At 45.5% G+C, this 71,611-nt stretch overlaps 2 protein-coding genes across 2 annotated transcripts; both read left to right on the top strand.

Annotated features, from left to right (window-relative positions):
• Nucleotides 1-15,387: 15,387 nt before the first annotated feature.
• On the top strand, nt 15,388-24,355 carry Fcamr (Fc fragment of IgA and IgM receptor). The gene is made up of 5 exons (XM_032915513.1): nt 15,388-15,643; nt 20,247-20,585; nt 21,483-22,221; nt 22,831-22,949; nt 23,716-24,355. The coding sequence occupies exons 1-5, from the start codon at nt 15,511-15,513 to the stop codon at nt 23,865-23,867; spliced, it is 1,482 nt and encodes a 493-aa protein (XP_032771404.1). The 5' UTR covers nt 15,388-15,510; the 3' UTR covers nt 23,868-24,355.
• A 12,037-nt stretch (nt 24,356-36,392) lies between these two features.
• Nucleotides 36,393-64,061, top strand: Pigr (polymeric immunoglobulin receptor). The gene is made up of 11 exons (XM_032914998.1): nt 36,393-36,536; nt 44,407-44,504; nt 53,181-53,525; nt 56,228-56,881; nt 58,101-58,433; nt 58,969-59,301; nt 60,113-60,305; nt 60,690-60,811; nt 61,187-61,318; nt 61,471-61,529; nt 62,554-64,061. Exons 2-11 carry the CDS (start codon nt 44,432-44,434, stop codon nt 62,647-62,649), a joined length of 2,340 nt encoding a protein of 779 aa, XP_032770889.1. The 5' UTR covers nt 36,393-36,536; nt 44,407-44,431; the 3' UTR covers nt 62,650-64,061.
• Nucleotides 64,062-71,611: the final 7,550 nt, after the last annotated feature.

The raw sequence follows: 71,611 nt of genomic DNA, 5'->3' as shown, positions 1-71,611 counted from the left end.
GTTTGTTCTAGAGATTTTAGGTGTGCTGTCAAGCTGCTAGTGTATGCTCTGTCCAGTTTCTTTTTGGAGACATTCAGAGCTATGAGTTTTTCTCTTAGCACAGCTTTCATTGTGTCCCATAAGTTTGGGTATGTTGTGCCTTCATTTTCATTAAGTTCTAAAAGTCTTTAATTTCTTTCTTTCTTTCTTCCCTGACCAAGTTATCATTGAGTAGGGAGTATTTCAGCTTCCTCTTATATGTGGGCTTTCTGTTGTTTATGATGTCTTTGAAGACCAGCCTTAGTCTATGGTGATCTCATAGGATGCAAGGGATTATTTTAATCTTCTTGTATCTGTTGAGGCTTGTTTTGTGACCAATCATCTAGTCAGTTTTAGAGAAGATGCCATGAGGTGCTAAGAAGAAGAAAGTATATTCTTTTGTTTAAGATGGAATGTTCTGTAGATAGCTGTTAAATTCATTTGGTTCATAACTTCTGTTAGTTTCTCTATGTCTCTGTTTAGTTTCTCTTTCCATGATCTGTCCATTGATGAGAATGGGGTGTTGAAGTCTCCCACTATTATTGTGTGATGTACAATGTGTACTTTGAGCTTTAGTAAAATTTCTTTTATGAATGTGGGTGCCCTTTCATTTGGAGCATATAGGTTCAGAATTGAGAGCTCATCTTGGCAGATTTTTCCTTTCATGAGTATGATGTGTCCTTCCTCATCTTTTTTGATAACTTCTGTTTGAAATTCATTTTTATTCGATAATAGAATAACTACTCCAGCTTGTTTCTTGAGATCATTTGCTTGGAAATTTTTTCTACCCTTTTACTCTGAGATAGTGCCTGTCTTTGTCACTGATGTGTGTTTCCTGTATGCTGCAAAATGCTGGGTCCTTCTGACATGTCCAGTCTGTTAGTTTATGTCTTTTTATTGGGGAATTGAGTTCACTGATGTTAAGAGATATTAAGGACCAACAATTGTTGCTTCCTGTTATTTTTGTTGTTAGAGGTGGAATTATGTTTGTGTGGCTATCTTGTTTTGAGTGTTTTAAGAAATTAATTTCTTGTTTTTTAGGGTGTATTTTCCCTCTTTGGTTGGAGTTTTCCATCTATTATCCTTCATAGGGCTGGATTTGTGGAAAGATATTGTGTAAATTTGACTTTGTCATGAAATATCTTGATTTCTCCATCTATGGTAAATGAGAGTTTTGCTGGGTATAGTAGCCTGGGCTGGCATTTGTGTTCTTTTAGGGTCTGTATGACATTTGCCCAGGATCTTCTGGCTTTCATAGTCTCTGTTGAGAAATCTGGTGTAATTCTGGTAGGTCTGCCTTTATATGTTACTTGACCTTTTCCCTTACTGTTTTTAATATTCTTTCTTTATTTTGTGCATTTGGTGTTTTGACTATTATGTGATGGGAAGAATTTCTTTTTCTTTTTCTTTTTTTTTTTTTTTTTGGTCCAATCTACTTGGGGTTCTGGGGGCTTTTTGTATATTTATGGGCATCTCTTTAGGTTAGGGAAATTTTCTTCTGTAGTTTTGTTGAAGATATTTACTGGTCTTTTGAGTTGGGAATCTTCACTCTCTTCTATTATTATTACTCTTAGGTTTGGTCTTCTCCTTGTGTCCTGGATTTTCTGGATACTTTGGGTTAGAACCCTTTTGCAGTTTGCATTTTCTTTGACCATAGTGTCAATGTTTTCTATGGTATCTTTTACACTTGAGATTCTCTCTTCTATCTCTTGTATTCTGTTGGTGATGCTAGCATCTATGACTCCTGATCTCTTTCCTAGGTTTTCTATCTCCAGGGTTGTCTTCCTTCGTCCTTTCTTTATTGTTTCTATTTCCATTTTTAGATACTGAATGGTTTTGTTTAATTCCTTTACCTGTTTGGTTTTGTTTTCCTGTATTTCTTTAAGGAGTTTGTATGTTTCCTCTTTAAGAGCTTCTACATTTTTATCTGTGTTCTGCTGTGTTTCTTTAAGGAATTTATGTGTTTCCTCTTTAAGGGCTTCTACCTGTTTTCCTGTGTTCGCCTATATTTCTTTAAGGGAGTTATTTATTTCTTAAAGTCCTCTATCATCATCATCATCATCATGAGATGTGATTTTAAATAACAATCTTGCTTTTCTGGTGTGTTGGTGTATCCAGGACTTGCTGTGGAAGGGAACTGGGTTCTGTTGATACCAAGTAACCTTGGTTTCTGTTGCTTATGTTCTTGCACTTGCCTCTCACAATCTGGTTTTCTCTGATGTTAGTTGGTCTTGCTGTCTCTGACTGTAGCTTGTCATTCTGTGATCCTGTGAGATTGTGATCTTAGGTGTGTCAGCACTTCTGGGAGACCAGCTCCCTCCAGGCAGGATTGGGATGGGGAGAGCTGTGGCACAGGATTAGCTCTGGGGCACAGACAGAAATGGGAAGGAAGATGTGTATATCTTGTATACAGCAAAAAGAAAGATCATAGGAGGGTTTTTTGGTGGGGGACCTTAGAGATAGGGTTTCTCTTTGTTTAACCCTGACTGTCCTAGAACTTGCTGTAATAGACCAGGCTGGCCTCAAAGTCACAGAGATTAAAGGCCCACTACCCAAGAGATGGCTAAGCAGATAAGATTCCAATCTGTTAATCTGTATCCTTTTTGGGTATTGAGATAATTAATATTGAGAATTACTAATTAGAATAGTTTATTGATTCATATTATTTTGTTGTGATGATATAAGTTTTTTTTCCTTTTTAGCTGTTCTTAAATTACTTATTCCTTGTGTCCTCTTGGGTTTAGTTAACCTCTTTAGACGGAAGTTTTCCCTCTAGTGCCTTCTGTAGAGCTAGATTGACAAATAGAAAATGCCTAAATTTGCTTTTATTGTGAAATATTTTCCTTTGTCTGACAAATGCAGTTTAGACTGGTTAGTTTAGTCTGGGCTGGTATCTATGGTCTCTTTAGCTTGTAGAATATCAATCTGGGCACTTTTGGCTCTCAGAGTCTTCATTAAAAAGTCGAGCATTATTCTAACAGGCTTGACTTTATATATGACTTGGCCTTTTTTCCTTATAAATTTTACTATTCTTTCTTTGTTCTGTACATTTAGCGTTCTGATTATCGTGTGTTATAGGGAGTTTCTTTTTCTGGAACTGTCTATCTGATCTTGTACCTTACTAGATTGTGGGAATTTTTTTCAGTTTTTTTAAAACATACTTTCTGTGCCTTTGACTATCCATAGAAGCCTAAAGAAGTGAACTAGTAACTTGGTTGCTCACTATAATGAGTGATAAGAATGCATTACTAAATGCACCACACTTTGATCATGGTACAAAGAGAAAACGGGGTGAAATTAACCTTTGATGATGTCATAAGATGCTATGTGGGATAGAGGAGGAGAAAATTCATCAGTGGACCTACCCAGTAGGGGACCCTGAATGCTACAACATTCACTTGCAGGCAAGGTGCACCCATGATGCAATGGTGGCATCAACTATGGGAACAACCAACTCTTTGTGTTTGAATTTAAGGCTTATTCCACAGGAAATAGCTCATTTTATCACTATAAACCGATCAAAACCCCATGCTTGTATGGGACTGGAGTGGTATCTTAGAGGACCCAGACTTGGTGTGCAGACTTAGAGGACCCTCTGAGCAGCTCATAACCTTCCACAACGCTATGATTTCTATGGCAGTCCTAGAGTAGCCAACTCCCACTTATAATCTCCACTAGCAGCAGGCAATCATGTGGTACACAGCCACATGCAGGCAAAACACCCATCCCAAAATACCTCCTCTCCTCCCCCAAAAAAGAAGAAAGAGAAGAAGAAAGAAAGAAAGAAAGGAAGGAAGGAAGGAAGGAAGAAAGAAAGAGAGAAAGAAATCAGTCCATGGTTGGGTAGGTCAGCGGCCCTCTAGGGGGAACCTATTACTGTTATTTCACTAAACACTTATTTTGTCTACTATTTTCTAGGCATTGGCTAGTGTGGCTCTCAGTTTTACTCAGAGAAGCTTCTTTTTAAAGTGAGTGATAGTCGATTCAGAGACTCATAATTAGTCAAGGTGCTAAATATAGGTGGCTCTTAAGAGCTCATCCCTACATGAAGCATCTGTGTCAACCTCCACAAGCATAGAAAGCATCGCTGAAGAGGGGATTAGAGAGAGTGTGAGAGCCAGAAGGAATGCTGTGAAGCTCGCTGTTGTGCTCATGAATTCATAGCCACCGTGGTTACCTACACAGGACCTGCACAGAAACAAGCTAGTCAGGGTTACAGTATGGAAGGGCTGGGGATGCCCATGAAGTCCCAGCCCTAGCAGAGAAGCTGTTGGCAGTTGATGGCTGTTTGGTGAGTGAGCCGGGGGGGGGGTGGGGTTGTTCTATTTCAGGAGCTTAGCCAGTAATAGATTGTCCATGTTGATGCAGGTGGTACTAACCAGATTCCATTGGTTATTAATAAAGAAACAAACCACAACAAAAGAACAGAGAAGGATATGAAAATGGGAGGGACAGGTGTTAGGAAAATCAGTGTGGAAAGAGAGTGGAATCAGGGGTGGATACAATCACGATACATTGTATACACCTATAAAACTGCCCTGGGATGGATGTGATACAGTTATTAGTTGGACAGTTGGGTCCTAGGACTGTGGTTTCTTGAGAGTACTGCATCTTTGGTAAATACAGACCATGATTTCATGAGAGTAAATCTGGATATTATGACCACTGTTATAATTTTGAAAGACACAGGAGTGAGAGCTCCCACAATGTCACCCTTGAATTCAACAGCTATTCCCTACAGAAACTAGGTGGACTCTGAACAACAACACAAACTCAAACAATACTAGTTCCAACTCACTCCCAGCAGCCACTTATCTTCATGAGCACACCAATGTGCCCTCAGGTATGTGACATACCATGATTTCGGTATTTTGCACTCTGCTTTTTCTTCAGAAGAAGAGGATTAGAGGCGATTAGCGTTCATCTGGATGAGGAATGTTGAGGTTTTGTCTTTTACTGTCTATTGCAATGCAAAGCCTGGAGTCTGCATGCAGCCTGTGGGACCCTGCCCCCAAGTTAATTCTGATTGGTGAATAAAGATGCCTGCAGTCAATAACTAGGAAAAAGAGACATAGTCAGGGTTGAGGTTTTCAACATATTAGAGAGAGGAGACCACAAGGAGGGGAGGAGAGGGGGGGAAGGAGAGGGGGGGAGGGGAAAGGGAAGGAAAGAAGCCTTCATGGAATAGCATGTGCGGGAGAGCCACCGTGGGTTAGCTGAGCCATGAAATATGGCCATGTGGGCTGGCCAATTGCAGCTAAGAGCAGCACAGATGAAACATAATAAGTAATAACTTGGGTTATGGATAGGAAGGTAGATTCTAACAGCACAGAGGGTAGGCAGCTGCCCAGCTATTGTGCTGACTAAGGCATAATTTAAAATATAAGGGCTGTGTATGTCTTTCATCCAGGAACACAAATGGTCAAAGACAGGTAGAAACCAGGTACCGGGATTATTAATAATTATTTACTACAAGTAACTATAAATTGTTTAAATTTTGTCCTGCGTAATCTCCGTGTCCTCTGTCACAATATAGCCCAAGAGAATTTAGATGGCCCTCCAGATGATTTGAAGAATTCCCACTGATCCACCATTAGATGTCCGCCAAGGGACCTGAGCAGGAAGTAGCTGACGTATTGGCAGCCTTAGTAAGACACGTGTGACTCAGAGGATGGGAGGGAAATGAAGAACGTGTGTCAGGGCATAGCAATGCAGCGGCTCCTCCATCTTGAATTCTTCCTGAGGGCATTCCAGGTTTAAATAGAATTTGACCTCCTTGATGGAGAATCTCATGGAAAAAAATTATTCAGCTCTACTATAGAAACCAAGGTTAGTATGTCCTAACTAACAGCTTTTGTGTGGGGAAAAAAAAAAAAAAAAACACCACCATCCCTGCTGATAACTTCTTAGCTTCTGTTAAAACCATTTGCTCCTAACTCCTTATTTTTGTGAAGAGTCCCATGCAGCAGCTGAATGGGACGCCAGCATGTGATTTCTCCTTTAAATCCCTGTGTTCTGGATACACCAGACCTAGGTCCCCAAATACCTGCATGTACTCCAGCTGTAATAGACTTTCAATTCACTATCAACCGTGTCTGAGTGGTCACCTCGGGTGAGCTACCCATAACAAACCTGTTAGCGCAGGGATTTTCAGGGATCCCATGAGTCTGCCAGGAACTCTCTACCAAAGTAAAATAAAAAAACACTCCATCTTATACCCTCCACCACAATGAAGGGAACAACATGCCCGCTACGCCTTGCTGGTCAGGAAACTGCCATCACGCAGCAAGTGGCATGAAAGTTTCTACCACTGAAGGAGGCCCAGAGAAAGAAGTCGACAGGAAACAGGTCCAGGCCCGAGCTGTAAGCATCAGTGGTACTTAGCAAGCAATCAAAGTACCCAGCTGGTCGTCAAGAATGCACGGTGCTCATGGCAAGTCCCGATGGGAGACGTGTGACTCGGTCACACATTCCTCTGTGGTTCTTTTGCAAGAGGAGTTCATCAGCAGTGGAGATTCAGGCCTTCGGAAGTTAGATCCTGGTGTAATACTGGGTCTTGGTAGAGACATCATGCCTGAACACAGAACATCAGATGAGTGTGCATTCGAGCATCCCAACCATGAGCTGAAAGCTATCACACCTGCTAAAGCACATGCAAGCCCAACAGCAACTCATCATAAGTAATCAGCGATGCATGTTGGGGCTGAACACCAAGGTCTGGGAAGACAAACACCCCACCCTCCCAACAACAGCTACCATAGCTGAGCAAAGGTCCCTTCTTCCACTGTAAAGTCTGTTTGTCTTTCTTCTTTCTTTTCCTCTCCCTTTTTCCTCTTCTTTTCTTTCATTTCTATTTTTATTAACGTTCAACAGTTTCATATGTGTATAATATGCTTTGGTCATTTACACACACCCTCACACATGCACATGCACATTCTCTCATCCCCTCCCCATTGCTGCTGAACTCTTTTTTTCTTTCCAGTCAGTTCCTCCCCATGTCATACTCAGAAGACAATGTTTTGCAGCACTCCTCCTCATCTCCTCTGCTCTACAATGTTCCCTTGGAGGAAGGGATTCAGGTGTCCTATTTAAGGATGGGCCCTCAATAGTCCCTCATTCTCAGCACTTTTATCACTTAGGAGTCTAGGTATTAACCACTGCACACTGCAAAGCAGCTTCTCTGGTCAAGGTTGAGAGCAGCACAAATCACCTTAGGTATAAATAAAAATATCCAGAAAGCAGTTCAGCAATGTTTCTATTTAACAACAGCACTAGTGACTTCATTCCCTGGGGCCTATGAGCCGGCCATCCACCCCCAAACAATGGACATTTGGCTAGATTTACCGCACCAGGCATGAATTCCTATGGAACGGGCCTCAAATTCAAGCTGAGAGTAGTTGGTAACTCCCATAGCACTCATGCCACTATCACGCAGTGGGCACATCTTGCCTGGCAGATCAGTATTGCAGCACACAGGGGCCACTGCTAGGTAAAGCTATTTATGACCTTTCTCCTCTAACAGCCTGCACAGTGCCTTCTAACATCATCAAAGCTAGCTGTCAGGAGGAAAAAACTTCTAGTCTGGTTACTGTTTGTTTCCTTCATAAGATGTGATCAAAGTACGTGGTGTCTTCAGCCACATCTTACCATCTATTTCCAAAGGCAATAGCATATAATCTATATTGGTGGTGGGGGAGGGGGTGCCATAAGTGCATAGGGAGGATGGCCCACACTTGGCACTGGTGTTTTCGTGTTATAACCTGGGGCTTCCTGGAGCCCCATTGTTTAGCTACACAGAGCATCTCTACTTTAATTAGCTTACCAACAAGTAGGTCTCCACATGGCTTCTTCATCCATCCATCTTCTTGAATAATCCTCCCTCTCCTCCCTCCCCACCCTCCCTTTCCATCTCCTACTTACCCTGCCTCCCTTAAACTTTACATCCCCAGTGTCCACCCCATAACACATGAGTACATGAGGTAGAAGAGAGAGGAGCACCAGCGTCATGCAGAGATGAGCTAGTTTGTTATAAGGGGCCAGGGTGAAAAGGAAGAATAGACATACTACAAGAAGTGCGACTTAGAGGACAATGGCAGAGAAAGTCCTTCCAAGGGACCAAACTCTAGATAGGGTGGTTAGTGATGTATTTTACGTGAAACAAAAGATAGCCTAGGAGTTAAAGAGATGACTCTTAGCAACCAGGAATACTCACTGATTTGAAGAGGGCTAACTTCAGTTCCGGGCTCCTCCACCAGGTGGCTCACAACTGTAACTCCGATTCCAGGGGACCTGAAGTCCTCCTCTGGCTACTGCTTCATATTAATACATGTACGAAAGCCTACATGGAAAAAGAATGGAAGACGGACGGGGTAGAGGTATGTGCGTGTAGAGGGAGTGGGCTGAATGTGTAGGACAACGCCCACAACAAAGAACCTACAGAGAAAGACACGCGGAACCCCTGAGTGGGCACATGACTTGCCTAGGCACTGTCAGCCATCTTAAGACGTTAGCGACTTGGCACTGGCAGAGGGGGCACCACCCTCTGGTGGTGTCTGTGCATGGGCCTAGCAAACAGCACAGCACTCAACTTGAGTTAGCTACTCTTTTGTTGCTGTTGTCTGACTACGTGTTTGTGGGTACTGAGAACGGACCCAAGGTCCTCAGGCATATTAGGCAACCGCGTGAACACTTAGTTGTAAGCCCAGTCCTGTGGTTTTTACTTTGCTATCAAACGTCTGCCAGCAACATCAAATCAAATAGCCAGTATAACTCCACACTTCTCCACAAAGCCATCAGCTTCTTTAGTAGCAAATCAAATATTTAGAGCCCCTTCCATTGCGAAAGGGAAGATGCTGCACTATCACAGGGTAAGATCTATGATTTTAACCGAAGGATCCCACCCAGTGTGAACATCCCTCTCACTTCCCAGGTCCAAGTCCATCTGGAAAGGTGGTAAGAGTTGTGGACTGTTCTGGTGACCCACACCAAACATTCTGGTGTGAACCACAGAGGACACACCAGGTAGCTTGCACACACTCCTGAAAGGCCATCCCGACATCCTTTGACCCACCTCTGTGGGCAGACTGTGCAGGAAGCCAGAGTATCCCAGCGTTCTCCTAACGGCCTTTTGAATGGCATCAGATTTTAAGGTTGAACATTGTAGGATCACAATCTCGGCTATCAGCTAAATGATGGTTGTAATTGTAAAAATTTGCCAAATGACATTATAAAACGAGCACTTGAGTTACCTGAACAGCCTTCTCTGTTGTTATTTGGAGTGATGACAAGGTTCAGAGTTCAGCTTCCCTTGTTTCTCAGTAGGTGATCAGGACTTGGAGTAATGGGGTTGGTTTGCCAGCGCTTGATATGCTGACAAGATGGGAAAGTGTATCTTTCCAGCACAGGACAAAGGACAGGGGAAAGGGCTTCAAAGCACCCGGTATAAGGGGTAGAAACTGCAGTAATGCAGCAGGAATATACGTATCTCGAGTAGCAGGGAAGAGAAGAGCTCCAGGCAAGCAGCCCAAAGCTCCACCATTCATTCCATTGCTCTCCACGGTCGCTTCAGAGCTGAACTTCTCTGTTGGCTGATTCTTAGTTTTGTGAAAATGATCACCAAATACAGCTGTTTGCTGGGACTGGGAGCTCGGGGGCGGAGGGACAGGTAGAAAGGGAATAATCTATGTTCACTAGACTGTTTCATTCTGAACTCAGGGGGGTGCAATTGGTAGAAGCCAATGTGAATGGGCCGCCATAGACTTTGTTCTGGGCAAGGAAGTTCAGTTACACCCTTATCCGAATAGGAGTCAGTACAAAGTTCTCTCTTCCATAAAATTTCAGAGCCAGAACGTCTTGGCTCCCAGTCTGTGCTTTGAAAAGTAGCCCAGTGTAATGATACTATTTATGTCTTTAGTAGCCTTGAAGTCTTCTGACTGTTGCAAAGTGGATTAAATTCTGTAGGCACTCTAATACGCACCATTTATAAAATGAAAGTGAGATGTTGACTTTAAAATATAAGTTTAACTTAATGACATTCTTAAACTACTTTAACTTTAGTCTTTCAAATACCAAATTGAGAGGGGAAGGAGAGGAAGGGAGAGAAGGAAAGAAGCCAATGGGAGATTTATGAACAGATGAAATCTTGCAAGGGATATTCAGCATCTGGTTAGTATAGGACACCCGCTTCCTCTTGCTATAAACTAAGCGAATGACATGACCAGTGGTTAACGTTTCCTGGGAATTTATTGAACCTTTTTGCATTCATGCTACAAGATACCGTTATGAGGCAAGTGCTGTTATTTCTTGATTAACATATTAGAAAAATATAGTTTAAAGAGAACAAATGATCAGACATATTACTTTCCCACAAAAACAAACAACAAAACTAAACCAAACCTTGAAGGTTGGCTTCAAGGTCTATGTGATCCAACACAGTGTGACGCTTCCTAAGGAGAAGAGATGGGGAAGCCAGGCCCTCTACCACCTGCATAAGGATTATTCATTCCGGGGATGAGCCTCTGAGGGTACAGCCATGTGCAGGTCCTCGTACTGCACACTACGCAGGGATCCACTTCTAAGAGGATGCCTCCCGTGTGGCAGGTGGATTCTAACGTGTGCAAGAGGTTATTGCCTACCAACAAAGATCAGGTGCCCAGGAACGGGAACCAAGTGGGCACCTATGCTGGCCAAGTCCTGGCAGAGCAGTAGACATGACTGTTACAGTCACCAGTCAGTGTACACACATGCACACGCACACAGACATGGGTGTTTTAGACAATAAATCAGCTTTGTTGTGATTCACTGCAAAGTGTCTGAGCGTAAGTAAGGACAGAAGCCGTATCAAGATCATTGGAGAACTTGGAGGTGGTGGGTGATCACACGCTAAGAATTCCACTTAGACTTCAATGTCTTCATATCTGGAAAAGCACTGGATAGTATCTTCAACTGCCCGTGGTGTTGTGTAACAAAGCACCAAATGAATTCATTCTAAGGAAGAAGAATCTTTTGATTTGGCCTAAAGGTGTTACTATCTCTGAGGGGTCCTGGAAGTGGTCCTTAACCAGCCATAGCTTATAGCAAGCACCCTTCCTCTTTTGAGCCCCTTCGTTCTGAGCGTTTAGGTTGTGGCGGGTTAAGGCCAGGAGTTGTGGGAACATTGTATCTTTTGCAAAGAAAAGAAGCCTCTGTAGACTGTTTTCCCAGGGGAAACACTGCTGTGATTTTTTAAGTGAACCATCTGCTTCAGCCACACTTGTCCACGTCTCCTTCTGTGAAGACTGCCTTGTTCATTAGTTCTATTGTTCTTTGTGCTGGACACAATCAGTAAACACCAGATCATGAATTTAAACCAAAGTAACTGAAGCAAACCACTCAAACGCCTTTTCCTCAGAAGCCGAAGTGTTCAGGTCAGCTGTGGGGCAGCCACTGATGGCCAGCCTTAGGGGAATTTCCTCTCCTGAATCCTGAAATCCCCTTCTCTCCTGCTCAGGTGGTTACATCACTGGTTTTGGAGGCTCTTAAAAAAAACCTGAGAAGATGGGGCACCCTAAATGTGTGGGTCCTTGCATGGGTATAAGAGGAGAGAAGGTGGGGGAACAATGTGCTTCCCTGAAGCTATTGCCACCAGCCTTGGAAAGTGTTCCAAAGAAACAAGTGACAGTGAGGGCAAGAGACCAGAACTGACTTTCATCAGTAAAGGGACCCTGATATAACTGTCAGAAAGGTGAGTAGCACGGCTTCCCTTTCGGCCACAGTCTTCCAGCTCTAGTTCCCACAGCCTTCAACTCCTCACCCTGCCTTCTCAGACTCCAGATTGAGAGAAAGCCACTGGAAGACCCCCAAACACCAGCACCTCTTCGGAAAAAAAATCCAAGTTGATCTTGCTTAGGACTATCATGGACCAAGATGCCCGGGCTAAGCCCAGAGAGCAAAAGGTAACGTGACTTTCTCCCAGAGGTCTGGGTCTTGCCCTAAACGTGGGTAGTAGGTTGCAGGAGCAACTGTAACTTGTGTTCTAGGGGTCTCCTCTGGGCAGGTAAGCTCCTGCCAAAGGCCAGAGAAGACTCGGGAGTTCAAGCCCCAGTATTTTTTTTTCCGTACTCTCTTCTCCACTGCAGCAAAGTATTCTGGGTCTGAAGACAGACTGGGTAAGGCAGAGCCAGCATACATTAGATCCAGAGTGCATAGCCACTCGGGAGAAGCTCTTATTTTGAAGTAGAGGGAAATAAGCATCAGGGTCAAGCTAGCAGCCTCCAGTAACACCAATCGGTGCTGTGCTCTTCCCTCTGCACATGCCTGGGATGGTCATCCCAGGAATAGGGATGGGGGTAGAAGAGAGTTTTAGAGGTGTTAAAGGTGGGTAGGGAAGCCACACACCAGCCTGTGATGAAAAAATGAGGTGGCTGTGCTTCCCAGCAGGAATTGGAGGGGACACAAGCTGCTAAACTCTAAATGTGGTGTCCCAAAGATCTGGGACTCCCAGACTCATGCAGAAGATCCCGGAAGGTCATTGGCAGGAAGGGTGACTAGAGACATTCTTTTGAATGATATCCTTCCAGCCCCAAACCAAGTAGCTAGATAAACCAAGACTGCTAAGTAGCTAGAGACATTTTATTTTCACACACACTGTGTTTCTTCATTGCCCCACGGAAGCAGCCTTACTCCTAAAGCACCACTGGGCTTCAGAAAGTACTAAGTGACTTAGTGATGGCGTCCCTTAATGTGAGCCGTGTTAGGACTTGGCACTTTGGAAACAGTAGTGGGGTGTCAGAATGCCAGCCATGCAGGGGACCTGGACTTGGTGACTATTAATCAAACTGGGGACTAGGTGCAGCCACACCCTGGGAGAGCCTGGGGAGAACCAGGTAAGGTAGGGAAGGGCAGGGATTGCCGTTAACAGTCCCCAAGGGAGGGGACAAGGCAAATTGTGGTGGTGGGGAGAGCTGGAAGGTATTAGAAACCTGGGCCTTGTCAAATTAAGTCACAGTTTGTCTTGGCTCCTAGACAGTAGGGCAGCCAAAGGCTCCAGCAGACATGGCTGAGCAGAGCCATGCCAGGTGACAAGTGGCTAGGAGACTAGCCCAGAGATTTTTCCTTTTCTCCTCTCTCTTCCCTTTTTCTTTTATCTCTTACTTTCCTTGAACTCTTGCCTTTCTCCTTTTTGCTCTCTCCCGTCCCCTTCTCTCCTTTGATTGGATCTTGCACTACTGGCCAGTGGCTTTCTACAGTATAGTTGGGAGTGAAGACGTTTCCTCGCCCATGTGCCAAAGTGACACTTAAAGTCAGAGACCTGGTAATTCTTAAGGCTGGTAAAGCACGCACTCATGTTAAAAAAAAAAAAAAAAAAAAAGACAATAGACCTATAGGTCCAGAGAACTTCAGCTAAACACCCACGAAAATCCTCAGAGAACACAGAAGATACATATATGGTACAATTGCAATCTTTTTAATCACTGAGAAGCGAGCCCTTTGGGGTTCCCTTGACAGAGCACTGTTCCCAGTAGCTGCCCTCTGCTTTGGATCGGGTTTCAGAGCACAAGCATAGAAGGATGTGACACAGGGCTATGCTCTCAGTGAGCTCCAAAGGCCAGTGGGAGAATGCAGAACAGAGGGTCGAATGGAGCTGGGGAAGGTCCTAGGGGGGCTTTCTAGAGAAGATGGCGGAGAAGGAGAACAATCAACGGGGTGACGGTTTAGTTTTAACTCAGCTGCACATGGACAGGAAACAAAAGTCTGCCCCTGACAGAGCTTCCCTCTGCAAGGAGGGAAGGGTAAGAGGGAGAGGGGTGATATCCTGCATCTCAGGAATGCTGTACCCCCACCACAGTCTGTCTGTTACTGAAAACTGCTGTATTTCCCCAGAGAAGGAGCGATCCTGAGACCGCCCCTTCCACCACAGCTCAAACTTTGCTTTCCGGGTTTTCACCGGAAAGCTCCCCTGGGGAGTGGGCGCTGGGACTGGAATCTCACAGAGAGATTTGTCCCTTTTGAACACAGAAATCTCATGAGTAAGGGAAGCGCAATCTTCCTGGCAGCTCCCGGGCAGCGCCTCACTTGCCAAGACAGGCAGTTCTCCGGCCATGCGTTTCACATAGGACTACCCAGCTGCTGGAGCAAAGTGAGCTCGCACAGCCAGAGCGCCCAGCCCTGGACTCCCTGCCACTCTAGCTTCTCACACGGCTCCCTCTGGCCTCTTGTCTTTGGTTGCAGGTCACCAGCCTGAGAACAAAGTGGAAAATACTTCTTCTCATACTCTGCCTGCTCCATGGTGAGTCCACAACAGCTTCCGAGACTGTTAAAGCCCTGACAGAACCAACCGAGCAGATCCGACACCACTGCGCTGTGGATCTGGGCTCCGGGAAATAAAGGCCTTCAGAGCTCAGGAGAGACTTCATATGCCTAGCGCCATGATATCTAGAATAGTCATTGTTCCCCCCACCCCAGCCCCCTGCCCAACACACACCCCACCTAGGCCTCCCCCTCCACCCCTGCTCTCTTCCATTTAAGGGGATGACTGAAATTTAACTGTTTACAATATGTTACAAGGTTCCAAGGTATCCCAAACACAAATGTTACAGGCTTCGGGTCCACTCCTTTCACAAACACTTAAGTGCCCGGCCCAGCACTAACAACATAAAAGTGGAGATCGTATCCTACACATAAAGAAGTCAGTATGCAAAGGAATTATATGATTAAAAATATAACTGGTCACTTATTTAATGCGTATTTATGAAGGGCTTAGGTGCTAGGAGCTGAGGACAAGTGCGTTATGGCTAGAATCCAGTCCTGACAGCCCTTGCAGCCTGGTGTGCTGAGGCAGGCCAGGTATAGACCAGGCAAGAGGGTAAACGATCCTTTCCCCATGCAGAGATGCCTACATTTTATTCTGATGGTAATGGGGAGGCCTTGAAGATTATAGTGTGTGTGGAGTGTCTGTCAGTTAGACTCTAGTCCAGGGAGTTGTTCTACAAATCGTTATTGAATTCGTTAAGGAGTGAAAGTACTGTGATAGTACTAAAAATGGATTCATCACGTCTGGCTCATCGACAGTCAGAGTGCCACTGCAGTCACTGCTGTGTGATGTGTGATGCTCTAATCTTACTGCTCCTCAGGAAGGCCCAGGACCTCTCTGTTCGCATGCAGTAAACAGACAGCTTTACCTCTCTGAGTATTCTAAACTTAATCGTTCCAAGGTCAGTCAGTACTTTAATCCTCACTCAGAGACCTGTCCCTGTGTCCCTGCACGCACGCAATCTCTGTGAATGTTAAGATGTGTAGTCTTTGGCTCCCCCACCTCCCTCCCCACCCTGCCATTCTGCCACTTTATACCCAGCAGATTCAGAGTCAGCAGGAGCCCTGTGAGGACTGCTCTCTTACTGGATGGGGTGTTGGGACAGGGATTAGAGCTGACTTCACACTCTTTTCCTCAGAATGGATTTGTAGGCGTTTGGTGGCACCTGATACCTGGGCTTCTCTCTTCACCCAGGTTCATCCATGACCCCTCCACACAGGAGGCCCCATTCCAGACGGCTGCAGTCTGGCTCTCAACAGTTCAGGGCCCATCTCTACTCTGTGGAAGCACACACAGCTCCCACGACCCTTTGCTGCTGGAAGAACTCCCTTTCAGGTACAGCCCCTCTTCTCCCTCTGTCTGGCCACAGATCTCCTTTGTCATGAGTCCTATCCCAATGTAACGCCTGCCCCAACTGCAGGCCTCACTCCCACCCCCACCCCAGTCCCCAGTGGAAGTCATAGCAACACGCTGCACTATGGTTGGACAATGATGATGAGTGACCCTGCCCCCCTCCATTTAACAAGAAGCAGAGGCTTAGCAACAGGGTCCCCAGGTGAGGTAATCTTAATGCCAGCCCATTCTTTAATGGTTATATTTGACTAGTATATAATTTAAATCCTTTAATCATTATGGAAGCCAAGAGATAGTTAGTAACTCACCACATGAATACTTGAGGTATTGGTCCTTAATTTCAGAAGTAATAAAAAAAAAGTGTGTGTACTGCAAGAGTCAGTCAAAAATTCTCAATCAGAAAGCCAGACATCTGCATCCTCCTGACTAATGGTGATACAGCGACCCTTTCAAATGTGTCTACTCCAGGACACAAGAATTCTTAGAATCTAGGGTATACACAATTTAATAATTTCAATGATGATTGCTATTCTTGCCTGTTAATGATAAACTGCAATACCAGTAACCTTTATCATGTGGTTTGTGGCATGTTGTTTAATTAAGCCTTTATTGGTATTGATACAACCAAAACATTTATGGTTGCAACTCTCCTGTTAGACCTTAGGTCCCAGGCGTTCATACAGAATACAAGGAATTATTTCCATTTTCCTATATTGTTAAGATTTGCTTTATGCCCTAACATGTGACCTGTTGGGCTGCTGAGAAGAATGTGCATTCTGCTATGTTTGGATGATTATTCTATAGAGATTTCCCAGATCCACCAACCCGTCTCACCTACGATGTCATCTTCTTACTCAGATGTTCCTCTGTGTTTCCTTTTGTTTGTCTGTTTTCTGTTAGGATGGCCATCTACTGAGTGGGAGTGTGATGTTACCCACTCTTACGTTAGCGTTAATCTATGCCTTTACATGTGTCACGTTTGCTTTATGAAACTGGGTACACCTGTGTGGCGTGTGTGTTCAGAACTGGAATATCCTCTCGAGAACTGCTCCCCTAATCATCATGAAACGGCCTTTTCTCTCTCTCTTGATGAATTAGAAAAACAACACTTGCTTGTTTCCAGGACATATTTGCTTGGAACAATTTTTTCCCATGGTCTTACTATCCTAAGGTAGTACCGATCCATCTTTTATGGGAAATTGAGAGCTGTGCACTACTTCCTGTCAACGTTCGTTGAATTTGTTGTTTAGTGTTTTCTTATTCCTCTCTTAATTAACTACTTTATTATTCTTTCCTGTGGCCTCAGTTGGCTTTCTCTTCAATCTGAGGAATTTCTTCAAGTTATGAATTAATAGTCAGCATATTTTTGTGGAAAGTTTTTCTTTCTTCTTCAATGACCGATAACTGTTGGGTATCACAGCTATTACCTCTCAAGATTTGAAACATATCATTACAAACTTCCTGGCTTTTAAAGTTCCTACGAAGAATTCAGTTATTTATAGGCCTGCCTTTATACTCAACTGGATGCTTCTCGGGCATTTTCAATGTATTTTCTTTGTTCTGCATATTTTAGTAGATTAATTATAATATGACAAGGGGAGTTAGTTCCTTTACGGTCTCTTCTATGTGATATTCTAAATATCTCCGGTATCTGGATTGGCATCTCTCTAATTATTCATAAATTTCTGCTTTGATTTTGCTGAAAATTAAAAATTCTTCCTCTTCTCCTCCTCCTTTTACTCCTCCACCTTTTCCTTCTTCTATGCCGGTGATTCTTAAATTGATCTTTTGTGATGTCCCAAATGACTTTACAGTACCCCGCATAGCCATGCGCTAGCAATCTCTTCCTTGTTGGAGTGTGCCAATTTTCCCATCTTGTCTTCTAGCTCAGATAGTCTGACCATTCTATTGATGAGGATGAGGACAGTATGAGCTCCCAATCCCTACTGTGTCGTTCATTTCCAGTATTTCAGTTTGGTTTTTCCTCTGGGTTTCTATTTCTTTATAGAATTATCTTCTGCGTCTTGTATTGAATTCCATAGTACAATTTACCTTTGTGCTCTTATGAGATTCATTCCAGGATTCATATTTTATTTTTATTTTATTTTTACAATCCAGTCGTGGCCCCTTCCTGGGCCACCCTCTCACGGTTCCTCATTCCATTCTTCAAGAGGATGTCCCTCCCCTCCCAAGTTTAAAATGATTTCCAAATTAGCAGTAACAGACAAGAAAGGATAAAAGTACATCAAATTTTAAAATGTCGATTTGGTATTTATTATTTGTCAGGATGCATTCTGAATTCACCCCTGCCCCGCCCCCGCCCCTGCCCCCTGCCCTGCCCCCCCCCCTGCCCCCCCCTGCCCCTGCCCCCCCCCCAGGATGTTTCATGTGGGGAGCTGAACTGATGAGACTTCAGTTCAGACCTGTAGAAGAGACTCGGGGCTGTGCTGTCTGGGTCGAGTGAAGTTCTGACAAAGCTTTACGGAGGTCTGAGTCCCTTCCTTGGCCTTCTCTCTGTCTCCATGCTGCGGGAAGAAGGGGAAAGGGAGCCCCCAGCCTACGTGCCAGGGTGTTGGGAAGGGGAGGTTGTAAGTTGTTACTTTGTGGTTCACAAGAACCTTGGGTAACTTCTTTGGCCTAAGGGTCACTGACAGTTAAACATCCAATTCCCCTGTCCATTCAGCTGTTGCTGCAGTGTCAAGCATAGCTGAGGGAATCCGTTCTTCTTCGGTGGTTTCCGCTGCCTCTCCCCAGGTAGCTCGGTTAAACCAGGTGCTGATTCCCAGACACGTTTGCTTGCATCCCTGTGAGCTGGGGGCAGGACTCACTACGTACCTTAGGCTGGCATTAAACTCCAAACTCTTCCCGCCTCAGCCTCTTGATGAGTTCATGGCATGTATTGTCATACTGAACCCCATTTTGAAACAGAATGATTTATACAAAGAGTCCACAAGTTCTTTAACTGCTTCTGGTAAGGGGATACCGATCAGAGCTTTCCTGGGTTCAGAAGAACTTAAGATGTGTAACAGACCACCAGCTACTCACATCCCGAACTCAAATGTTCAGTGGCCTTTGTGTGGGAAGAAATAAGGAAGTCAGTTTCCGAAATAGCCAAACAGGCAGCCATCCTGACCTCCTAAGGGAGGGCAAAGAACCCTAGGAAGACTGAAGAGCTCGGTGTAAGAAATGCTTGAAAGAATAGGCCACTTTCACTCTGAGTCATGTGAGGGAAGGCACGTCTAGAGAATAACCAAATGAATTTGTCATATAGGCCAGGTTTCTTCTGACAGGACAAAACGTGCTTCCTTGAACCTAATTTGGGGCCCTCACCAAGAGACATCCACAGGAGACTGTGGCCAAAAAAAAGAAGTGCAGAAAGCCAGAAGTCTCAGGTTATCATTGCTGGCCATAAAAGGCCATCAAAATGAGAAGCCATTCTCACAGGAGGGAAGTACAGCCAGAAGCTACTAAAAGATGGATGGATGGATGGATGGATGGATGGATGGATGGATGGATGGACAGATGAATAGATAGATAGATAGATAGATAGATAGATAGATAGATAGATAGATAGATAGATAGATAGACAGACAGACAGAGAGATACTTTGGACATTAGCCATACACAGGAACATTGTCTCATGCACCACCATCCCCTTCTCCAAGAGAGACCTGGAAGATCCCCAAGTCTCAGCTCTGAGCCACAGAAGAAAACAAATGGAGAGACCCAACCTGTACATCTCCTCAATGACACTCTCCAAGGCTAGCAGGAACAAAGAAAAAGCCTTCAGCTAGATGAGACCCAAGTTTCAGTCTGTTATCACATCGGGATGAAAGTATAATGCTAGGCTAGACTAGACTACATTCCGTGTGCCAAGAAAGACGATGAAATCTACTATACACAAGATTGTGCCTGGTGTCTCATTAAAGAGCACAGAGGTCCGCAGAGATAGTGGGAAACGTCAGTGAAATAATAAACTCTGTTTCCACTTACACCTTATCAAATTAATGTCTTCCTCGTGCTGGCTCATATGTACTCTGGTTCAGCTAAATATTGCCAAAGCAGGTAAAGTCACAATACTTCTCTCCTGTGCTCGCGTGCCAACTGTGTTCATGCATGCTCAGTGTTCTGGGCTATAGAGAAGTGGCTAGCCTGGGGAAATGTCAGCCATTGGTCTGGAAAATGCACCAACCAAGTGGAGGGAAGCACACGGATATGTCCACACCAAGTAGCACTTTTCTTTTACATGCCACAAAGACCAATGCCGTCAGTCTGGAGCGGCCTCCTCCTTCCTACAAGCATATAGGTGGAACTTAGGGAAATGAATGTGGGTCTAGACAGACTTGCATGGGAACACCTAACATATACGTGTTAGCTAAATACTGGATAAGAGTCTGTATTGAGACCTTAAATTCAGCTCCCGTCTCTACCTCTGGGCAAGGTCTACTTCCTTAGTGCTTCCCTCTTTAGTTCTACAGGCCCCCTTCACAGCGGCATTTTCTGACAAGCAGAATTGGTAACCTAACTCTCTCAGAGTGATTGCACTCTCTGCTCCCTTTCCTTTGACAATTTTCTCTGCCTGCAGGTGCAAACGCATTGAGAGGCCCCAAGCTGGTGTCTGGCGAGACTGGGGGAACTGTCACCATCCGTTGCCATTATGCCCCCACCTCAGTCAACAGGCATCAAAGAAAATACTGGTGCCGCCTGGGGCCTCCATTGTGGATCTGCTACACCATCGTGTCCACCAACCAATACACTCACCACGACTACCGCGGGCGTGTGGCTCTCACCGACGTTCCACAGAGTGGTTTGTTCATGGTGAGGCTGCTCCAGCTGTCCCTAGGTGACACGGGACTTTACCGCTGTGGCATTGGAGACCGAAACGACATGCTGTTCTTCAGCGTGAATCTGACTGTGTCTGCAGGTATGAGTTGATGGATGGCCAATTTTTGTAAAACCAATGTTCAAAAAAAAAAAAAAAAGTCAATACAAAAGAAGGCTCGGAAGCCCAAGAAAGCTTTAAGCCTTTGGCAATAAAGAGAGTATAAGAGAAAGGCTCTGGGAGGAGAACTTCTGGTTTAGATAGAAGTCATCTTCAGGAAGGCAGTTAGCAGGGAAAACCACCCAACAGAATACACAGGGTCTCCCGCCCAGTTCTTTTACCATGAATGTTGCAGAATGAAAGTTTGAGCTAAGTTCCAAAAATTCCATGACCTAGACAAAATTTCTCTGGTTCCAGACAACTTGATGTTCAGTCATGCAGACAAGACGTAGCACTGCCGAGCGCCACACAGGAGAACAGAAGGTCTGAGGCTAGACTTTTCTATAGTAGCCCCTGCTGAGACCCTCTGCAGACATCTGACCAGTCCAAGGCTCTCCTCTTAGAGGTTGGGTCCAGTCTCATGGGTGGAGGTGTAAGGGCAGGGTGTGTCCCATAAAGGCTGCTCTACAGAATACCTAGTCAGAATCCATCTTCCCGGTGAGCGTACAAACCCCTTTGAATGCTACAGTCTAAGCATTGTCTGATGCAATCGGAGGCTTCTTTACCCCTTTGCTGAATGGTACCCTGCAGAGTAGATGAATGGGTAGCTGAATAGGAAAATACAGGCCTGAGGGAAGAAAGTAGAAATTTTAAAAAAGATGTGAGTATTTGCAAAAGAATAAAAGCAGGTTGAGATTTAGCTGACATTTTGGTAGAAGATTGAATCTTAGTGTGGTGCATCCTAATTAACACACCCTTTGGCCAAATACCCTTTGCTGAATCCAGTCGGTAACCCAGATAACCTTCCATCTTGGCCTTTCTCTGTGTTCGCCCACGCAGGCCCTTCCAACACAACCTATGCAGCAGCTCCAGCTTCTAGTGAGCCCATCACAGCATCTCCTCGGACAGCATCTTCAGCAGCTAACAGATGGACCTCAGGAGTCACCCAGGTCCTAGACGGCCGAGGTTCAGAATGGGACAGATCAGCTCCAACCACAGGTACAAGCAAAACTACATCTTCTACCAACGGAAGACAAACCTTAACAACAGCCAGAACAATGGTTCCAGGGACAAGCAGCAGAGAGGAGGGCTCTGTCAAGGTGGCGGTCTCCACGCCAGAGGGTCCAGCTCCAAAATCAGGGAGTCTGTTCAGTACAACACAGGGTGTCTGGGTGTGGAGCACCAGGAACTCAGTAACAACTGGTGCTACCACGAGTGAGGGTAGGAAGCAAGGCACAACCCCAGAGACTGATGGGCCTCGAGAGGAAACAAATGTCAGCACGTCTCCAGATGCACCCAGGGAGACCACAGGAACCACAAGGCCGTCGGTCCTGATCTCAGAGCATGGGACCTGGGAAACTCTCCAAGATGAAACGAAGGTTTCTAAGCAACAAATGCTGTACTCCCTGGAGGGGTCATCGCCAGCTCCAAGTGCACAGACCTTGAATGCTACATGTATGGAAGGAAGAACTGATGGGAACCTAGGAAACACTCCTGAAGAAAGCAGCCCCTCGACACCAAGCCAGCTCTCAGCAGCAGGCCCTATGTGGGTTTCAGGCAAAGGGTCATCCATGAAGAGGTAAGCCTTGCATCTTTCTCCTGACTTGGGGACCCCGACCTGCCCTGTTTCCTGGCCAGCTCTTCCTTCTGCTGACCTCTCTCCCTTTGTGTCTTACGAATCCGTAAAAGGTGGATGGAGCACATAAGCATCAGCTACCTTCCTTCATGGCCCAGAGCCCATGCAGTGATAATGGTATCTGAACGCTTCCCAGTGGTTAGCAAAAATCTAAATGATACGATTAAGCAACTCTTAGGCTGGGACCCTTGGGACTTTCTGCTTAATGTGGGGAGCAGAACTCCAGAGAAGGGGCATAATTTGCTGAAGGCCCAAAGAAAAGATGTGACAAAGCCAATTGCCTGGGCCAACGTCCTGTCTCTTGGTCATCCTCTCTCTCAATACAGCATATTGCGACCCATGCACAGCGGGGTGAAGCGAAGCAAAGGACCAGGGTTTAGGAGCTGAAGAGAGCAGTTCCTCTGGGAGCCAGTTACAGGGACAAGGGTGGCCAGTTTGCCTGGAACTCGGCTTGACCACCCGTGGAACAATGAGGGAAGTGAGCTATCAGTCTTAACACTCCGTCTAGTTCTGATCTCTGTGGCCCTGTGCTCTTCTCTTTCTTCTCCACAGTACTTTTACAGAAAGAGAAAGCGACTCTCGGATCCTGACTCCAGTCTCCATTGTGCTGGCCCTGCTTCTAATTGCTGCTCTGGTCCTGCTGAAAAGGAGACTCGGGGGAGAGAGGACCTGTGAGTTGAGCTCTTATAGCCTCAGGCTGGGTCAGGTTAGATCAAGTGGGTCAGGTTAGATAAAATGGCCACACTTTTGGATGTTGAAAAGGTGAAATCTACTCTGAACCACCTAACTACTCTTGGTTGTGGCTTTCACACTTCTGCCTCAGTGGCAGTCTTTGGTTTCAGGAGATCTTTGGAGGACGACAGGAATTATTAACCATATGTATGGAGCCACACTGACAACCCTGGAGGCAGAGCCCAGGAGAGCACACAGAGCCCTGGGGCCAAGGGCTGCATCTGCATCCTTCTGTTCGGCCTGCACTGTTCTCGCAGTAACAACCCAGGGATACAGACTCTTGATATGAATGCTCCATGGTGGAAAGAGATAGAATGAAAAGAGATTGAGGATTTCTGGGAGCTGGGAGGAGAGGGCGGGGTTCTCAGGGCCAGGGGTCAAATAGTCTGGACCAATCATTATTGTTCTAAGGGCTTGGCTACTAGACTTTTTTTTAAAAAAAAAGATTTATTCATTTATTATATATAAGTACGTTGTAGCTGTCTTCAGACACACCAGAAGAGGGCATCAGGTCTCATTAGAGATGGTTGTGAGCCACTATGTGGTTGCTGGGAATTGAACCTCAGGCCCTCTTAACCATTGAGCCATCTCTCCAGCCCACTACTAGACTTGGGAAATTCTCAAAAATTGGCTTCCAAGTCTCAGGAAGGCAAGTCAGTATGTCCACCCCAGAATACTCATAGCCTTCTATGTGTCTCTATGCAGCTCAGAAGACAGAAAGGGTGCCAAGGATCACGCTAATTCAGATGACACATTTCCCACCGGATAAGCTCCCTGGAGAGGGTAAGAACTTGCAGCAGAGTGACCTTCCTACCCGAGCCAGCCTGACCGTCCTGGAGAAGGACCCAGGACTCTGAGGATGGGAAGGTAAAGAACTCGGTCACCATGGAGGGAGGACCAAGCCGGATAGCTCCATGGCTTCTTCATCCCCTTCTTGTTTTCCTCCACCTACATGAAGCTAACTGAGTTCAATCTCCACCTGGAGTCACGGGGGGCTACCAGTTTGGGTCTCAGACAACCAGGCATTCTCCAAAGTGGCGCTGTCACTGCTGCCTCTGGGCACCCTCCCTTCTCTCTACCCATTAATACTCAGCCTGCTGCTCACGTTAACAGCATTCTCCTATACCAGGCTCGCCCAAGCAAGCACAGCCATAGCTCCTTAAGGACTGTAATTGTACTTCATCTATTTCACTACATCTCTAGTGGGACTTCAGCAAATTAAACACCCATGGCTGTTTGGCTGGGGATGGCATGGATTTGGTGGACACTGAAGATCCTCCTGGCAGGAGGTCTGAACACCCAAGGGCCTTCATTTGTTTTTTTGGGGGGATTCATTAGACAATTGTGTCGGAGGGTGGTTTCCACGAGAGACGGGAGGAACAAGCAACCACTCTTTGTATCCTATCTCCATATTTGACTGTGCCCTCATTATGCTGTGGGTCTTCTGCCCATGTCGAGATTTTCTGGGATTTCCCTAAATAATGGAAGAAGGGGGTACTTTTCATTATCAATCTCCTCTTGTTCCACTGTTTATGAATGGTTGGTATCAAAGGCTGTGGACAGGCTGGGGACAGTTTGGGAAAGACAGAAGGACAAACGAGAGGAATTTTATGTGGATTCTGTCTTACAACCACATCTGTTATTGGGGAACTTTTACCCACTCTCTCTCTTCTTCTCTTCTCTCTCTTCTTCTACCCCACCATCTTTTCAGCAATCACATTTGGGATTTTCTTTGCCAGACATGCCAGCACGTGCTCTGTATTGGGCAGTATGGTCATTGAGCAATGGAAGCTATGGGGGAAGAAAGGTCCCAACACCAATTTAAGAACTGTCACATGGACAGGCTCTGTCTTGCCTTCCAAACGGTCAGTGGCATCCGAGTCCTTCAGAAATACCTATTCGCACCTCATCATGACCCCAGATACTATACCAAGAAAGTCAAGTGAGGCATCCTCGGGTCTGATGGGAAACCTGTCATGGATGGATAGATAGAAAGATAGATAGATAGATAGATAGATAGATAGATAGATAGATAGATAGATAGATAGATAATGCATAAATTCAGATTGGATGCATCTAGCCAGGTGGAAACACAGATCTTTATATGCTTAATCTAGAACAGTGGTTCTCAACCCATGGGTCATGACCCCTTTGGGGGAGGGGATGGGTCAAAGGACCCTTTCCCAAGGGTCACATATCAAACATCCTGCATATCATATATTTACATTATGATTTTTAACCGTAGCAAAATTAGAGCTATGAAGTGGCAACAAAAATAATTTTATGGTTGGGGGTTGCCCCAACATGAGGAAGTGTGTTAAAGGGTCATAACACTAGGGAGGTCGAGAGCCACTGTGCGACAGGGAACCTGAGTCCCAGTGGAAGCAGCCACTTGCTGGGAGTCACTCGGGCAATAAAACTAGTGAAGAGAGAGAGAGAGAGAGACAGACAGACAGACAGACAGACAGACAGACAGAGACAAAGACAGAGACAGAGAGACAGAGAGAGACAGAGACAGAGAGAGACAGACAGAGACAGACAGAGAGACAGAGAGAGACAGACAGAGACAAACAGAGAGTATAAGCACACATGACCTTGGCCTAGTGCCTTTCCACTTCAACCACTTCGGTATAAACAAAGCAGAGCTTGTCAAAAGTGTGTCAGACCACAACCATTGCTCCAGACTATGTTCTGCCCACAATCTCAGCCTGCCTGAGGAACCAGTGAGAGAGATGGAAAAGCCACTATAGCTCCATTCCATCCATGAACCAGTAGTTCTTGACAGGTATATAATACATACATACATACATACATACATACATACATACATACATACAAACATATACACACGCACACACACATGTACGCACACATATATATACACACATACACACACATATACACACACACATACACACACACACATACATACATACACACACACACATACACACACACACACACATACACACACACCACTATACACACATATATACACACACACACACGTACACACAGACACACACTACACACACATATACACACACATATACACACACATACACACACACATACACACATACACACACATACACACACATACACACACATACACACACATACACATACACATACACACATACACACATATACACATGTACATACACACACATACACAGACACACACACACATGTATGTATACACACTCATACTCACATGCATATCCTGAAAGATCAGACCTGTCGTTTATTGATATCTGGGATGGGTCAAAAGTTCGGGCTATTTGATGTGCTTAACCAATCAGTCTTACCAAGAATATCCATAGGACATCACTCACTTCTAGGGAAGTTAAGAGGTAGTGAAAGGAAATTAAATTGTAGCTCTAAGAGATTTGGGAAGTTCTAGACAAATGAACAGATTCTTACCTGCAGGGCTTCTCAGAGCATTAGCTATCCAAGGGAAACTAGTAAGTAACTGAGGGGAGGGACACGATGTACACTGGGCTATTGTACTTGGCAAAGCAATGTCATTGAACTGGATCTCCTTAGATCACGCATTAGGGAAGCCAATGCACTGAAACAAGACACGGTCGACTTTTCCTCCAAGGGCCACACAGCAAACGTCTTAGGTTTGACAACTCAGAAGCCTCTGAGGCAGCACTTGGCTTCACCTCTGTAGCTGTAGAGGATATACAGATCACTGGTGATTCTACATTCCAGCCACACTGTCACAGAAACAGGAAGCTGCATTAGGCCTTCAACCATAATTTGCAATGCCTGCATTAAACCACAAGACTCCACAAGACTGTATACACACACACACACACACACACACACACACACACACACACACACAGGTATGTATATACACTCACACGTATGTCCTGGAAGATCAAACCTGTCTCCTCAGGAACTTCCTGCTTCCCCTTGCTGAGCCTTCTCCCTCCTCTGAACCGTTCTAATACTTCTTGTCCTGAACTGAGCAGCTATGGTGTCCTGTCTTGCTGCCTGTCTTAATACTAGAGGGGGATAGGAGGGAATGGGCCCCAGTAGTGAGACAGTGGAGCCAAGGAGGTCTCCAGGAGTGGAGGTGCTTTAAAGGAACCTCAGATCCACCAGGAGGAGCTGCAGGAGGTCAGTCTCTAGCCCCGGTGTTTGGAGGGAGGCAGGGACAAATTAAGATTTGAGTAGCTGGCAGAAAAAGGAAGTAGGTCACTCCTGTTTACAGCTCTCCTTTATGGCCCAAAGAAACTACACATGAATGGGGCAGGCTAAACTTAAAGGGCAAGAGACAAACCATGCAGAGCAGACCAACTCCACCAGCACCATGCTCCTGCCCCTGAAGTGAGAGGCAGGGAACCCGTCCTTACCAAGAATCAGAGACACTTGCGTGGGTCACTTCCCTTCCAGGGTTCAGGGATGCCACTGATTTTCACAAGATGAAGCAGTTGGGCTCAGCTCTCTAACACTCCTCTTTCTACTTGGTAATGTAGCTAACTTCCTGTTCACATGTTTCTACACAGCTCATTCTATACACAACAGATGCCATATTTCTGAAGGTAATTGTGGCTATTCCTGTCCTAGGGATGAGGAAACTGACAGAGGAAACATCTCATAGGGTTGAGGAGAAGCAAGCTGGGACACGTGGCCCGCCTGCAGTCTCTATCCTTGATCACTACTACTTTGTCAGCCATCTTGTTTGTATATATTGATAGTTGTAATCGAGGACACCATATAGAAACCACTGAAATGATCACTCCATGATTATACATATATATATATATATATATATATATATATATATATAGAGAGAGAGAGAGAGAGAGAGAGAGAGAGAGAGAGAGAGAACCAGAGGCACCTGGAAAAGTCCAGAGCAGAGAGAAAAAGTAGAGCAGACATGGCTAGGGCTAGGGAAACAGGAATAGCCGAGAGGAGCAAGAGAAAATACTGAGGCTAGCACACTTGGGCTTGGGGTAGGGAAAACCTTTCCCCTGTATAAGGACATACAGAGGTATGGGGAAGAAGGGTGCTTATGAACTGTTAACAGTCTGAGAGCTAGCTCAGTGGAGGGGGTGAGGAGGGCAGGAAGGCTGGGCATTGGCTTTGAAATGCATAACAAGTATGTGTGACTAGGGACTAAAGGAGCCTGGGGCTAGCATAGGCTTTGGTATGCATCATTGTATGTCAGCAGGGAGCCAGATGTTGCAACCTCCAGTGGAAGGGGAGATAGGTTCCATATCTACCTCTTTCTGGTGGACAGAAACTCTTTCAAGGGTTCCCGAGGAATGCTGACAGTATCCTTCAGTAATCCTATACTGCAGAGCTGAGCCAAGATGGTCGTTTCTGGGTACTGCCTTTTGGAGTTGGGGGAAGTGGAGTTTCCTCTGGATCTGACAATAACCTTGTCTTCTGGTCAGGTGTTTTCCTGCTTAGAGTCTCATGAGGGTGCATGTTTCTCTCCTTGTATACAATCATTAATACAATCATCTCCAGACATTTGTTCTCTTGAAACACTAACTAGCCTATTCTAGTCTGAGCTTAGTGGGACGCCGGGTGGGGGGAGTTCACACAGCCAGACTGAGAGCTGAAAGTTCAGACACTAGCCCCGAGGTGCCTGCTGACATTTGGACAAATGGAGCACAAATGTCGAGTGTCCATGTGTAAACGCTTCTCACTGAACCCTACTGAGAAACGCGGAGTTAGAACTCTCTGGCTGGCAGATGAGGACAGGACAATGACTAGGTAATGAGGGTGGTGGAATTTCCAAGATGCCCAGCTTCTTCCTCACCCTCCTGACTTGAGGCAGAAGCCTGGCCACTTAAGTCGAAGGCTCTGTAGGCTCTTGTCTCTCATCAACAGGCCCGTCTGAGAGGAGGAATCACTTCAGAGGCTTTAAGGGCCCCACGTGAGAATTATGAGATTTTTCAGCTTTCAGAGTCTGCAGAGGGGCTTTCTCTGTATCACCCCCAATAAATACCCCTTTTCAACTGTCAGTTCTGTCTGCCATATTTGAGGTTTCTCTGCTGCTACTCACTGTACTTCAGATTTTCCTGCCTTTTAATTCTTTAACTGGTAGAGAAAATGAATCGCTCAGGACCCGTAGACAGTATCGTTTCAAGGACCCCAGACAGCGTCACTCCTAACACTTCAGAAGTTATTTCTTCACCTCGCATAGAATGATTTGAGAAATACTGAATCCATTTAATAGCTGCCTGCATTGAAGGATCCTCCACTGAAACACACACTAGAACACATGAGCCAAAGAGATGTGGAGTTTCTGACCATCCTCTACCTACCCAGGAGATACCCGGGAGCTCACTGTTTGACAAACATGTTTTGGAGACTTTACAATTGAAAATGGACTCTAGGTGACCCTGTATGTGGCCACCAGGACCACCAAACTCCATTCTTTAAGGGCCATAGTTTGGCTTCAGACACACTCGGCCATCTGCTCCCCTTGCTATCAGCAGGAATATAGGCAAACTCGACAGCCCACTCTGGGCAGCTGGTTGAAACCCAGCAGAAAGGAGACTCCACCCCCAACCGCAGAGGCTTGTGGGAACTAGAGTTCTGACGCTGATATGAACTCTCAATCCGAATCTCTTTCTGAGTTGCATTTCCTGCCAAGGGGCTCAGCGCATTTTAGAAAAGAGGGAGAGTCAGGCAAGGTACTGGTACTAGGCCTAAAGGGATTGAACACGTTGCGCAGACACTTTTGAAAGATGAGGCAGTTTACTTTGGCTAAGAGTTCAGGCAAAGGCAGCTAATGTGGTGACTCTTGCCTGCAGTCGCAGGCCAGAGGGTTGTTACGAGTTCAAAGCCAGTTTGGGCTACAGAGTGAGACTCTATCTCAAAAAATAATAATTAATAATTGATTAATCAATTAATAGAAAACAAAACACAAAAGAGCAGGCAAAGGTTAGAAAAGTTGCTTCTTTAGAGCCTGACACAGAAAGACAGATTGTTGAAAAGACAGAAAAGACAACCAGTTCTCAACCACCACAGTGTAACATGGACAGCTAAAAATTGCCGACACGATTGAACACCAGAACGGAAGACTTGGGATCATAAGGCTCAGATGGACACAGGCTGCAGGGTGTTGCAGGAGCTGTTTGTCCAGCGCCTGCCTACCTGGCACACCTTGGGCTACAAGTCCGTCCCAAACCAGGAACGAGGAAACAGCAAATCTGGGAGTCCCAGGTGGCTTTTGAGAGGGGCAGGGCCCTGTCACCTGGCACTAACCTGTTGACTTTGGATGTCTACTCAAAGTTTCTTCCTCCTTCTCCGTCGCGTCGCACGGGGTGAGGGGCGGTCTGCTAATCTCAGAAAAAGACTTGTTCATCTGTCCCTAACGCTTGGAATAGACTCAAAGCTTCTTAGAGCCTGCGGAGATCCCCGGAGGGGAACTAAGGTCTTAATGGGTCACAGCCAACTTTCCATTTCTACATTTTGCATTCAGCTATGCTCTATGTACCCACAATAGCCTACTTCCACTCAACAGTCGGCCTGGGGGTGGGGCTGCCACAACCTCTTCCTTCCCTTCTCTCTCAGCCAAAATGATAAAGGGTTCCACACTCATCCCGGGGGCCCCAGAAGTTATGCTTGTGCACTCTCTGTCTGACGGTCAGCAGTCAACACTGAGCACGCAGTGAAGGACTGAAGTGTGTCACAGCAGGAAAGTGGTCATGGAAGAGGTAACTTGGAATGTTCACTTGATAAGAAGGAGAACCCTAAAACGGGAATATGTGTTTGACCCATAAGTGGCTCCTATAAGTAAATATTGGAATTAGCAATCAGCTAACAGCCCTCTTCCCTTTTGAAACTCCCCTACACTCTACCATTCTACCTGCCAGCCTCTCCGCCCTCCTTGGCACAATACTGCCAGATGGCAGACTCCAGGCCATAAGCTCTTTAGGCAAATCCTCACAGAGCCAATAAAGAACTACCCCATTAAATCCAAAAGAAGTTGGGGGACAAATGGCTAACGGTGATGAGTTTATTACCATATCAAAGCCCATACCAGCTTCCAGGCTGTCTCAGCTTTGCATATGCCTGTTACAGAGTCCATGACTCTACTCATCCTGACTCTACTCACCTTGCCTCTACCCTAACCTCCCGATCGTGGGCTTCCCTCCCTCAGTTTCTCATTTCTGTATAAGCCTGCCATTCAGGCCTTGTGTTCTTTTGGCTCTTGGTCCCCTCTCTCTTGGTCCTCTCTTGGCTCTTGGTCGTCCTCCCCCACCCCCCGCTTGGACCTGTCTCCTCTTTGCCCTCTCTTCTCTTCTCTCCGTTCTCACTTCCCACCCCTCCTTATGGCCTCATTCAGTCTACTGGCAATGTTTATTCCACTACTTTCTTTTCTCTGCTCTGGCCTCTTCCAGATGCCTCTGGTTGTACTCTCCCTCATATCTACAACAAACACCTTCTCAACCATACCTTGGACCACTTGTCCTGGCTTTATACGGGCCCCGATATCCAGACAAATGGGGTTGCTTATCATCAATCTCCCTTCTCTTTGCTTGCCCCTTAAAAGGAAGACTTGCTTGCAGGGGGTGGGGTAGTACAGTCTAGGCTCAGCAAGTTTTAGCAAACTTGACCAGTTTTTAGCAAACTTTTTCAGTTCCATCCCTCCTACTGTGACTCAAAACAAGGAGCACAGGTCCTCTGTTGCTAGCTAGCAGTACTCGGTTGCTAGCTGGACAAACAAAGCCAATAACCCCATTCCATGCTCCTCCCCATGAGCACCACACCAGGCAGAACTGGAGCAAGGAAAAGGAGCATTGTCAGAGGTCATGAGGTCAGGAAACTATCGTTATCTGCTGATGGGCTACTGTCGGAGTGAATAATTCTAAAGAGCTGATAGCCTTCAAAGGTGGAGAAGATGCAATTTAGCATTGGCAGATTCACTGTGATTAATATCAAGCTGACTATATTGTTCGCTTGATAGGGAATGCTGAATTATACAACTAGCTGTCCTGGGATTAAACATTGACTCTAGGACAAGGGTTAAATATTGACTTAGCTAAAGACCTACGGATGGGAGCAGAGCTGACGATAAACAGCACTTCATCTGTTCAGTTTTATTTCATTCACCTTGAAAAGTAACAGTCACAGGGACCATCCCATGCCAGATCTGAAAGGAAGGATTAGAGATTCGACAGATTCCTGGTAGGCAGATGCATAGAAAAAGGGGGTCACCAGCAGATAATAAAGACGGCAAACATCCAGCATCTTCCTCATTCTCCTGATTCCTAAAGGCCTGGTGGGCTCTTCTCCCCCTACCACCAGCAGGACAACAAGTTCAAGATCAGGACATATTTACCCCCAAATTGTAGGCCTATCAGCCTCCCTCTTTTTGTTCAAACTTAGGGAATGAAGACCCCCCAAAGACCCCTAAATCCCCGAGCCATCAGAAAGAACCTGAACGTTAGGCTATCAAGTCTTAGCTATGTGGCTCTCCTCTCTCTCTCTCTCTCTCTCTCTCTCTCTCTCTCTCTCTCTCTCTCTGTGTGTGTGTGTGTGTGTGTGTGTGTGTGTGTGTGTGTGTGTGTGTGTGTGTGTGTGTGTGTGTGTGTCTTCACACCTAATAAGTCTGAGACTTTCCCCTTGCCTTTTAATTCTTTAACTGGCAGAGAAAAATGAACCTGGTCTAAACCCCCGGCTGGTAACAGATGGGCCGTGCAAAGTGAGGAAGGGGTGCATAGTTTAGGGAGATCCTTCTCTGTCAGGGATTGGATCAATCCATAGTCTTAGCACATGAAGTTAGCAAATCCCTGAGTTTGGATCTGTGTGGACTTGACATTCTATACTCCACTGGATCAAACAAACAGGGAAGTAGAAAACCCTTGCTGCCCACCCTTGCTGCCCATGGAAATGTAACTCAAGATGGCCATCCTTAATGAGGCTTTGGTAAACAGCAGGGGTGGGGTTGGGTGGCAATTACCCAGTGCAGGAAGGTCTTGGTCATAGGCCTGTCTCTGCCACTTTCCTTTCAAAATACGCTTGGACATCATTCCACATCTGTGCCCATGGGTCTTCCTTGTTCAGTGCAGAATTCCTCTTAGTTCTGAGTCCCTGATCTGCCCTGTGCTTGACACTGAATGATGGGCATCTGCTAAGTTCAATCCCTTACACATATTAATTTTTATAACAACATTGTGAATTGAGGACGATCAGGCCCAAAGACGTTAACCCACTTGTCCAAGGCATCGCGGCTGGCAGATGGAAAGACTTGGGTGCGAATCCAGGACAGTCTACGTGCAAAGCCTGTTCTTTCTCACAGGCTGTACTGCCTCTGCCGGTTTGTTATCTCCTGGCTTGTGCAGGACAGTGTTGTATGTGAGTTATGTCTATACACCTTGAGGAAACAACAATACACACTTCTGCAGATTTCCAGTTCTCTGGATCTCTTAAGGGTTCATGGTCAGAGTAGATGCAGGTAGTAGATTCCGGAAGTCTGTAAATGTGGCCTCGTCTAGGATTAAATTCAGGATAATCAGACAAAGAAATCACCCCACGTGATGCGGTTGGCCATTTTATGCTATCGCAAATGTCATTGTAAGAGCAGCAGACACTGGAGACATGCGCTGAGGGCAAAGTGACTGTAGAGGCACAACCTGGAAGTTTCAACTGCTCGTCAAAGGATGTCATTGAACACTAGCAGAAGCTAGACATTAGAAGAAGCAACATCAAATACTCCTCTAGAGGCTTTGTAAGTCCTGCTGACTCCTTGATTCTAGACTTCTATTCTTCAGAACCGAAGAGGAATATACTTCTGTTGCTTATTGGTACTAAGATTATGGTTGCTTGTTACAGACCCCACGACAAACTTGGACAGTGCTCAGCTGACACACAGAGACCTAGTATTGGAAAGCCCTTGTGAACCAATTGGCCAAATGCTCTCTCATTCAACATATCAAAAGCCCACAAGCTAAAGAGGAAATGATCCTGCAAAGGTCACTCAGCAAGTTAGGGGTAGAGCCCAAACCCAAATATGAGCATGTTAACTCAAGCCCTGTGGCTCTGGTCCTCCCCACACTGGATGAAAACAGATCGTATTTTCTTATTTCTAGAAGAAGGTTGGCTTGAGCAAATGAAGTGGGTTTTGGAAAGTAATGCCATCATCATTACTAAGTTGAATATAGACATATTCCCTAGCTGTGGGCCAGTCCCTCCTCCCTCAGAGCTGGTTCAGGAATCACTCCTTGGGTTCTAGAGAGGGAAGCTGCCACATGTGGAGGAAGTTAGTCCCCATGCTCACACCACCAGCTAGCGGCTGGACTCAAAACTGGCCACAGGAACTTTACTTCCTGATTTTTCATTGAGTTCTATTTTAATGTTTCCTCTTTCCCAAAGCTGGATCACTAAGTGGGGTTACATGGAGAATGTACATATTTCTTTTTGTGGATGCGTGTGTTAACATGGCTTGCCAAAACACTTCTGGACACCACTGGGAACAGGTGCCCCCAGGACATGATCTAGAGAGCCACCCACTACCCCAGAGTTGTGGAGTAGGCACAGAGTCCAACCTCCACCTTCAGGCAGCAAAGAAATGATGGTTTAGTTGATATTTTCTTCCCCCCGGCAAAGCCTTTCTTCATCAAGTGTCTGTGCAAATATTTAGGGCTATGCCTTAGTACCTAATCTACCCATGACAACTAGACACAAGCTATTCCCTGCCTTGGGGGAAAGCAAACATAACCTACAAGTACCTTGACTATCGAGTTTAAATAGAAGGAGACGCAGAACAGAAAACTGTGTAAGGAGCTCTCAGATGGCAGAAATGGGCTTGTGTCATCTCTGTCCCCATATATCTCCCTATAATCATTGGAGCAGGAAATTGCTAGTGAGGAAGAAAGCTGTTACTAATGCGTCTCTGTGACCTCCCACCTGCCACCGTGGCTCTAAGCCTCAGCTCCAGAAGAGAGGAGATTAACAGTGCTGTGTAGACAGTTTCGAAATTCCAGAGCCAATAGGCTGCAATATTGCCTGTCTTCTCTAAACTACCAAGGTCCACCGTCTTGCCGTACCCCATTGTCCCTCCAATGACATGAGAGCTCTGCAGTTCAAAAGACACATAGGCATCATGGGAGCATGGTTTTCTCGAGACCGCAGGAAGCTACAGATCAGCCAGTCCACTATACAATCACAAGAACAAAGGAGGGCTGAGAAGCCTCAAAGCCCTACTGAAGGAGTTGAGCTATAGAGACAAGAAAATCTGGAGTGTGGGTACTGCAAAGCCCTTGGAAGGAGTAAAGGTAAAGGGTCCCACTGACTAGGTGGGAGTTCTATCATGGTTCACAGAACCACTTTTTCTTTTTTGAGGAACAAGACCAACACAGCAGCGCAGCAAACCAAGACCAAAGCAGTAATGTTGCCACCCAGAGGAGGGAAAGAAGACAAAAGGAAAACGAAATCCAATCTGAAATATCGTTGAATTGGACTGAGCTTTCCTGGAAGTGACCATGATTTCTTTTTTTTCTTGCATCAATCAGATTGTAGATTTATGATCTTCAATGGAACTCCATAATAAAAAAAATATTTCTTGTCATCAAAACCTGTGCTTGTCTTGTGGGTTAGTGCACACGAGTGAACTCACATGTATAGACTGACCCTCCTTTGAACTCACATGTATAGACTTACCCTCCTTTGAACTCACATGTATAGACTGATCCTCCTTTGAACTCATGTGTATAGACTGATCCTCCTGTTTCTCTTGCCCCTGTCTCCTTTTTCCTTTCCCCTTCTGGGAGTTTGATTTAGTACTCTTGAAATACGAGTGGGTGAGCCATGCCTAGGTACAGTGCATAGAACTTCAAGGGGGCAGGGAAGGTTGTGAGAGCGTAGAGGAATGTATTTGGAACAATGGGCTCCATCTGTGTGACACAGGAAGGCTATGATTATCTGGCTATGAAATAGGTCATGACCTGGACTTGCTGTAGTTGACTCAGCTTGTGGGAGTCTTCTGCTGTGGATAGCCAGGTCAAGACTCTCTCTCCACATTCAGCTCAGCTTTAAGGAGCTCGGGTAGAGTCTGGGTTGAAAAGGGAATTAGCGTAGTTCGTAGTTCCCAAGGTACTGAAAGCCCTAGGCAGAAAAGGGGAACTTTGCAGATGGTGCTCAAAGAGTGGCATTTCCGGCTCCCTGTATTAGGTAGTCATAGGAACAGGGCAATCCCTAGTGACTGGGGAGGTGAGACCAAACACTAAGGGGACATTCTGTCCCCATATCCTGAAGCTGCAACAAAGGAGGATCTACGTGTGATGGTGTCTCCCTAAGTACAGGGTAGAATGAATGGAGCCAGCCAGGAGAGCAAGGATCTGTGGGAGTCACGTGGGCTGGCTGGCTACCTTGACTATGGGACAGCGGCCCTTTAAGAGCCAGGTGCGGGTCAAGCCAGAGCACAGTTTCAGTTTTGACAGCAGTCACCAGTGCCTCCCTGGAAGCTTCTAGAAGGGCAGGGGCACACACTGGCTGGCAGGCTGTGCCCGAAACTGAATCACCTGGAGAGAAGGAAGTAGCTAAAAGTAAGTGTGCTTCCTGGGATACTGGGATAGGATGCTTCTTGGGATATTAGCTTAGGTGATCCACCGCTTTCCCAGTTATCAGCCTCACAGAGAAGGTGAGGAGGGCAGGGCAGATGGTGTGACTGTATGTCACAGGGAGTCCAGGGGTAGATCCCAGTGGTCCAAGGAAAGGCAGGTATGTACACTGCCATGCCTCAGCCTTTTCTGCAAAATATCGTAGGTGAGAAGAAAACATCTGTTTCCCCTTAAACCCTAATTCCCTTATCCTCCTATAGTTGCTGACTTACACAGTACCTGATCTTTCCAGCCTTAATCTGTAAAATGGGAATTTAAAAATAACAGTTGTCACTGCTGGACAGAGTGGGTCCAAAGGAGAAAATATGTGTAAAGTGTAGCAATCTAGTAATAAGTTGGAGGCACCTTAATTTAGTTCCATTACTCAAGAATGAATTGAGATCTGGATGCAGGTTGCACAACAGAGCACATAGCCTCGGCTACCTTTTGGAGGAGGCCACATTCAATTCTTTTTTTTTTTATGGGCTTCTCTGAGGCTCTAAAATCATTTCTATTTGCAATCTAGGCTTGCCTCCCCATATTCGTGCCACTAAAAACAAGTATGCATTGCGATGTCACTCTGCCCTGCTTTAAATGGAGAGCAATGTCCCTGCAGAGTAATAGAATAAGTAGAGAGCAGAGCCACCTCCTGGGTGCAGACAGCAGCCCTGTGCCCGATGAACCCCCTGACCCAGCACCTAAGCAACCACCGGTCTCAGCCCTCGCAGCCTTACCCCATCCCGACAATATTCCTAAGCCAATCCCAAAGGACAGTACCACCAGCCTAGCTTCATCCTCGGCACGGGCTCCATTTGTGTAGCGGCCACTATACTTGGGCCAACGAGACACACACATTTTGTAAGACACTTTTTATTATCCCTCTCCCCTGCTGCTAAGGGATGTAGCGCTTTCTTGACTATCAAGAGGGATGTGCCAGTGCCGGGGATTTGGGGAGAAGGCATCTATCTGGTAGGTGAAAGTAGAGGCTTGGCCATGTGTGAATCTTTCCACTCATGCGTCTGCCGGCCCTGGATGTGGTGTCGTAGTTCAAAGAACTGAACCAGGAGTCAGGAGAACAGCCAACTCTGTGACCACCACCTGCTTCCCAGCACATCTCCAGATCTGTGGGGTTCATTCACAAGAAACCCAATCACTTCAGCTTTTCTAGTTCAGTAAATCCACTTGCCCTGGGGCCTCACAGCTTCATCTCCTTCCCACACCTAAACACCAAGGAGCTGGGGAGGGTAGACAGCATTTTATCTCACAGCTGAAGCAGCTAAGTCTTCATGCGTTAATGTGAAGGAAGTAGAGTCATCCAGCAGTTCCAAACAATATCTTGATACACCCTTTCTGATATGGTTTTAAAGGGCCTTTGAGATCATCTAGCAAAGCAAGCGACTTAACTTAAAAAAAAAATACATGCAACTGGAACACACTTCTAATCCTAATACTTGTGGGGCTAAGGGGGAAGGTTGGCAGGATTGTGAGTTAGAGGTCGGTTACACAGAGACTCCATTTCTAAAGTAATTAATTAATTACAGGTTGAGTATTCCCGAATATGTAATTCTAAAATCTGGAATGCCAATATCACACAAGCAAAAAATTCCACACTAGTACTGGGCACCAATCATATATATGTATGTATGTATGTATGTATGTATGTATGTATGTATGTATATATATATATATATAAAATTTTCTTCAGGATATGTTTAGACGTGGATACTATTCCCAAGATATCGTATCAGATATCTAAAAATAGCCCAAAACTTAAAATGGAGACCACTTCTGATCCTGAGCATTTTAGACAAGGGACGCTCGACCTATACATGTTTGCACTGGGCACAATAGAAAACATGACTCTGGGTACACTGAAGCCAGGATCCCAGAGTCGCTGGCATTGACACAGCATAGCAGGAGTGGCAGAGCTTTGGCATGGATGTAACCAGACTCAGGAAACAAAGGTAACACTCCTCACCCATGCCCAGTGCTAAATAAACAATGACCAGGGTTTTCAGGAAGAAAGATCTCCTGGCACCAACTCCAGGTCCGGTGACTTTTCATGAGAATTGCCTTTCCAAGGAGAGAACAAATTGACTCTCTTCTCCAAAGCTGTTCTGTCTGCCCCTTCCTCTTCCCGCTGGTTCCTCTAGCAGCCAGAGCCCCTCCAGCACATCAGAGTCACTAAGCTCCTATGCCCTTTTGTAATATTTATTTTTATTACTTTAGTGTGTGTGTGTGTGTATGTGTGGTGTATACATGTGTATGTGGTGTATATATATATATATATATGTGCATGTGTGTGATATATACATGTGTATATACATGTGTGTATGTGATGTATATATGTATGTGCGTGTGTGTGGTGTATACATGTGTATGTGTGGCATATACGTGTGTGTATGTGTGTGCTATATACATGTGTGTAGTATATGCATGTATGTGTGTGGCATATACATGTGTGTGCATGCTGTTCAAGTACACAGCCCGTGCCTATCATGTGAGAGCCAAAGATCTACTCTGAGTGCTGGGTATGTTCCTCTCTTGTTCTCACTTGGGCACTTACCATGGGCAGATGACTTACCTGTTTGCACTTTAGGCCCTGCTTCCTGGGGTAACTGTGAGGATTAAAAAGTTAACATCAAATGAATAGCCTAGTAAGATCACCAGTGGAAGGGGAAGCCCTTGGTCCTGCTAAGACTGAACCCCCAGTGAATGTGATTGTTGGGGGCAGGGCGGTAATGAGGGGAGGATGGGGAGGGGAAACCCATACAGAAGGGGAGGGGGAAGGGTTAGGGGGATGTTGGCCTGGAAACCGGGAAAGGAATAACATTTGAAATGTAAATAAGAAATACTCAAGTTAATAATAAAAAAAAAAATTAACATCAGTAAAGGTCTTGGAAAGAATTCTCATGTGTTCTTTTAACTCAAGCTACAATGCTTGTCTCCAGAGTCATGGTGCTCGATCTAAATATAAATAGCTCTCTCCAAGTCTTGATAAGATGCCCAGCTAAGAGTCTGCTAGTCCCCCTTCACTCTTTGACCCAAAGAAAGAGAAGACCTCAATGATTTTGTAGGGGAGGTGGGTGAATTAACACTTTTAATCCCATCACTCTGCAAGGACTTTGTTATTTGATCTGTAGAACAACCCTCTATGATAAAGAATCTTATTCCCTTTGCAGAGGAGGACCTGTAGGCTCAGTTTAAAAGCCCACACAGCCCCCAGGTGACAGAGTTGAAAGCTAAGTGCTATCTTTCCCTCTGTTCTCCCATAGAAAGGCAGTTCCTTTCCAAATTAGAAGAGTCTGGAACTCTCATACACATTTTATAGATGAAAGCATTGTGTCAGTATATTCTACCTGAATATTAGACTTTTATTCCTTATCCTCATGAGAGAATGGAGGGCTGGACCTACCAGTTTCTCTTCCATCCCTAACACTCTTCTTTATGTGCCAATCTTCAAGCTCATGCTACTCTGTGCTCAACTCCTGGTCTGTGAGAGGTGAAAGTGATAATCCCACATGGACTTAGGCAATGCTCTTCCTGGAATAGGAGAAGGGACTATTCAGTTCCTGCCAAGGAAGAAATGAAGAGAAGCCAGTGCAGCCAAGCCGTCCCCACCCTATTCTTCTCAGCTTCAGGTTGTCTGACTACTTCAAGTTCGTACTCATGAGATGCCAGAAAGTGTCACGCTTGGCTTCTGGTGTTCTTAACTCGTGTTCTATTTCTCCTCTGTAGCTCCTGGAGTTTTGGGAACTCCATCTTATCTTCTCCTGGGCTGTGAAAACTGTAGGCTGTTTAGGGGATACAGGAATAGATAGCTTACTAGCCAAGCTAGTAGGGCCCAGGTGTCCCTTCCTGTAAAGAGGAACATTAGAGATTAGATGAGCAAAGGTTTGTCCAACAAGCTGAAAAGCAGTCACTTTAACCAAAGGGGAGCCAGCTAAACTGGGTTTATGAGGAGGGGGGTAAACTCTACTCCGTTGTGGCCATGCTTCTGCTCCAATCTGCAAACTTGAGGAAACAAACTCAGTAGAACACAGACAGCCTGGAACATCTCAGCCACATCAGTGGAAATACAGCTCAGCCCGAGTTCCAGTGCAAGTATACTTACTATACTAGTGAAATAATCCACTCAAGGAAGTTACAGAACACCACACTTAGCCAACTAAGAGCACAGCGAGTCCTCTAATGGGCTGAACAAAAGTAGGCCTTGCCTGCGAAAAGACTCTTGGTGCCCAGACAATACATAGAGGGTAAGGTTTTCAAAGTCAAAAGGTTACAATCACACCATACTTGGTGTAGGCTGTGGGTGTATACAAAATAACCCTTGATCTTGTAAAACATCACACAAACTCATCCCTCTAGGGCGTGGTTCCCAACCTACCTAACGCTTTGACCCCTCAATACAGTTCCCCATGCTGTGGTGATCACCGCCCCCCCACCATACAACCATAAAATTACTGTTATCACTACTTCATAACTTTAATTGTACTTCTGTTATGAATCATAAATGTAAATATCGGATATGCAACCCTGTGAATCAGGGTTGTTTGACTCCCAAAGAGGTCACAACGCACAGGTTGAGAACTACTGCTCTAGAGGAACGAAACTGTTTCTGTATATCAGAATCCTTTCTCAGCATAGAAACAGGGCCCTTTCGGTGCTGTATTACACTTCATTAATTGGGGAGAGAAGCCATTTGCTAACAGGAAAATGTAGCTTCCAAGTGGAGGTGAAGAGTCAGGACAAACTTACCTTTCCTAAGCTATTGCTCCAGCATATTTCTAACCCCAGAGAACTGATCTCTGGGTTCACGCAAGAAGTGATAATAGACTCATGGTCCGGTTCCAATTCTGATATAGGTCTTGGGGTCAAGAATCCCTGGCCTTTAGATCTCCCATCTGCACTAATAAGATAATAGCATTTATCCCCTGGGATCTGCGGTAATACATTAAATCATGTATGAGAGGAGCCTAGCAAAACATCTGGTGTGGGGGTGCAACAAGTAAGTACTTTCTTTGCTGTTTCTTTCCCTTCTTAGATTCAAATCTAATCGCCCTGCTCTTGGGGCCTCCCTAAGCTCTAGATCACCTGGACTTTGGGAAAGGTTTGACTGAGGTGAAAATGACTTAAACATTGGAGTCTTTTCAGCTGCTACTAGAGAACCTGCTCCAAATTTTAGCTCTAATTTGAGAGAGGGAGGGAGAGAGAGGGAGAGAGAGAGACAGAGAGAGAGAGACAGAGAGAGAGAGAGAGAGAGAGAGAGAGTTCACATTTAAAAAGAAAGAAAAAGTCTCCTGCCCACAATGGGCCCTGGGAGTAGACTCTTATCTTTCTTGCCACGGTGACCCTCCCTGAAGTTTTCCCTTCTGAATGTGTGCACCCAGTGCTCTCACACCTGACTTGGAGCTACACACAAAGTTAGAGGTATGCATGTATCTCCCTACTTCCAAGCTGACCAACCTAGCCATCTAAATGTGTCACAAAATGATTATAAGCCAAGGCAAGAAGTCAGGTCCCTGACCATGGAAAACCTGCTACCTGTTCTCTGTAAAACAGGAAAGTCAGTTTACCTACCCAGAAGAGGGTAGCATGCCCAACTGGTTCTGCCTCATGAATATTAGAACTCGCTTTTCTAGTCTAGGACATGACCGAGAAGAAGGGATAACCACCATTGGTTTGGGCTCTTAAAAGCTGAAAATGTTCGGCCTTCCCACCTGTGACTGCACCCAAGACCAGCACAAGGGGCAGGTCCTGGGGACTTGGCACCACCCGTCCCAACTGTTAGGGAACAGATTGGCCTCACAGCTGCTCCTTTCTGGAAGCTTCTGGCCACTCAGATGACTCCAAGCACCTGATCACATTGAAATTAAGCTCAGTTTGGCTAAGGCTCTAGGAGTTTATTATTGACTGGGTAAGAAATCACGGGCCATTAACCCTGGTAAAACAGTCTTTAGTTACCATCTGACACCCATGTCTGTCCCCAACCCTGCCCTCACTCTTCCAAAGAACTAGAGGAACAGAATAGCTTTATCTCTACGAGGAAATAAAAGGGTTTCTTGCAGGGAAATTCCCTTGGGGAAAAGAAATAACTAAGATAAACAACTCTATTGCCCTTGGCTCAGCTGTAAAGGAAGTCTCTGGGAACCCGAAGTCAGGGGCAAGCAGGGAAGAGATAATACCCAGCCTGCCTTCTGCTTACAGTTTCCTTATCTTTATGAGCATTCATTATTGTCTATTATCATTATTTTTCTCCTTTAAAAGCTCCATCAACTCATTCCAAAGTTTAAAGTCAGGCAAAGTCCCCAAAGTCTGTTGGAAAGTGGGGGAGTCCCCTCTCCTTTCTTCTGTCGTCCTCTAGGCTCTAGAGTCTAGGGTATAGTCTGGGTCCATGAGATAGTACAACCTCGAATGGGCCCAAGCCTCAGTCCTTTCTAGCCCTGGACTATGGACGAAGTCCACATGGGTTGTCTGCGTCCTCCATCTCTTTCTGACAGAACTCAACGGACAGGAAAAGTGATATCTCCATTTTGTCTCTGACCCCATCATGGAATCGTTAGACATCTTGGGCAGAACTCATAACCTCAAGCTCTTAATTTTCTTGTGATTATGTCTTTCTGTCTGTCTTATTTCAAGGGTACTTGTAAAACTCAAATGAATCATTTTGGGTCTAGAGGAAACTCTAACTCCCCAAACTCCAAAAGGCAGTCCAAATATCCAGAAATGGTCTCAGCCTGAACTATAGGAGGCTGTCTGGTGGCTAGACAAAAATCAGCATTCCTCAGGAACTTGTAAAGCTGGTTCCACTTGTACCAAAAGGAGTCATTTCCCTCACCTCTGGTAGAAGGAACATATGGCTACCTGTGGTACCTATTAGCTTATCAAAGCTCATGCTGGCCTCGAGGCTCCTTCAGTATCAAAAGAACACACCCTAGCCCCTTCCCTACCCTAAAATCCCTCCAGCTCGTGGGCTTCTTTCTTACAGCTACTCTTTCTCCTTATAACCCTGCTATTTTTGCTATGTTTTTATGTCTCCCTCTGTCTGTCTCTGTCTGTCTTTCTGTGTCTCTCTGTGTCTGTTTCTCTCTCTCTCTCTCTCTCTCTCTCTCTCTCTCTCTCTCTCTCTCTCTCTCTCTCTCTCTCAAAAAACCTTCCTCTTAACCATTCCATGGAATGGTCATGCTGTCAGTTTCGATCGGCATTGTAGCCTCCAGTAGAAGCGTAAGATCAGAACCCTGAAGCAGAGGAGAGGCTGAGAGAATAAGTGAGCCAGACAAGCCAGGGCTCAGATTCCCCCCAGCTCCACTTTACCCTTTCTCACTTTTAACCCTTTTGTGACATTCACACGCTTTTGTATCCTTTTACAAACACCAGACTTGTTTAACTCTTCTTCCTGTCTCAGTTTGCTCAACACCCACCCCAAAACACGTCAGCCTCCTTCACCTCCATGGGTGTAGGGAGGGGAACTGACAGGGAAAGACAGGGCCATGTTATGGTGTGCCCAATACCGAGTCCCACATGGCAACAAAGAACGCCATCCGCTTCCCTACCCCAAAGGAGCATGCAGCCTAGGTAAGAAGACAAAGATACTTACAACTATTGAAGAGCAATTAAGAGCATGTATTGGGTAAGAGGACGGTTTTTATTGTAGACGAGGGAAAGAAAGAGGAGAGGAGAACCAGGAGTCCTTAGCTCTGAGGAAGAACCATCTATGCATCATTTCTTAATTCAACAGGATTTACACATTTTCTGGATGTGGAAAGCAAATAGGTGTTACAGAGGAACTTCATCTACATGGGCTATTGTCTTTCAGCAGCTTATACAAGAAGTGAACCATCATGCCGCAACCTCCTTGGAAGCCACAAGCAATGAGGCTCTCCTTGTTCGCCCTCTTGGTAACTGTCTTCTCAGGTAGGTCTGATGGCCCCAACTCCCCAGCTCAAACTCTTTCTGGTAGACTTCTTGATCCCGACTTCATGGAGACACACACACACACACACACACAAACACACACACACACACACACACACACACACACACACACATCAGAGTTCGTCTCTCACAAGATATGTATCCCTTTAAGACACAGTCACACAGGGCCAATGCAGAAAAGGCATGGCTAAAATCATCCGATAAGCACTGGTAGTCAGAGACAGAGATGAAAATGCCTAATTTTAAGGCCAGGAGACTGGTAAAGGGTCCGCTCTAGAGGGAGGGAAAAAAAAACAAAACAAAACAAAAAAAAATGCTGACCTCAAGCCAAATATCTTTTCTGAATTGTGTCATTTAGGGGAAATTAACTAAATTAACTAATTTTCCTGGTCCTTAATGTTCTCAGTGTATGAAAGGAAATCATTTACAAAGGGAAATTATAAATCAAAGGCAAAACATTCTACGAAAGTAGTGTCAAGATGCCACTAGCTTACTACTGATTGTCTTTAAAAAGATTATTGTTTATGAGTTACTATTGTGGAATTCGGGACCACAGGAAAAGACCACAGACGCAATTTGGATTATAATTTAGCTAAATTTATTTTTTTTTTCTAGCAAGGCAACCATCTCTAAGCCAAATCAGAACCGTGCCACACCACCAGGATGGGGAAAAGGTTTTAAAGGCAAACACCACGATTACGCCACTTGTGTGGAATGTACAGCTAGGCCAAGAATTGTCCCTCTCCCCCAGCCACATGACAACTGCTTCACTCCCCACTCCCACAGCTACACAAGAAACCGGTCCCTCTGCCCACAGCGATAAACAAGTTTGCAGAAACCAGAACAAGCTGTTAATCATTTCACAAAAGTTACACAGTTTAGGGGAGGGGACAAGGGGTTGGATCTTTTAGGAATTTAGGTCGGAAGCCAATGACCACTAAAATGGGCGCCTGTTACAAAATGGAATTTTACTAGCTACCACATTCTCCGTGCCTGCTAAGGTGCGGGTTGATAATGAACATGTAGGACTATTTTAGCATGACTATTTTTTATTTTCCTTTCTTTAATGTATGTTCACCCGCGGTCAATTTGAAATTCCAAGGCTGGTCGTAACACCAAGGAGCAGTAGAAGAGTAGGTTCGGCAAAAGCAGTTGAAGTAATCCAAGAGGAACCAGATTGCTATCAACTAGGGGCCTGGCAGACTCCCTTGCCCTTGCATCTAAGTATTTCTGGACCATGCTTAATGGTTCCAGGTTTAGTCGTTAGCATAAAAACAGGTTTTTCACCTCATGCAGCACAAAGACTCCCTCCTTAGGGAATAGCAAATGTCATCCTCAGCCGTCCTATAAAACCATTTCTGTTAAGGAATCCTACTTGTTTTTCTAGTTGTCCAGCAGAATCATTGAGGCGCTTGGTGTCCTGGTCTTCTCTATTGTTTAGAACTTTGAAGTCGTGGTCTTGAATAATTAAAGCCGCCATTCCGAAGGCAGCCAGGTCTTCCTCTAACTAGACCCTGGCCCTCACAGTGGGAGTATCCTATATACACAGGCTACTGTTTTCTGCGCTCCTCTACAGTGTACACATCGACTTGGGGAAGGATATAGGTTAGAATGTAGAGATGTCCTTCCCGTGGCCAAAACTCTAGATATTCAGCAGTTACGCCTCCAATGAGGTCAAATGTGCAGGCCCACCATGTTCTCTAAAGGAGCCAGGAAGTGCATTCTAATGTATTCAGACTCTTCTGTGTACATGTGAGCACTGCGGGATTAGCCACAAAGGGAAGCTGAGTAACTGTAAGTTGAAGATATTAAACAAGTACCTAGTCCTTGGAGGTCTCCTAGGGCAAGCTTACTTTCCTCTGGTTCACAATTTAAATTCTCAGATCGGGTGGCAGTTGGAGTAACTGAGAGATTGACACCTATCCCCACTTAAAATGGAGGCCTGGATTACAGTTGAGGTTGAGTCTATAACCATATACTCTTTGGAGGAGACTGAAGGTTGATTTATTACCATGTGTGTAGTGGTCCAAGGAGAGAGGACAGGAAGGGGAGACACCCTCCTCTTTGGTAAAAGAGGCAGCTGGCTTTTTTAAAAACGTGTTTTTGGTGTTTGGGGTTTTTTTGTTTGTTTGTTTGTTTTTGAGATGGAATTTCTCTGTATGGCCCTGGCTCTCCTAGAACTAGCTGTAGACCAGGCTAGTCTTGAACTCACAGAGATCCGCCTACCTCTGCCTTCTGAGTGCTTTCTCCAACAAGCTCGGTCTCACAGCTTGCATCAGGACAATAATAATCTCCTTCCTGCTGGTGGTAATGGACTGGTCCATCAGCTGGACATAATGGAAAATGGTTTCATTTACTATATTTTTATCGCATCTTGGGAGTGACCACCACATCAACTCAAACATATTACATTTTAGAAGTGATCGATCCTCATCTTTTTTGTCAGCCTGGACTGAATACCCCTTAAAGGGTCACATAGATCAAATATAACAAAGGCAGGGAAGGCATTTTGGAGAATACGCATTATTTTTCTAGTAGCTGACCATGGATAAAAGATGCATGATCCTTTTGACAACTCCCAGTCCCAAACCTTAACATTTTCAGTGGGCCAAGTATAAAAGATATCTTTCAAGATTCCCAACATTAGTGTCTGAGTCTTGTGGATGAAATGCACCTTTAGGGGCAGATGACGATTTTGCATTACTCTCCATTTTTCTCCTTTCTTTCGGCTGGTCGTGTCCATCTTTAGATGAGAGTGGCGGATCTAAGCCTTAACCCCCACTATCTCAATGGCTGTTGGTGTTGTCACGATCACTGGATATGGCCCCTTCCTAGAAGGTTCAAGGTTCTGCTGGGCAGGCAAAGGACACACACCAAGTCCCTGAGCTGGAACCTGTACTCAGGGGGTGGCGCAGGCGATAGGTAACTGCGGATATCTCGGATCATCTGTTGCAATGTTTGTGAGGACTCGAGGAAGAATAATTAGACATTTCAGTAGTCTGTGGCTTTCTCTTTGCAGGAATAAGTGGAGGCTACAACCAAAGATTATTTCAAAATGTGTCGCTTATCCCAGTTGGGGGAAAATCTGATTCTAAAAATTACAGTAGGAAGTTGCTCTAACCACCCCTTGCCAGTTTCTGCCCAGATTTAATTAATATCTCTATGAGTCCTGTTAACTCCTTCTATCTGTCCTGAACTCTGGGGCCCACAGGAGCAAGACTATTTACAGTGTATTCTAGCATTTTAGTGCTTGAGAGACTCTGACCATGAAAGTAGGCCATTGTTAGACCCCAAAGAGGGAAGAAGACCAAATCAGGAAATAATAATCCCCATCAGTAACTTTTTAGGAACTACAGTGGATGTATCTGACTTTGTGAGAAAGTTTTCTATCTTGGAAAAGTTCCTATGAAGCCTAGCAAATACAGATAACCGAATCTTGTCAGAGTAACTTCTATAATCCAACTCCCAGTGTTCTCTGGAACTAAGCCCCTTCCTTGAACACCCTGCGGTGCTATTGTTTCTTCTCTTGGATTCACCTCAGCACAGGGGGCACATTGTGGGTAATTCATTCAACTCCAACTCTTTCATGTAGGTGACTGAGAAAGCACCTGTCCCTAATTAATTCTTTTAATTTGGTTGATCCCATAATGGCTTTGAGAGAGAAGGGGAGGACCCCAAAGCTTCTGGTAGAATGGGGGCCCCATGTGGAACATCTATGAGTCCTCAGTTTCAGTGAACTCCTACTGTCTGGATCAATTTTCTTCCTTACTGATGTACACATGTGGAGGGCCTAATGTTGAGGTGGCCTCACTTACTTTGTGACTATTTTTCTCACTTTGGCATCTGCAAATCTGTTGCCTTGGTTTTCTACCAAATCTCTTTTTGTGTCTCAGCAATGGATAACAGCAAGCTTCTCTGGCAGCCAAAAGCTTCTCCTCCTTGTTTTTGATCTTTTCTGCAGAGACTGGCAGGCCCCACTCCTGGTACAAAGGACCATGGGTATGTTGCAAAGGTGTGCGGCCTATGGTACAGATGTCGACAGTGCCTAGGTTAAGGCTTATCAGTTCTACCTTTTAGGCTGATGTCCCTTGAGGCAGAGGTTGCACCCAGATCACCTCTGAGTGTCACTAAAGCCCCTTCTGCATACCAGAACCCATCCTGTACATAAGTGCTTCCATAGGTGAGTAAGATTGTATTTGTCTGCCCAAGGGGCTGGTCTCAGAGGTCCAATGGTCCATACCACATGTGATTGATGGCCTGGGCACTGTACTGCACTAGCTGTTCTTCAGGGTCAAGCAGGAGGGAAGCTCGGTTTAACCCTGCAGAAGGTGAGAATCTGATCCTGGGTGCATCTAAAAGAAGAACCTGATGGTGGATGAGATGCGCTCTGAGGCTCCTCCAAGGAGCATCTCAATGGAGTGGGAAACTGTGACAACCATCTCCTTCCTATTCCATGGTTAGTTTATCAACGGTCGCCTTTAACAGCAGCCTTTAACTTTAGTGCTGTGGCAGCAATGGCCTGGATGCAAGTTGGCCATCCTGCTACAATGGGATCTAGACATTTAGACGAATAGGACACAGGCCTTTTCCAGCATCCAAAAGTTTGAGTCACTACGCCTCTTGTCGTTCCTCCACAAACAACTGGAAGGGTTTATCAATGTCAGGTAGCCTGAGCACTGGGACTCACATCAAGGTTTCCTTGAACCTTCGGAAAGCCTCCTTTTCTTTGCCCTCCCAACTCAGGGGTATCATTTCCTCACAGGCTCTTGTATAACGGCTTTGCTGTGTCCACAAAGCTGGGCACCCACATTCCGCAGTTTCTAACTGTACCCAAGAATTCTCTCACCTACCTTTTACCCTGCGGCTCAGGGATATCCAGAATAACATGGATCAGGCTTGAGGGCAGGGTCTTCTTGTTGCTGCCCTCAATGCAATTCCCCAGATAAGTTACCTTATTAGAGCACACTCAGGCCTCTTTAGCAGACACCTAGTAGCACAGCTTCTGAAGCCTTTCAAGGTTCCTCTGTGGTTGGTTTTTTTTTTTTTTTCACTTCTCCAGGTAGGGTGGTGATAAAGAGATCATCCACATACCGCAAGAGGGCGACATTCAAGTACTCTTGGAGGCACTCAAGCAGATCCGCATTGAGAACCTCATCAGAGGAGGGGAGTTCTTAAACCCCTGTGGGTAGTCAAGTCCACATTAATTGGCCACTGAACCCTGACTCAGGGTCTGCCCATTCAAACACAAATATTGGTTGGCTCACAGGTGCCAGAGGCAGAGAGAAAAAGACATCCTTAAAGTCTAAGATGCCGTATATAGTTTTTCCTTGATTTAATAGAGTGAGCAAAGCATAAGAATTCGGTACTGTCTGGGGATAATGTCCACTCTCTTACATACTTCCTTTAAGATCTGAACAGGACGATAGTCTTTAGTGCCTTAATGACAAGGAGCAGAGGAGTCATTCAAAGGGAGTGACAGGGAACCAAAATACCGGCATCTCTAAGGCAGTTGACACTTTCTAATGCCTGCCTTAGCTTCTCCTGAGATAGGGTACTGCTCTAAGGGCAAGGCTGAGCTTGAGAGCTGAACAACTGGTGGCCGGAATGAGGCCAGTCCAGGGGAGTTGGTTTCACATTCTAGGGAACATTAGCATTGTTAGGAAGGGGTCACCTGTTCCCAGTTCCTCATTACTCTTTTCTGTCATTTTATATTCTTCTGATAAAGGGCAAGTCACCAAGATCACTGGGCATGGACTCCTTAGGTCCAGAATGGCTTACGACTTCTCATTGAGCATGATGGTGGCACCAAGTTTTCTCAACAAGTCTCTACCAATGAGGGTGCTCAAACAGTACCTCATCCAGGGTTTACTTCTTAGGTGATGGTCGAAGCATACGTTCCAGTCCCTGTGGTTCCTTGTATGGTGGTTCTTTTCCTTAGTAGGGGGGGGGGCAGGAGTTGAATTAACACTGAGTAGGCTGTACCCATAGAACCAGAATTCTACCCCCTACTTTTCCTGTGACCATGTGCTCCTGGGGGCTCATTAGTATAGAGCTTCAGCCCTGCCAGTCTGATCTTGTCATTTTGAGCATTTGCCTCCTCTTTCCTGCCTGCAAGTAGAGCATTTTTTTCCTCTGTCCTCCATCTTTGTAATATGTGTATTGGGCCCTCTCCAATCTCCTTTTTGTTTTTATCAGGCACTTCTCTGAACATAGCCACCATGATTCTGACCAGTCTTCTGTCTTTCTTCTCACCTGGATCTCTACTGTTAAATGTTTCTGAGCAATTCCTAACTATGACCTATTCATTCCCTCAAGATGTTCTCATTTCTATAACTTCCTGTGAATATCTGGGCCCAACAAGTGACAAAAGCAATATTAATGTCCTGCTGGTTTCCAGGGCCATCCAGATGTATAGAGGTAAACCTCTGGTTAGCTTCCTGGAGGTGCTTCAGGAGCCCAGCAAGAGAGTCGTGATTCCCCTGAATACCTTTGAGAGATTAACTGGGGCCTCTGCTCTCATTCCCGTCACTAAGGTCTAGCAATAGGTGTCTAGTGCCCCCTTATCTTGGTCAGTGTTGGGTTCCCAGTTTGGTAAAACTGAGGGCAATATTCATTCACATCTTTCCTCTGCATCTACCCTGGTTAACCCTGGACCCATCACAACCTTCCTGGCTTCAGTCATCTCTCTGCTCAGCAGTAAAAAAAGATACCTAGAAGCTCCCAGATGGGTTGGTTGGTAAAGAAAATAGTTTCCAACAAGTTGATGAGGGCTTGAGGCATATCAGAGAAGGGAGGGTTCTGAGTCTTCCAATTGTACAGGTTAAGAAAATAAAAAGCCATAAACTAGATAAGGAAGTCAGGATCTCTGCTCCTGGTAAGCCTCTTGTGGTGACAGGGATTGGAGCCCAGTAGGGGGTGCCTCTCTGAGAGGGAAAATAGCTGAGATCTTGCTTGTCTGGGGTGGAACCTAATCCAGCACACACCAAGTGCGTGAAGTTGAGGGCAAAGTAGGGTAGATTCGTGGGACTGTCGGTGCATGGTCCCCCTCGTAGATGGCTGGATCCTGGACTGGTAGGGGAAAATCCATCTCCACAGGAGCCAGTATAGAAAGATCAGGTATTTTACTTAGGTTTCTACTCAGCCGTTGGCTTATTGACTTGGTAACTAAAACAAAGGAACCTTGTTTTAGGGCACAATGTTTCAGCCATGGAGGGGCCTTAACAAAGAGAGTGAACCAACAATCAATATAAAGAAACTGGTCTAGCTGACTAGGATTCCCTGAGCCCACGTGCCAGACTCTCTTGGAAATCTGGGGGTTGAAGGACCCTGCATCTGGCCATCCCACATAAAAATAAGCCATTCTAGTTCACGGAGAGTGGGTAGCTTTCTAGATGACATCTTAACTCTACAGTCTGTTCACAGAACTCCTGGGAGTGTTACAGCTTGTAGCTCATCAGAGACGTGTCCGCTTCCCGTTTCTGTAACAAAACTCATAAGCCCACCAGACAAACCGAATCCACCAAACACAAGCGATATAAAAAGGCAAAACATTCACACGGTCAGAGGAGTCAGACACATACATTGAACACCTTCACTTATGTGCCCAAAACAAAACAAAACAAAACAAACATAAAACAGCCAGGGGTACAGGAGGACATCTTCTCTATCTCTGGAGACTGGATCTACAATCACATTCAGTCTTCTCCATGTCTCCCCAGATGTCAGGACTTCCCAGAACAACTCGCTGATCAGTACTGTCTTGAGCAACAATCAACAATCAGCCAACAATGCTTGCTTCCACTTTGTTTCAATTTGCAAATTTGCAGTGGTCACAGTCTGGGGAACCCCAGGGCCTCCAAATTCACAAAACTGCTTGCCCCATATAGAACTGTTTGCCCCTGGGCCTCCAAATTGTGGTACTGTCTAGCACCTGTTCATGACTAGTGACTTTTTAATTTGTAGCACCCATGATCTCAGGTGCCCCCCAGATCTCCAAATCTGCTTCAGACTTGCCCCTGCTTGGGTCTATCCTGGATCCTTGGCCCTGTGTCTAGAGTCTCCCAGAATCTCTCAGGGACCTCCAAAATTCTTGTGGAGTTTGATGCCACTATAAGAGAAGACCACGGACTCAACTACAGATTAGAAGTAGCCAGATTTATTATTTCTGCTAGCAAGGTAGCTAGCCTCACCTGACCAGATGGAGAGAAGGGTTGTAAAGGTGAACACAATAATCACTCCACTTCTGCAGAATTTATAACTACGTGAGAAACTGCCGCTTCTCCTGCCAACAGTGATAAGCGTGTTTACAGAAGCCAGAGCAAACTGTTAATCATTTCAGAACAGTTGTACAATTTAGGGGAGGAGGTTAGAGCTTTTCGAACTTAGGTCAGAGGCCAACGGCTACTAAAGTGGATGCCCGGGACAAAATGGAATTTACTTACTTATCACGTTACAATTAAAATTGAACCCAATTATAATTAAGCAATTTACTTTTGTAAAGTGTAAATTCATTTACGTTGTGTGATTGTAGCATCACATAAAAACTAGGGAATACACATACATTAGAAATTTCATTCCTCGGCATGAGCTATGTGGATCCTATCAGCCTTCTCAACCTCTATCAGTTTTTAGAGCTCTTGTCTTTTGTTTCCACAGGGGTCTCCACACAAAGCCCCATATTTGGTCCCCAGGATGTGAGTAGTATTGAAGGTAACTCGGTCTCCATCACGTGCTACTACCCAGACACCTCTGTCAACCGGCACACCCGGAAATACTGGTGCCGACAAGGAGCCAACGGCTACTGCGCAACCCTCATCTCTTCAAATGGCTACCTCTCGAAGGACTATTCAGGCAGAGCCAGCCTCATCAACTTCCCGGAGAATAGCACATTTGTGATTAACATTGCACATCTCACCCAGGAGGACACTGGGAGCTACAAGTGTGGTCTGGGTACCACTAACCGAGGCCTGTTTTTCGATGTCAGCCTAGAGGTCAGCCAGGGTAAGAATTCAGACATCCTGGGCTTCCCGGCAAAGCAAATGAAATCAATTCAGGTCTGGTGAGAGAGTTTGCTGGAGGAAAATACCTCCTACAGAAGGGTTTCTTGACATGAAGTCTGAAGTCTCCTTCCTCCTGAGGCAGACTTTTCATAATAGAACATCAAGACATATGAGGAAATGGGTGAGATTTTCCATATCTTCTGGGTCTCTAACAAGCATCTCGGGCTGCAGTTGGTGACAGAAGGACAGTTTTTGTTATATTTGATAGAGTTGAGACGTAACATCTGTCAGGTCCAAAGGAAACTCCTTTTCCTCAAATTCCGGATGACAGACAAAAGCAGGAATTCCTCAGGAACTTTTGAAACCAGTTTTCCAAAGGGGCCATTTCCTTTACCACTGACAGATGGGACAAATGGCTATCTGTGGTGCCTATTAGTATACCAAAGCGTATTAAAGCCTCCGGCCTCCTTCAGGAGTACAACTACCTCTTAGACATTTCAAAGCCCATGCTGGTATCCTGACCCTACTCTGAACTTCCCTAGCTCATGGACCTTCCTCTCCCCCAGCTACTCCTTTCTCCCCCAGCTACTCCTTTCTCCTTCGTATACCATGCTATTTCAGCTATGCTCCCTGTTTTGGTCCACACTTTCTTTGCCCCACCACACACACACACACACACACACACACAGACACGTACACACATACAGACACACACACAGAGGCACACATATACATCAAAAAGTAAGAGAGAGAGAAGAGAGAAAGGGGAGATAAAAAGAGAGAGAGAGAGAGAGAGAGAGAGAGAGAGAGAGAGAGAGAGAGAGAGAGAGAGAGAGAGAGAGAGAGAGAGAGAGAGACAGAGACAGAGACAGAGAGTCTACTCTGCTCCCACCTCTGTCTGCTCTGGACTCTTCCGGATGCCTCTGGCTGTTGTCTCTCCCTCATGTCTACAATTAAAACCTTCTGCTTCATCATCCTTGGGGCTGTCATGTCGTTAGTTTATAGAACATCTGTGACACCTAACAAGGAAGAAAATACACCAAGAGCATTTGGGGCCACAAAAGGCTTCTCCATAAAATGGATTTTAGTGGGATCCATTGGTTCATTAGGACTATCAACATAAATTTCATATCTTTATTAAAGTCTAGGCCCCTGAAATGGTTGGTTTCTAAACACCGAAAGAAGAGAGGGAGAAAAGGGTGTTCTGCTAAGGGTTCACCATTGACAAGAGTTCTGCTTGTCTCAGAGTTAAAAGAAAAAACTCAAGAGAGTGAATACGTGGGGCTTTGAATGATACGCATCGCTCTTTGGGATGTGCGTGCTATCAACTGTACACTAAATAAGAAGGTTGTTTCTGTGCTCTGTGGATTCTTAAGAGCTGAGGGGTATTCACAGTTGACTCCTTCTGGATACCTAGAAGAATACTACAGATACTGGGAATACAGGCTCTGATCCCAATAGCAGGCTCTGCTTCACAAGGCAACCCAACATATTTGGACTATAGTTTTAGACAGTTCCCATTCAATTCTGTTTGTTTCTATACATGTTAACTTGGCACCTACCAAAACTCGATGCTGTTCAAGCAGAGAAGAAAATGTCTCCATCCTCCAGTCTACAGAGGTAGAGCTTAGACTAGACATAGTGACTAATGAAGAGGTTCAGGAGAGAAGGGAGAAATTAGCACCAGCTTACAGAAACCCTTCCTGAGGAGATGGAAGTTAGGATGGGCCCTGACAGAGGGAGGAGATAGATGGGTAATTACTGACCTCACTCACAAAAGTCACAGCCAAGACCTCAACAAAGGACAGGGTAACAAGAGAATACATGGCTTCATTTAACTAAGTTGGTTTTTTAAATTAATTAATTTATTTTATATGTATGAATATTTTGTCTATATTTCTGTGTATAATATGAGTTCCTGGTACCTTCAGGGGCCAGAAGAGCTGTCAGATCCCATGGGACTGGAGTTGTAGACAGTTGTAAACCACCAGGTGGATGCTAGGAATTGAATCCTGGTCCTCTCTGGAAGAGTATCTAACTCTTGATCTATCTCTCCAGAGCTCCATTTATTGAAGTTTTACATTCATAGGAACCTTCACAATGCCCATGTAAATATAGGATTTAATCTCGGGTTTTTTGAGGCAGGAGTGGTCAGATAGAGATGAGATAGGACAAAATACATGTGAACTCTTGTGGAAGCAGTGTAAATGGAAAACCCAGAAAGGCCCATCATCTCAGATTCTCCCCGGCCCCTCAGCGCTAGTACTTCTTGTTGGAGTGTGAGGCAGACTTGGCAGTGAACACCTTAACATATAGAATGGTAGGTCAGGAGGTTCTTTCTGGGCAGCTTTTACAAAAAAAGAATGGGAAGATGAAAGTAATATTTTTATAGTTTGTGGATGGCTTTAGGATAAAGGGGTCATGTTTCTATGGTCTGCCTTTGGGAAGAAGAATTCTCATTTCTATGGTTTGCTTTTGAGAAGAATGGCATGAAAACAAGTGCAGGGGGAAATCAAAGTAAAACCTTTGCTTTGGAGGTCTTTTCTTTGGTGTACTGTTGTATAAGTTCCTATAGAAAAATTCGGACAGTGTTCGTCTAGGGAGGAGGGCATTCTAGACTATCCAGAACCCTCACTGGTTACAACTAATGGCCCGATGTCACAAAACAAAATTTATAATTCACCCCTGTTCTTCATTCCACAGTTCCTGAGTTCCCAAATGACACCCATGTCTATACAAAGGACATAGGCAGAACTGTGACCATCGAATGCCGTTTCAAAGAGGGGAATGCTCATAGCAAGAAATCCCTGTGTAAGAAGAGAGGAGAGTCCTGCGAAGTTGTCATTGACTCTACTGAGTACGTGGACCCCAGCTATAAGGACAGAGCAACCCTTTTTATGAAAGGGACCAGCCGCGATGTATTCTATGTCACCATTAGCCACCTAATGCCCAGTGATGCTGGACTGTATGTTTGCCAAGCTGGAGAAGGCCCCAGTGCTGATAAAAATAATGCTGACCTCCAGGTGCTAGAGCCTGAGCCAGAGCTGCTTTATAAAGACCTGAGGTCCTCAGTGACTTTTGAATGTGACCTGGGCCATGAAGTGGCAAATGATGCCAAATATCTGTGTCGGAAGAACAAGGAAACCTGTGATGTCATCATCAACACCCTGGGGAAGAGAGATCCAGCCTTTGAAGGCAGGATCCTGCTAACCCCCAGGGATGGCAAAGGCCGCTTCAGTGTGTTGATCACAGGCCTGAGGAAGGAGGATGCAGGGCACTACCAGTGTGGAGCGCACAGTTCTGGTTTGCCTCAGGAAGGCTGGCCCATCCAGGCTTGGCAACTCTTTGTCAATGAAGGTGAGAAGTAAGGTGGGGTGGCATGGGACGGCAGGTGAGACACTAGCTTACCCCTCTGACATATTCCTTGATATTCACATCCATCAGCAGCATCTCCTTGCTGGAAAGTCTTGAACCAAGTACAGTGTGGGATGCAGTTGAGGAGAGCCAGAAAATGTAGCTTCTGTCTATCTTAGGCTAATTTCCCAATTATTCTTCTGTATTATCAAGGACCTATTGATGGCTATCTCTGGCTAACAAGAATAAGGAAAGTAGAACCCCTTTGGGGGCCTGACTAGTAGATGGGATTCAGTACCAATGATAGACCCATGTTCCCCTTCCTACTCCAACCAACTCCAGAGCAAGTTGTACATTTCTCTCACACTCAGGTGGAAGACCATTGGCATACCATGACCTTAAAAGCTTCCTGGAAAGGCAATAACCCAGCATCTAAAGATTCCACTCCCACAGCTTTTAGGGTAATTTGTTACACAGCATAATCTGGCTCAGCAGCTAGACCTCCACGAGCCATCAGCAAGACAGGATTCAACCCTTGTTCCTTCTCACCCTAAAGCACAGACTCCTCATAAGAAGCAGGAAGCCAGTATTTGAAGTTCAAAATACCTGTTCCTATGACTTTTCTGACACAGTTTGGAGGGGGCTATGTTCCTGACACCGTTTTTCTATTCCCAACTCTGAGTCTTCTCCCCATCCCTGACAACTTCAGTCACCATGGTTTCTCTCTTGACGACTGCATTAGCCACTGTACTCTCAGAGATGACTCTTGGGGTCTTTGGTTTCTAAAAATCATACCACATAGTTTTAGTTTATATTTTAAAGCAGACCTATTCCAAATATATTTTCTTAATTTAGGTACAATACTTTAAGCTAGTTTTTAGAAAAAGAAATATATTGAATGCTTATTTAGAGAGAGATTTGATAAGAAGGCAAAGGAGAGAGACCAGTATTATCTCTTAAATGCCTTCCATTACCTGTCGAGCATGAGGTGGGAAGAGAGGAATGAGAAACTCATTCTGAAGTCATTGGAGTCTGGCCTTCAGACTCTGGTTATAGATTCAGACACAAATAAAAATTGTTTTTATATTCTCAGGAGGGGTTGGTGACTTGTCTAAACCTTTCTGTCTCCGTAGTGGATGTCATGGGGAGAAATGTTGCTTGGGGTGCACAAGGCTATTTGGTACATTCAGTCCTGTCACACCATCCCCGTCTGTACTTCCAGAGTCCACGATTCCCAATACTCGCTCTGTTGTGAAGGGTGTCACAGGAGGCTCTGTGGCCATCGTCTGTCCCTATAACCCCAAGGAAAGCAGCAGCCTCAAGTACTGGTGTCACTGGGAAGCCGATGAGAATGGACGCTGCCCGGTGCTCGTGGGGACCCAGGCCCTGGTGCAAGAAGGATATGAAGGCCGACTGGCACTGTTCGATCAGCCGGGCAGTGGCGCCTACACTGTCATCCTCAACCAGCTCACCACCCAGGATTCTGGCTTCTACTGGTGTCTTACCAATGGTGACTCTCGCTGGAGAAGCACGATAGAACTGCAGGTTGCTGAAGGTGAGCACAGATCTACACCAGGTGGAGAGAGGAGGCTGAAGAGCATCCCGATAGCAGCAGTCACGTCCCCTAGACATCTTTTCTGCTATGCTATCTCCATCCATACAGGTGTAGGAAGGACCTTCCTATCCAGAGGTCACATTTCCACACCTGTGACCAGCACCCCAGGTTCTTTCAACCATCACTTGCCACACTTCCCGGTATCGGAAGGATTAGCCTACTTTGCATTAGGTAGATATCCGCTGTAGACTATTGGACATGGCTCTTTGTAGAGTAAGAGAGACAAGCAGAAGCCAGTGAGCAAGGCTGTATACTACATCAGACTCTGGATTGATGGATATGATGGTCATCAATTGTCATCCTATTAGCATAGATTTCTGCTTCTTATGTATTCAGAATAATGTATTACAATGCTAACTTCAGGGGCAACACACGCCACACACTGAAGCCACCCCTCTCCTTCCCCTGTAGCATCTCCAAGTCTCAATCTCTGTGTCCATGTCTTCCTGCCCCTCTCTCTCCCCCCTCCCCCCAGCTACAAAGAAGCCAGACCTTGAGGTGACACCACAGAACGCAACCGCGGTGATAGGAGAGACCTTCACAATCTCCTGCCACTATCCGTGCAAATTCTACTCCCAGGAGAAATACTGGTGCAAGTGGAGCAATGACGGCTGCCACATCCTGCCGAGCCACGATGAAGGTGCCCGCCAGTCCTCTGTGAGCTGTGACCAGAGCAGCCAGATCGTCTCCATGACCCTGAACCCGGTCAAAAAGGAAGATGAAGGCTGGTACTGGTGTGGGGTAAAAGAAGGTCAGGTCTATGGAGAAACTACAGCCATCTATGTAGCAGTTGAAGAGAGGACCAGAGGTGAGTCCCGAGGGCAGTCAGTGCCAGCACCCATAGCCTCCCATGATCAGGGTAGTCCTCAGATTTTCCTCTAAGAGGGAAGGAATAAGAGAGTGCCAGACTGAAGCCCCCTCTCCATCCAGTGATCTTACATAGCAGTCTCAGAGTCAGACTCATATCAGTACACTTCCTCTTCCTGCATCTGCACAAGACTGCTCACGAACGACCGCCTGGCAGCCTCATCTTAAACAAAAAACACTAAGGCCCAGGACTGAGAGGATAGCTTAGATTCGAGCATGTGTTTCTCATCCACGATGCCCCAGGTTCGACTCCTGACACCGAAAGAAGAAAGAGGAAAGAAAACAACATTAACATGTACACAAGTTTGCACTCCCAGCCTCTGTTTAAAATGTCACATAAGATATCTTACATAGTGAGGGCAGTTTAGCCCCTGGAAATCTCACGAAGTCTGTGTAAAACAAAACTGATTGAAGAGAAGCCATTGCTAATCTGCTGCCTAGAGGCAGCCCTGTCTCACTCTGCTCCTGGGACAGGATTTTGGTGCTGTAAGAATCTCCCTGTCAGCCTGTTGTCACAGGTGGATCTGTTACCTAGATCCTTGATGCCAGAAATGAACTTGATGACCAGAGGGTAGGAAGCAGTATGAGTAGAAATAGTGTCTGGGGATCTAGAGAAGGTTTTCACCTCCAAGTCTAGTGCTAGTCCACCTCTGGAGCTTTAAGATCCTACCCCGAGATTTCTCTGCAACCCACAGGCTTAAAAGCACAGAGGAAAACCGTAACCTGCTTTGTTTTGTTTTGCTCTGCTTCAGGGTCACCCCACATCAACCCGACAGACGCAAACGCACGTGCAAAAGTTGCTCCAGAGGAAGAGGTAGTGGAATCCTCTGTCAGTGAGAATGAGAACAAAGCCAATCTGGACCCCAGGCTTTTTGCAGACGAAAGAGAGATACAGAATGCGGGAGACCAAGCTCAGGAGAACAGAGCATCTGGGAATGCTGGCAGGTGAGAAGATTTCCCACACAGAGAACACGCCAGAGACCAAACTCCAAGTCTGGGTCACTAGAACCAAGTAGCAGAGGGTGTGAGAGAACGGCAGATGGTCAGCTCTCACAGCCTTCGAGTATGCTTGTCAGCAGAGGAGAAGGAGCACAACCTTTCTTTCATAGCTGGAACCGTCCAGTTCAATGTCTCAAGCCCAGAGTATAAAGAAGGCCAGGTCCTTGACTTGCTGGTTCAGGGCAGGGGTGAGGAGCTGGCCCTTAACAAAACAGACTTGAGATCTACATCAAAAATATAGACAGGGTCGGGGAGGGCTCCAGCTGGGGTAGCCTAGCACATTCTGATGATCTCGCTCTCAGTAATGGGCTGGATTAATCCCTCTTGCAGTGCTGGTGGACAAAGCGGGAGCTCCAAAGTCCTAGTCTCCACCCTGGTGCCCCTGGGTCTGGTGCTGGCAGTGGGTGTTGTGGCTGTGTGGGTGGCCAGAGTCCGACATCGGAAGAATGTAGGTGAGTACCCAAGATGCCCCTCGCCCCATCTCCAGCTCAGCTAATCAGTTCTGTGACTCTGGTATGCCCCATTCTATTCCTCCGTGTCCCAGTGGCTCAAGATAGGGCACTCACAACCCCCTCACACGGCTGATTTAAACTAGATTAAGTTCTGTGAACTGAGTCACAGATTGGCAAAGGCCCCAGAATCTTGACTACCAAGAAAGGGAGCCAGACTGTTTTCATTTTAATTTGGAGGTAAGCATCAAAAGGTAGCACTCCTTGGTATCCCACTTGCTAAGGCATATGCCAGGTCATTTCAGAGAGAGCAACACACCCTGCTCTCCTTACCCATGGCCCTACCCCGGCACTGACACCGACTCTTCTGCCCAACAGACCGCATGTCAATCAGCAGCTACAGGACAGACATTAGCATGGGAGACTTCAGGAACTCCAGGGATTTGGGAGGCAATGACAACATGGGCGCCTCTCCAGACACACAAGAAACAGTCCTCGAAGGAAAAGATGGTATGTATCTTGAGAATGCCCAGGTTTGGGGAGAGCAGAACTGGATCTGTCCCCATCCAGGAAGGAAGAGAAATGGGTAAGGGCTAAGAACACACACACACACACATGCACACACACTCTCTTTTTTTTTCTCTCTCTCTCTCTCCATGCAGAAATAGAGACTACCACCGAGTGTACCACCGAGTCAGAGGAATCCAAGAAAGCAAAAAGGGTAAGGGAGAAGGAAGGATGTCCCAGTGCATGATGGGGAATTCAGACTGCAGTTGGACATCAGGACCAAGTCACCTCCGCATGGAGGCTGACCGCCCCCCTCCCAGCCCCCAAACAGGGAAGATGCTATAAATACAGTATCCAAGAGGCCTTTCTGAGGAAGAGACAGGCTCTTCAGGTGTGGGTGCTGCTGACGTAGCCGGAGCTTAAGAAGGAGTGAAACACAGCTGTAAGCTTCGCAGCTGCGAAAGATCTAGTCACATGTGGAGAGTCCCGTGTTAGCAGTGAGGACTGAGTGGGTGGTCTTCCTGAGCTATGGGGCCCTAGGGTCTTTCCATGGTCACACATCTTCCTTGGAGGGTTTCCCCAGGATTGTCCTTCCTCCTGAGGAGGCTGGAAGGCGTTCATTGATGGTGGGCTTCTTGATCATTACTAGAAGCCCTTGCCCACCCCAACCAGTATCATGAAATCCCAGAAGAGGCAACTCCTACCATTGGGATGCAAACTGCCCTCCTACTTTGCCTTCCTAAGATTCCTTATGATGTCCTTTTGCATCTCATCTTGGAGCACTGACACTATCTACTGTATCTGCCCCTCCTTATACCATCAAACGTCATGCATTTAGAGAATTAGCCTGTGGAAGTCAGTCCTAGAGATGAGTCCCTGCCAACAGAACAGAGCTAAAATGCTGCCCCTCTAGTGCAGTGGAGGAAGAAAACACAGGATACCTTGGTGGACAACAACCTAGGCCACTTTGCCTGTAGACTGCGAGAGCATAGCTTCTGGGGACAGGCCCCACCAACAGTGTTCCATCCTGCTTTGCATAAGGGGGTAGTGAGACAGTGGGAGATATTTTTAGAGGCTACAACTTTCCATTTCTCAAAATTTATCTCTTCCTGCTAAGCCCTGGGGGCTGGCTAAGAGTGAGGTCTGAGAAGTGTGTTTTGCTCCAGCAGAGACGGTAAACAGATGTATGTCCTTTCTGTCACCGGCCATCTACTAATGCCTCTTCTGTTTCTTCCTAGTCATCCAAGGAGGAAGCTGACATGGCCTACTCAGCATTCCTGTTTCAGTCCAGCACCATAGCTGCGCAGGTCCATGATGGTCCCCAGGAAGCCTAGGCAGTGCTGACCACCTACCCCTGCCTGTGACAATCAATTTGAGAATCACATTGATCCACTCGCAGCCCACCCTCACCCATCACCTAGGCTCTTCCCTCCTGTTCTCAGAGGTGTGCTGGTTCCTCCCTCAGCCGTGGAAGCCTGGCCTACTTATGCCTGTTTAGGAGAGAGCATGAGGAGTTCTTTTTGCTGTTAAAGAGTAAGGTGGAAATGAGTTGAGCCCAAGAGGTGTCTCTGAGAGAAGAGGGTTCAGAGCAGGGGCTCATTTCAGGAGGAAAAGCCATTTGAAGCCTCTTTATACACATATGCTAGGATGTCAGGATAACTCCTCTCCTTCATCTCTCTTTTCTTCTCTTCTTGATTCAGACAACAGATCCGAAAACTCACTAGGCTTCCGGTGTCTACTAAATGCTGAGAGTCAGGCCACAGCCTTTCTATAAACATCACTGGAAGAGACACCACCTCCTCCCAGATTCTGTCTTTTCCCTAAGATAAGCTATCAATCATTACCAGGGATTCCCTTTGCCTCTGCACCTCATAGGCAACAAAAGAAACATAAGTCCTGCAGTCTAAGGCATACCCAAGCCATAAGGGCACCACGAGACTCAGATGAGAAGAGATTTTTCTCCAGAGTACTCAGTGAGATAGACTAGTGTCAAGCCAGATGGGGCAACTCCTGGCTCTTGGCCTGGGACTTGTCTTCAAGATCTCTGCTCTTATTAGAGAAAGAGCTTTAGCATGAGGAAAAGTAAGAGAAAACAAGTTACATGGGCATGGTGGTGTGCTCCTGCAATCCCAATATTAAGAGGTTAAAAAATAGGACCAGAAGTTTAAAGTAATCCTTGGCTACCTAGTGAGTGTAAGGCCAGCCTGGAATACGTTAAGAGTTGGTTTCAAAGAAGCAGGAGGAGAAAGAAGGAGGAGGGGGGGAGGAGGAGGAGGAGGAGGAGGGAGGAGGAGGAAGAGGAGGAGGAGGAGGAGGAGGAGGAGGAGGAGGAAGGGAGGAGGAGGAGGAGGAGGAGGAGGAGGAGGAGGAGGAGGAGGAGGAGGAGGAGGAGGAGGAGGAGGAGGAGGAGGAGAAGAAGAAGAAGAAGAAGAAGAAGAAGAAGAAGAAGAAGAAGAAGAAGAAGAAGAAGAAGAAGAAGAAGAAGGACAATGGCTCTTTTCTGGTCTCACCTTTTCCCTTCCTGTCACTCATATGGACCTCAGATAAGAGAACAGATACTCTCGACCCCTTACATTTGGAGAGTTTTGAGCAGACAGGAAGAAGACGGAGCCTGGGAGCAGCTGTTCTTCCAATAGTCAAATTAAGACTGTTCCTCTCTGAGCTCTGTACTTCAACCAGCACCTTTAGGCTGAAGCCATCAAATCAGAAATGTCTGTTAATAATTAAAGTCTATGATTGCCACCAAGGAGACTCTGATTGCATTTGTCCCCACACCTTAGCTCCTAGGCACCCCAGGATATGTGTTCAGTAAACTCAGCCACCACGAAGGCTGAGCTGAAGAGGTCTTGAACATTATGTCTTGGAGACAGATACTAACCACTTTGCTCTTCCTTGAGCTCAATCCTCTTGGGCCGCCAACTGCAGTACTTTGTCTTAATTCCCTGGCCCCAGCCTAGATTGGTGTCTTTCCCAGAAAGAAAGAGGCAGAGAAAATGATGAGGAGTGTTCGGTCCCTTTTCTTTGTAAGGACGATACAGATCTAGCTTCTCCAGCAATGACAGAAAGTCATCCTGGAAGAGGTATAATGAATTGTAAGCAGTGTCACTTGTTAGTATAACACTATCCTCATCCCATCCCAATCCCAAGCTCCTTGCAGTGTCACTAAAGGGCTCTGTGTACAATAGAAGTTAAGATTCGGTGTCTGCATTCATGTCAACAACCAGAGGCCCCATCCTGGGCTCGCCACATGGGCTACCCCAATCCCTGCACTCAGAGAGAGGCCAAGACACGTCATTAAAACCACACGTAATGTTCCTTACAAGAAGGAAGCTGGGTCACAGGTGGATCTGAACATTGTTAGGATGACATTTAATTCTGTACAAAAGATTAACAATCAACGGTGAGACTGACGATGATAACCAGATCGGCAATGGCCATTCATGGAGTTACTGAGACATCTGACCACGAGGGAAATTATCTCTGAAAGGATATTGCACAATGGTACAGCAACACATTGACAAGGCCTACCTAGCAGCTCTTTGGTATAGCAGTTGACTTTCCTTTGTAAAGGGAAGTAATATCTAATCATTTAAGACTTTTCTAAGACTCAAGACTAAAGAATTCTTCCAAGAACACTAGACATTAATATGAGGTTAGAGACAAACCACTTAGGATGAAGACTAAGAAACTGGACCCAAAGGCCAAGAAACATGCAGTGTGCCCCCCCACCCAAGCTTCCCTGAAGTATTTAACTGTGCTGGGGAGCCTCTGCCATAAAAGGAAATACTGAAGCATTATCTCAGAAATGAGACTATTCAAATGGGAAAGGGGCACATTAGGTGAAAGGTGTAAGACTAGGATCCGTAGTGCCAAGTAAGTTGTCCATGAAGCTACAGCAAAAAAGAAAAACAGGTCACCTAGCCATGTGCGCCAAGGACTCAAGAGAGTGTCTTCCAAGGCTCTTAGGTGTGATGTCACACTCGTACAGTCACAGCACTAGGGAGGGGGAGGCCAGAATACTGTGTGTTCTAGGCCAACCTACACTGCTTATCAAGACCCTGTCTCAAAAGTAAATAAAAAAGGATTTCTGGGTATGGTGACAGATGAGGAACTGCTTCTATGTGCCCCAGTGAATGGGTGGGACTTCTGGGTCCCAGGAGGAAAAGGAGACAGAGGTAAAGAGGGGATTTTCAGCTATGCTCTGGAACGAGAAGCACATGAAACAATCAGAGAAGCTAGAACCATTGCCTCTGCCACTAGCAGATAGCCAGGAGGTCACAGAAGGCTAGCTAATACAGGCTAACTGATACAGGCTAGCTGATACAGGCTAGCTGATACAGGTGAGCTGATACAGGCTAGCTTATACAGGCTAGCTGATACAGGCTAGCTGATACAGGCTAGCTAGCTGATACAGGTTAGCTGATACAGGCTAGCTAATACAGGTTAGCTGATACAGGCTAGCTGATACAGGCTAGCTGATACAGGCTAGCTGATACAGGCTAGCTGATACAGGCTAGCTGATACAGGTTAGCTGATACAGGCTAGCTGATACAGGCAGGCTGATACAGGCTAGCTGATACAGGCTAACTTATACAGGCTAACTTATACAGGCGAGCTGATACAGGCTAGCTTATACAGGTTAGCTAACACAGGCAAACTGATACAGGCTAAGCTGATACAGGCTAGCTGATACAGGCTAGCTGATACAGGCTAGCTGATACAGGCTAGCTGATACAGGCTAGCTGATACAGGCTAGCTGATACAGGCTAGCTGATACAGGCTAGCTAATACAGGCTAGCTGATACAGGCTGATACAGGCTAGCTGATACAGGCTAGCTGATACGTTTAAGGCAGGAGATTCTGTGTTCACCAATTGTGCTAACCTGCAAGTTCTGAAGTAATAAAGCTGAGAATATGTGTTTTATCTGAGGAGTCACATGTCTCAGGTGGGACTGGTAACACAACCCCTCCAGGAGCAAAGGTGGGTAGAAAAGAGAAGTTGGGTCAGTGATGATGGCTTGTGGCATGACAAAGCTAAACTGGGAGGAACAAAAGGAAGGTGGAAGGGGCTAGAGCGAGGGCTGAGCTCTCAGGAAAGGCAGAAATGTGTTTTTTTAAAAATTACACGCAACAAATTCCTATGAGAGAAAGGCCAGAAGAACATCAGAAAGACACAAAGGACCATGGGAAAATGAAAACAGGTAAGAAAGAGAAAAAAATAAGCCATGATGACCTCTAGAAAATCATCATGGTGAAATAGCCAGGAGCAGCTGCTCCACAATCACTCACCCCAGGCTGGAGTCAGTAGTAGCAGCCAGGGAAGCACTGCTTCCCGCTGAACCCAGCTACCATAAGAAAGACAAGCTGAAGAGAGACTGGCTGGACTACAGAGCTGCGATCGGGAGCTGGACTCACTATGGACAGAAAGATGGCCAGAGCAACACAGAGCTATGGGGACTAGGGTAAGAGTACTGCACAACGGTACTTAAGCTAAGCCTCCCTGCCAGTACCCAGAGAACAGCTAGCATGAGGAACGTGAGGAAGACAGCTCTTCTGCCCACCACCTAGGCAAGCGAGAAGATGGGAAAATGAGCGGTGTGCTGAATCTCGCTGCCGATCACAAGAATTCTTAGACAAGAGCTATCCAAGGAGAGGAATAAAAACAGTCAGAAAGCACCAGAAAGAGGGTGTCCAGCAGCAACCATAAATACAAGTGTGAGTGTACCCTCTACACACACACACACACACACACACACACACACACACACACACACACACTCACACCCATCACAGAAAGCCCCGAATGCACACCATCAATGAAGCTGCAGCAGGCAGGCAGGGGCCTGGAGAAAGGAGAATCGCTTACAGCCCCCTTCCAGGAGGGAAGACATGTTGGTTTAGTGTGTTTGAAGCCATCGCCCACCTGCAAAGACTGCATTGTAAGATGGCTGAGAGGACGGGAGGAACTGAGTCCATCACGACCATCAAGCAGCATGGACTACTTACTATTCTAGGCTAGTAGTGCACTGGAATTTGAATTTTAAATATTTGCTTCTATGTTTCAGTTGTTCGTTTTGTTTTAGCTTCTGTCTCATTGGAATAGATTTCTGTGGCTTTCTTTTCTTCTGGTCTGCACCTGTTCTACAACATTTTCTCCAGTATTTCTTATCACCCGGACCCATATTATCTTCCCTTTTCAAACCTTGTCTCTTCCCCTCCCCATTCCTTTTACTTCTTAACTATTTATTTCCACCCCCTTTCATGTCTTTATTAGTTCTCTTAGCTCTCGAACCCTATTAACTATGCTTTCTCGAGTCAGTTCCCTAGCAAACCAAGAGCACAGGGAAGAGCCGAGTGCTCACTGCTGCGAGTTCACACCCAGACTGATGCCAGTCTTTGCATCTGTCGCTGTAGCCAGCACCCCTTCTGAACAGCTCAGGAAGCGTCAACACAAAACCAGCGAACCAGGGGGGCTTGAAAAAAAAAAGTCAAAGTGTTGGAAATGTGTGTGGGGGAAGGGAAGCCAGAGACCACACCCATCCTAATGGAAATGCAAAGCTTACATGTATGTGTAGGCACACACACACACACACACACACACTAAGCCATTATAAGAAAACAGCCACAAAACAACAGTTCCCCCAAACCAGAAGCCAAAGGCAGTGGTGGATGATAGGTTGGGCCTGTTTCAGAGCCTACTTTTTAAAGAACAGAAAACGGTGTAAAAGTTTACAAAGAAGCAGCTGAACAAAGTGAAAAAAATCAACACAGGACCGGAAGCAGAGAGTTAGAGAAATAGACTAGAAGATGAGCCCCATGGATAACAGACAGAAACACAGAGACACTTAGATGCAAGACTGAGAAGGGGCCGGACAGAAATGTGGGGAGTCCAGTGAACTAGACTGTTGGGGGAGGGTGGCAATGGGGGAGGTGGGAGGAACACCCATAAAGAAGGGGAGGAGGGGGCATGTTTGCCCGGAAACAGGAAAGGGAATAACACTCGAAATGTATATAAAAATACTCAAGTTAATAAAAAAAAAAAAAGAAAAAAAGAAAAAGAAAGGTGGGGAGTCAATGTAGATCAAATAAATAAAAATGCAGTGGACAGAATCATTGAATAAAACCATGCCGCAAAGGAAAGAAGAAAGACGACCACGGGATGAAAATTAAAGATGATAACTTGTTCGGATATACAAAGAAAAGTTGGACAGCATGACCAAAACCCAGGACACATTCAGGTGACCAAACCCAAGCATCCTCACAGAAGAAGAAAATGTTGAGGTAAAATCTAAAAATGTAATTAGTTTCCTCAATAACTTTATGGTAGGTAATTTCCCAAGCCTATAAAAAGAAATCGACATAAACACAAGAGGCATTTAGATCCCCGAATAGGTGGAGTCCCTCTCGCGAGTCACAGCATATCGTAGTCAAGATGTCAGCGCTGCAAAACAAAGAAACTGTTAAAGCTTAAGGGGAAAACACCAACCCAGCTACGGAGGCGAACACATTAGGATATAGTGTCTGTTCTATCATCGGCCACACCAAAGCCCAGGAAACGTGGACGTACGGCTGTACTGTGTCCTGAATATACATACCTGCCAATCAAAATGGCTATGTCCAGTAAAGCTCTCTCTTGAAATTGAGGAAAAAATAAGGACATTTGCAAACTAAAGCAGTTCATGACAATTATGCTATCACTGTAGAAAACACTTAAAGTGGGTCAAAGGAATGGCCCAGATGCTAAGAACCTGTCCTGCTCTTCCAAAGGACCCACGCTCAGTTCCCACCACACACAGTTAGCTCCTCCAGATGTCCATTATATCTCCCGGGCATCTGACACCCTCTCCTGGCCTCCACAGGCATCTGCACACATGTGCCATACATTCTCACACACATACACACATTATGATAGGAACAATTTTAAACAACCCCGAAGAAAACATTTAAGCAAATGGCAAACTAAAAGAAAAACTTTTTCACAAAAACAAACAGAAGAATTGATTTTATGAAATGAATAGATGAGCAAAGGAGGGCTAGCAAAGAACCCATCATGTCCAATACAGTAACCCAGGAAGACTAACATTAACATGAGACAGACGACAATAATCCAATCAGAGGAGCGATAACAAACATCCCTCGAAAACAACCTTTAACACAAATGGCCCCAATGCCCCATTTAAAGGTTGTCTCCAGGAAACATACTCAGTGGCAAAGAGCCTGCGATAAAAAGATCAGAGTCAACCTCTCAACCAAATGAAAGCTATATAAAAGTTCCCTCTGCTATCCTGAGGTCTAATAAGTTTGGCCTCAAGACAAACTAGTTCAGTGAGGAGATAAAAATAGTCATTATACCCAGAGAGTGGTGCACACGAGTAATCCCAGCACTCTGGAGGCAGAGGAAGGAGGATAGATGAGTTCAAGGCCAGCCTGGTCTACAAAGTGAGTTCCAGGACAGCCAGGGCTACACAGAGAAACTCTGTCCAAACAAACAAACAAACAAAGGATTTCCTTAAAAAACAAATTATAAATATATACTTATATAACTTTTTATCTCATTATATAATGGGTAACATAAAATCCATATGATTTCTTCAAAATACTCTTAATATAAAACTGTTTTTTACTAAGGCTAAACTGTATATAAGTTAATAGACATATGTTTACTGAAGATTTCACTTGCGTTTTCCTTTTACAGTAAAGACATAGAAAATATAATCCCAATTAACAATAACATTCAAAATCTTGATTTATTAAAATATACCTTATGTATGACATTATATATGTATATGTAAACTGTCTATGCATGATTTTGGTTTGTTCGTTTTGACATAATTTACTTAGTACCAAAATGCCTTATAAGTAAGTGCTCATGTAAACTAATATTATTACCTTGGCCCAGCTTCCTTTGGTTCCCAGTAAAGCTAAAATTTCATGAAACAAATAATCATAAAAGACAAAAGATGTATTTAATCAATATGACCACATAGGTAAACCAATAGAGAGAGCTAATCACATGGCAAATAACAAGAGCTTTTAAACTTACACAATTTTAAACTATTTTAATAACAAGATAGACATAATCCGACAATCCTAGTCAAGACGTTATCACCTCGACCCAATTCTGGTTCTACAACACGGTCTCTGTTGTTTGGCATTGGGATTAAGGTATGAGATACTTATTCCTGCCCCCACGATAATGTTTTCCTATTAGGTAGCTGCTCTCCCTTGAAATATTGAACTTTTGATTCCAAAGATTAAGAGAACTACTTATGTCCGTGCTGTCAGATATGTTTTGTATACATGTGAGTACATCCCACTGTTACCTCTTCAAAAACAAACACACGAACAAACAGGTTTTTCAAGGTCCTTATGGTAGCTATGACTCTGTAAGAGGAAGGCCTTAAGTATTTTTTTTTTAATTGTCATTTTAAAAACCTGCTTTCCTTGTTCTGTGAAACTATAAAACCTTACGAAACTGCTTCCATGCTGGCACATGGAAGTTAGGGTAAGTAACCATGATTACTCAAAATGGTTCCAGAATAAATTCCCTCGCTTATTCCTTTTAAAACGAGATCTGTAATTTTTTCATCAACACGATCATAAATTCAACAACCAGACTAGCATTTGTTGAACACCCACTGTCCTCAATGCTGTGCTACCGTTATCTACCGGATACAAGGATAACAGTGACACTTCCTGTTTCTCCAAGAGACTTCATCTTTCTAGAAAGTTCTAAATGGGTAAGTGATTGTGTGGACTGGGCTTATCCCCAGAACCATCTGAGAAAGTCTCTTACCTGAGTTCACGAGGAACTGCTTCTTCCAGTCCCTTGGAGTCTGACTGGGCTGAGAAGCTCTCAGTTACTTATATGTATGCCACATGAAGGAAATGAACTGGTGGAGGCCAGGCCTTGGAGTCTCTCTAGTGATGTCCCCATTTCCTCAAGTCCCAAAGTGCTTCCCTGCACCCTGGCTCATCCCAACATCCTCCTGAACAAGCTCTGCCTGAGGGGATGACAGGGTGTGGCTACGGACAAGGGATGTGCCTCCCTCTGGTTGCATGCGCCCTCTGAGAGCTCACACAAAACACAAAATCTGAAACCATAATACACAAACAACAGACAACTAAGGGTTTGGCTTGTTTCTCTATTTTTGCTTGTTTGTTTGTTTGTTTTTAATGCCCAAAGTAACTTGAGACAAAGCAAAATAAAACAAAACAAAATACAAAAACAAATGAACAACAACAAAAACAACCTTAAAAACCACCGGGGTTCATTTTCTGTTGGTCATCCACTGC

Source organism: Rattus rattus, chromosome 10 (assembly GCF_011064425.1).
Source record: "Rattus rattus isolate New Zealand chromosome 10, Rrattus_CSIRO_v1, whole genome shotgun sequence".
Taxonomy (NCBI): domain Eukaryota; kingdom Metazoa; phylum Chordata; class Mammalia; order Rodentia; family Muridae; genus Rattus; species Rattus rattus.
This window is presented reverse-complemented; position numbering and strand designations above follow the sequence as displayed.

Bases quoted from the DNA above. Each gene is read 5' to 3' on its own strand.
- Pigr (XM_032914998.1), top strand. From the start codon at position 44,432: ATGCCGCAACCTCCTTGGAAGCCACAAGCAATGAGGCTCTCCTTGTTC. The intron at 61,319-61,470 runs GTATGTATCTTG...CTCTCCATGCAG, and splicing joins AGTCCTCGAAGGAAAAGATG to AAATAGAGACTACCACCGAG. The intron at 61,530-62,553 runs GTAAGGGAGAAG...GTTTCTTCCTAG, and splicing joins AATCCAAGAAAGCAAAAAGG to TCATCCAAGGAGGAAGCTGA.
- Fcamr (XM_032915513.1), top strand. From the start codon at position 15,511: ATGACCCCTCCACACAGGAGGCCCCATTCCAGACGGCTGCAGTCTGGC. The intron at 20,586-21,482 runs GTATGAGTTGAT...TCGCCCACGCAG, and splicing joins GAATCTGACTGTGTCTGCAG to GCCCTTCCAACACAACCTAT. The intron at 22,222-22,830 runs GTAAGCCTTGCA...TCTTCTCCACAG, and splicing joins AAAGGGTCATCCATGAAGAG to TACTTTTACAGAAAGAGAAA.